Source organism: Arachis hypogaea, chromosome 5 (genome assembly GCF_003086295.3).
Source record: "Arachis hypogaea cultivar Tifrunner chromosome 5, arahy.Tifrunner.gnm2.J5K5, whole genome shotgun sequence".
Classification (NCBI taxonomy): domain Eukaryota; kingdom Viridiplantae; phylum Streptophyta; class Magnoliopsida; order Fabales; family Fabaceae; genus Arachis; species Arachis hypogaea.
In genome coordinates this window covers 93938505-93999452 of record NC_092040.1, presented here as the reverse complement: position 1 = coordinate 93999452, position 60948 = coordinate 93938505, and the positions used below count along the sequence as shown (strand labels likewise).

The window sequence follows — 60948 nt, the reverse complement described above, 5'->3', positions numbered from 1 at the left end:
TTTCTTTCCTCGTCTACATGTCCAATTCTGTTAACCTTGTTTTGTCATTATCGTCCGATGTTGTATGCTCGGCCCTTGTTGAAGTCATAGCGATTTCGACTGGAATTGTTGCATCTGATCCATAGACTAATCAGAAACGTGTTTCCTGTGTGGTGGTTTGTTTTGTAGTATTATAACTCCATAGGACTTCAGGAATGAGGTCGGCCCATTCTCCTTTGACTTCTCCGAGCTTTTTTCGTAGGGCATTAAGGATCACCTTATTTGCTATTTCGGCCAATCCATTCGTTTGTGGGTGCTCTACTGAAGAGAAATGGTGCTTAACCTTGAACCCCTGCAAAAATGTTGCTAAGCTTTAGTCGGTAAACTGCCGACCATTGTCAATAATGATAGCATGTGGAAAATTGAAGCGACAAATAATGTTCTTCCGGATAAATGACTTAATTTTGTCTGCTCCTATTTTGGCTAATGGTATTGCCTCTATCCATATCGAAAAGTAATCAATTGCTACTAGCAAAAATTTTACCTGGCCGGGGGTTTTTGGGAATGGTCCAAGTATATCTAGCCCCCATTTGTAGAAAGGCCAACTTACCTCCATGGTGTGTAATAGCTCGGCTGGGTTGTGTATGGTTGAGGAATGTTTCTGGCAGCTATCACATCTTTTGACTTTGTTGATGTAATCTTGTTTCATTGTTGGCTAGTAATATTCTGCCCTGGCTATTTTTTATGCTAAGCTTATTCCTCCTATGTGGTTACCGCATACCCCCTCATGGACCTTGTCCATGACGACCTTGCATTATTCTCGATTTAGGCAACGTAAGAGTGGTTGAGAGAAGCCTCTTTTATACATGTCATCTCGTATCAGTGTAAAGGATGCCGCCTACCTTCTGAATAAGGTTGGATTTGTTATTCCGGTTGGTTTGTTTTCTGTACTCAGTTAGTGTTTGTATAATGTTCTCCAGTTCTGTTCCTAGGATACAAATAGAACAGATTTGCCGCTAAAACTTGGTTCAGCAAGTGTTAGTTAAGAAATTACAGATTCAATCATAAGTTTCCTAGTTATAGCTAGTTTAGATAATGCATCTGCTCGGGTATTCCGTTCTCGAGCTATATGTAATATGTTATTTGAAATGAATTAAATTGAGAACTGAGGTCTTTTACCATCATGTAAATATTTTTCTAGTAATTGATCTTGGACCTGAAAGTGTTTTGTTACCTGATGTACGACCAATAGTGAGTCGTAGTATACTTGTAGGTGTATGATGTTCAAGGATTGAACCAATCTGAGCCCGGCAAGAAGTGCCTCGTATTCGGCTTGGTTGTTGCTTGTTTGAAAAGCGAAGTAGACAGATTGCTCGGTATGTAAGTTGTGGTTGTTGGTGAGTAGTACTCCAGCGCCTTATCCTTCTGTATTTGAGGCCCCATCTACATATAGTTCCCATGTGTCACATTGTTCTTGTTGTTCTGCTAGTTCAGCTACGAAGTCGGATAAGGATTGTGCTTTGATGGCTGTCGGAGGTTCGTATGTAATGTCAAACTCGAACAGCTTGATCGACCATTTATCATTCTTCCAGAGACCTCGGGTCTTGTTAAGATCTGCCTTAGAAGTTGGCTTGTCTTGACCACAATGGTATTGCTTTGAAAATAGTGCCTTAGTCTTCTGGCCGTGACTATTAAGGCATAAGCTAGTTTCTCCGTTGGTGGGTATCTGAGCTTGGCATTCGGTAATGTCTTACTGATGAAATAGACTAAATCTTGTTTTTCTTTTGCTTCTGTGACTAAAACAGAGCTAATGGCATTAGAAGAAACTGATAAATATAGAAATAAAGGTTTACCTGAGGTTGGTTTTTGTAAGATCGGTGGTGAAGACAACATTGTCTTAAGCTTCTGAAAGGCCATTTCTCATTCTGAGTTCCATGTGAAGTGCTGCTGTTTCTTGAGTATGTTGAAGAAGTGTTGTGAATGATTGGATATTGCTTGTAAGAACCGAGATAATGCGGCTAGTCTTCCATTTAATTGTTGTACCTCTTTTACTATTTGAGGACTTCTCATTTTTATTATTGCTTCACATTTCTCAGGGTTTGCCTCAATGCCTTTTTAATATGAGCATGAAACTGAGAAATTTGCCGCCTTTAACTCTAAAGACACATTTTTCAGGGTTAAGCCTCATGTTATGTTGTCTTATTTGCTTGAAGACTTCTTCTAGGTCGACTCCATGGTTCTGGTCTCATTCTGTTTTGACCACCATGTCATCAACATAGACCTCGAGATTCTTTCCTATTTGTTTGTTAAAAACTTTGTCCATGAGTCATTGATAAGTGGCACCTACATTCTATAAGCCAAAAGGCATAACCTTATAACAATAATTTCCTAGTTTAGTAATAAAAGTTGTTTTGTCCTCATCCTTGGGATGCATTAGGATTTGGTTATAGCATGAATATGCGTCTAGGAAATTGAAAATATTATAACCTGAGGCATTATCTACAAGTTTATCAATGCATGAGAGAGGGTAAGCATCTTTTGGACATGCCTTATTTAAATTAGGAAAGTCTATACACCTTCACCATTTACCTGAGGCTTTTCTTATCATTACAAAGTTGGACAACCACGTTGTAAAACGCAGCTCTTTTATGAATTCTGCATGTAATAGTTTCTGAGTTTCCTGCAGGCATGCGACCATTTCTCGTCGCCCATGTTTCTTTTTCTAAGTCGGATTTTTGGATCAATTTATAATGTATGGCATATGAAGCTCGGGTCGATGCTGGGCATGTTTGCCGGAGTCCATGCGAAGAGGTCAACATTTTTTTGGAGTATGTTGATGATGTTTTCCTTATTTCCTGCAAGGATAGAGTGGCTTATGTAAGTAAAATGATTGTAATTATTGTCTAATGATACCTTTTCAAGATCATCTATTGGTGAGGGCCTGTCTCAAAGATCTTCTCTGGGATCAAGGTCTGCTGTGTTTGAAATGTTTGCCACGTTGAATGTGTTTCTCGGAAGCTCAGTTCTTGGAGCATTTTCTGATCTAATTTTAAGACTTTCATTGTTACAATGCCGAGCCTCCCTCTGATTGGAGTGTATAGTGGCTACCCGGTTGCCCTGTACCTGAAACTTGACACAAAGGTGAATAGTAGATATGATAGCACCAAAAGAATTCAAAGAAGGTCTACCAAGAATGACATTATAAGGACTAGGGCAGTACACCACCAAGAACTGCATGTCTTTTGTTGTTGATAGAGGGTAGTCACCCATTGTTACTTTCATCCATATGCTCCCGAGGATAGGTATTTGTTCCCCGAAGAATCCTACCAATTCTTCCGAGGAAGGTTGCATTATTTTGTCACTTAGCTTCATCTTTTGGACGGTGGAGTAGAATAGGACATCGGTGCTGCTGCCCGGGTCAAGTAGGACTTTCTTAACTAGGAGATCTCCTGCTTAGATGGAAATGACTACTGGATCGTCCAAATTGGTGGATTTTGGTTGGTAGTCAGATTGCTTGAAGGCTATGGTGGACATGTTCGGCGGTTGGACGACTTCTGCTATTCCTTGGATCATTAGCATTGCTGGTAGCTTCTTTTCCTTGCCAAGCTTGTTGTTCGCCGCCTGCAAACCCTCCTAAAATACAATTAATAATCCCCTTGTTGGTGGGGGTTGGTTCTTAGCCTTCTCGGTAGCGTTCGGGTTTTGCTCAGACTGGACATTGGTTGAACTTTATTGACCTTGCTGTATTCGTCCGCTTATATATTTGTCCAGATGGCCTTGCCTGACCAATCTTTCTAAAAGATCTTTTGCGATCACACATTCGTCAGTGGTGTGACCAAACTTTTGGAGGAAAGCACAGTGCTTTGATTTGTCAACGTATCTTTGATCTTGATATGAAGCTGCTCTACTTGGAGGTTTGATGATCTTTGCGTTTAGTATCTCTTTGATGATATATTCCCTTCTAGTATTGAATTGTGTATACGCATCGTACTTTGGTGTCAGCTTGAAAGATGTTTTGTGGTCTTTGTGGTTTAGTGTCTTAGGGTGCCTTTCCTCCTCCCGACGAGGTAGCTGTTTGTCGGCTCCCCGGGATTCTCTGAGCTCCTCAATTTCCATCTGACCTATGGCTTTTTCTTGAAATTCTTCTAATGTTCTTGGTTTAGTTACAGCTATTATTTCTTGGAACTTGCTAGATCTGAGGCCGCTCTTCAGGGCATGCAGGTGGACCTCTGGGTTTAGGTCGAGAATTTTCATGGTCGCATTGACAAATTGCGTCATGTAATCCTTTAAACTCTCATGCTAGCCTTGCTTAATGGTACTTAGATAGTCTGACCCGTGTACATATATCCTTGACGCAGCAAAGTAATCAATGAAAGATCGTGCCAATTCCTCGAAAGAAGATATAGAACCTGCAGGCAACTTAGAAAACCAAAGTAATGCTGAACCGTCTAAGAAAGTAGGAAATGCTCGGCAAAATATAGGTTCAGAGACACCATTAAAAAACATCATAGATTGAAATTTCTAACGTGGACCTGAGGGTTGCCAAACCCTTAGTATGGCTTGAAATCGGTTGGCAGCATGAAATTCTTTGGCATTTGGAATTTGACAATGCTTTTTGAGAATGGATTATCTATGGTCAGCCTTTCATTCATTGGGGTGACTTCGTAGGGTTCTGCTTCCCGTGATTTTGCACTATTTCCACTGGGGTTTAATTTCCTTCGCCATGCTTGTCATTCTGATTTTTAGACGACCATTCAGCTATCCTCTGAACCTTAGCTTGTAGCTCAGTAATCTGAGCAATAAGGTCGGCTTGTATGGGTTGTTGAACCCCGTTATCCGCTATACACAAAGATGGGTAACCCTGTGTAAAAAAGATAAAAATAGTGTACAGGAGATGGTGGGGTTAGATAAATTGGGCCCCACGGTGGGCGCTAAATGTTCTATCAAAGGATATTCTTCTGAGTTATAGCTCGGTGGTGCGCGGCTCCACGAGCTGTTGTGATCAGTGAAAAATTATCCCCAGAACTTGGACTGCGGCGTGGAACCTGCAAAAAAAACTCCGACGCTCAAGTCAGTAATTTCCTTTAGAAGGAGAAAAAATAAGAAAATACATTATTGTGGTGAGATTGTAGCTATTCTTTAGAATAGATAGCATTCGTAGTATCTTTTTTCGATCCGTGTTGTAAGGGTAGCTCGCCTTATATGCATGAGTGGAGTTAGTATCTACAATGGTTTGCAGAGGTAGTGCTCGAATTTTTAGGAAAGTTAAGTATGATTTTGAATACAAACTTTAGTGGTGCGAGATTCTCGGGTTGTTTGGTTTTAACGAGATTTCCTTGTCAGCTCGATATATGTTCGGTGGGTTACTCTAAAGTCGAGGTTGTAGCTTTATTGGTATGGTCCAGTATTATTAATGTAATGCACGGAGCAGATAATGAGTGGGGTTGGATGCAAAATGATAATCGTGAGATTAAAGTCTAACGTTTTGCAAAAGAAAAAATCAAATTGATAAATTCTCATACCTCATACCGAAGAAGAAATCAGAACCGATGATGAGCCATTTTCTTGCATGATGATCTATTGATATTGAATCTACAGCTAAAAGATATGTTGCGATGATGTATGTTGAATATTGATATAATATAGAAAAGAGTATAATTTGTGACTTTATTAATTTATTTACTATATCAAAATACTTATGACGACGACTTTTATAGCTTATATCGATAGAGTGATGCTGATTTCACACAACTGTTAGGACAAAACATTTTTTTTATTTTATTCCAATTTAGTATCATTCGACCACATTTTCTGTCCTCCATGTATCGATTTTAATATTGAATCTACAGCAAAAAGTTAGACTTTAATCTCGCGATTATCATTTTGCATCCAACCCCACTCATTATCTGCTTTATCCGTGGAATAATTGACCATTTGTACCCATGAGAGTTCAAAACGCTGTTATTTGTACCCATTGTAGATGGAAACTGACTTTGTAACCATGAGAGATGGACTCCGTGTGACAAAAGTAGCCTGGCTTGGGTTGGCACTTGCTTTGGGTTTGTAGGACCCTACGCGGCTCTTCGAACCTCCCAAGCCAAATTTTGCGAAGAAAATTTTGCGGGAGATTGAAGAAAGTTTTGCGGAACTATGCTGATGCCCTAGCAGAGATCGTCGTTTTGTTTCCAACTCGGAAAAGACGTCTGGAACACTCCCAAGCCATTACCCTGAAGCTACGGCTTTCAACACTGTCATTCCCAAGTCGGAAAAGCCATTCGGAGCAGTAGCAAGCCATCAGCATGAAAACATGAAAGAGGAACATGCAAGGAATAGCTAGCAGAGATCGAACCCAGGGATTTCGTCATCGATGGTGTAGAGGTCAGTCCCCTTGGTCGGCAGAGAGTTGAGGTATGTCGTTGCCAATGTTGATTAATTTCAAATGTCATTGAGACTAGTTAGACAAATTACATTACCATATCAAATCCTGTTTGAGAATTGCTAAATTAGTTGATTTAGGGTTTGTTTTAGGTGTAGTAACATGTACTGTTTTCTTAGAATGTGTTGGTTTATTTCACTTTCAGGAATGGCCACCATCCATATAACACTGTGTATTAATTATAGAGGACGGTTTGAGAGAGGGTCGTGTGGGAAGGTTAGTTACGTTGGTGGTGAAGTCACAGAGATAGAGAGGGTTAATGTTGATACCTTGAATGGTTTTTTTGTATCTGATTTGCTGAAGGACATAGGATATACATCTGTTACTAATTTTTTCTGGCTGGAACCTGGGAAGGAGCTTGATGATGGGTTGAGGGACCTAAGGGTTGACATGTATATAGTTAGAATGTATGAGGCAGCTGTGAAGAATAGTAACAGAATAAATATATATATACAGAGCATCTGGTGGCTGAGTCCGTGTTAGTTGAGGAGAACAACATGACTCCATCAAAGATGAGAGTAAAGCGCTGTGCTAAAAGGGTTCCAACTCCAAAAAAAGAGTCCAAAAAGAAGATTGATAGTAGTGGAAGATGAGGATGATGCTGAAATTATACATAACGTGCAAGTTGGGATGGAGGAACAAAAAAGGAGTGAGGCCCAGAGTAGGAAAGAGGCCTATGAAGCACATGAACAGGCTGGTTTTGAGGCCCAAAAAAAGGACAATATCAGTATGGCCCAGGAGACAGCAGACCCACTACTTTCAGGATATGATGAGGCAGGACAGGTTTCTCAGCCTCCCCCAACACCTGTCATACCAGATAAACCACCATCAACTCAGTCCCAACCTTCCCAGCCACCTATTCAAGAAGATCAGCAACTAACACACACTGTTTGTTCAGACTCGGTACCTTCTTCTGAACCCAATGTCTCTGCAACCAGAACAACTAACCCAATACACCCCACATCCGTATAGGAATCCACTTTCACAATCAATCCCTCAGACAGTCCCACCCTCTGAGACCAATAGGACTCCCCAGAATGATCAGAGCAATCCTTCAGATGAGGTTGAGGGAAGGCCAAAGGTGAACAATAGGAGATCAACAAAGAGGGCCCCCTACAGGCCAGTCTTTCATCCCAAACCCCGATCCGGACAAGCCTCCAACCTTCTACGTTCCCGTTGATGTGGATGATTTCTCTGATGAAAATCCTGGACATCATTGCTATGAATAAGAGGAATTGCATAGCATAGCAAGTGACGAGAATACTGACCAGACGGCAGTTTTTCCTCAGAGTTAATTATGTTTTGGAATCTGGTTTAGCTATAGTTAATTATGTTTTGGAATGAGACTGATACTGGAAATTTGGAATCTAGTTTAGCTAAATAGTCAATTCTATTTTGTAATGGGACTGATATTGGAATGTTGGAATCTGGTTTAGCTAAATATTCAATTCTGTTTCTGGATTGTTGGATTTCTGATAGCTGTTTACTTACATGCATGCCTATAGGGGCTAATACCAGCCGTACAAGAAATTTACCCAAATGCCAACCACAGATTCTGTGCAATGCATATATGACAAAACTTTCGCAAGAAATGGAGTGACTTGCAGCTGAAAATGTGCATGTGGTCTTGTGCCAAGGCAACCACAACACAAGACTTCAATGCTGCCATGGAGAGTCTAAAAAGGATCAATGCTGGGGCTTGGGAGTACCTGGATAAGATAAGCCCTAAACAATGGAGCAGAACTCATTTTAGTGAATACCCTAAGTTGGACAATTACACCAACAACAACTGTGAGGTTAATGTCCATTTTCAACAGCAATGTTTACTTTTAAACGTTATCAGAATCATTTCAGATTGCAGCAACAAGTTCAAACCCTGTGTATCTACATCAATGTATCACATGTAAAGCAAACTAGTATAGATTAGAAACAATCCATATCATGCCAATATCATTCGAAAATTTAACTATCACAAACAAAGATCTCCAATTTTACAAGTCTTATGATTTCATCACCAAATACAACTCACAAAACAAACAAAACGCTACCCCCAGTGCAACGGTTGTAATCAACACTCTAATTTCCCTAATTTTACCCCAAATTTCAACTCTAAATTTGTCTATCTTCTTAGCCATCATTGAGGATGCTTGCTAATTTTTCCCCTACAGTGAGAGTCAATCCATCATCAGGCATTGCATAACAATGCTCGAACTTTCTCTTGGCTAAACATCTTGTCAGGCCCTTCCATCCTTGTTCGAATTCATCCACCCAAACAAAGTATCTGCAATCTCTTGTATTAGAAAACAAAAAAAAGCCCCACATTGTCAACTAAAACTCAGAAATAATTGTCTCACCTCAACAACAGCAGCATCTGGCCCTTAGCGCCCATAGAGGACATATAATGAACCATCTGTTAGGGTTCGTAATCGTTCCAGACTCCATCAACACAACATCCCTCCCACAGAAATATTTGCCGTCGAGCTTCTTCTCCTTCATCTTCTTCGAACTTAAAGAACTGCTACGAATTCCAAAATTTGCATCAGAGTTAAATCTACGTGGTGACATTGCTGGGGTTATGAAATAACTGTGGGTGCGCTTGAATTTCACCAATATTTCATTTTGGGGGGGGTATGGTTCGAATTGGGAAAGACAAGTTGCTAGGATTTTCATTTCAAGCATTACCTTCATATAGAAACATTCAGATCCACGTAGACAGGGCTTTGGAAGATTCGCAGAACCACCTAGGATCTTTCAACCCCGAAGCAGGTGCCAATCCAAACCAAGCTACTTTTGTCACACGGAGCCATCTCTCATGGTTACAAAGTCAGTTTTCATCTACAATGAATATAAATGTCAACGTTCTGAACTCTCATGGATACAAATAGTCAATTATTCTTTATCCGTGCATTACATTGTGCATTACATTATTAGAGAAAAAAAAAAAGAAACTACGATTAATAAGTTGAGATCGAACTAACTCACGGATTAACTTTAACTTACTTCCAACCATATGTGCAAGAACAACACATAAGGCAGAGAAGAGAAAACTGAATTACTCGCAAAAGAAGAGTTTATACATGCAAAATCTAATATCTCTAAGTGCACTTATGTATATATATGGAAAAGTATGAAACAGAGAATGCGTAGCAATGAATCAACAAATATAACAGATTCTATAATAAACTCTAACTACACTTATTATCCATTGACATTATTACTACCCTTAATAGTATATTATAATAAATAAATCACTTAATTACCCTATTTTTTATTATCTCATTTATACCTTTATTTTATTTTATTTTTTACTATCAAGTACTACCTAAGAATATATAATAATAGTGAATTTTTTAAAATTCTTTTTCTAGTTACTTTTAATATTACTAAATGAACATTACCATTTCAATAAATTCTTCTTACCTTTATAATATCTTAAGAAATTACTTTTAAAATCTTTTGTCAACAAAACCTAACAATAATTTTTTTTCTTATAAAAGATTAACATCTTAATACATGTATAATCTGACCTAATAGAAGTTTAGGGAAAGTATGTATTTGTAGCATAATTTATGTAATATTTTCTTTTTTAATTCTTAAAAATAAGAGCTTGTTTAAAAAGTATTTGAGTGTAAAAAAGAATTTTATTTTTTTTAAGAAAAAAATTAATTTCTATTTAAAATTTAATTCTATGGTTTGAAATGACTTTAATATATTAATAGAATAGAATTCAATTCTTTGATTTAGGATAACTCTTACATGAGTTAACTTTTCTTCTTTTACAATTTTGTCTCTAACAAAAATATTTTATTAAACATCCACTTATTTAAATAGAAATATTTTTGACATTTGATATATTAAATTAAATTGGTGTGAGAATTGATTTCAAAAACAAACCTCTTTTAGTCTGATTTGTAAATGAGAGAAAAGTGAGAATTAAAATTTTTAAAGAAGTTTAAATCATTCTTTTTTTACTTGTTCCAAAATAAGGAAAAGAATTATAATTCTTGAGTGACTTTTAATTCATAGATTTCCAAACAATCTCTAAATGTGAGATAAAGAGACCCAGTTCTGATACTACCTTGCTCCAAGTTTAAAAAATTGAATTATCCAAGTAGAAACCTACTAGGTTACGGTAGAAACACATTCGTTAGGTAAGAAATATAGTTGTAAGAAAGAAATATAGTTGTAAGAATTGAACTGGTAATCGAACCAGTCAGATTGTTGGTTATTGATTTATTGTCTTAATCGATAAATTACTAGTTGAACCGATAGAACTGGTCATACGTAAATAAAAATATAAAATAGTCAAAAGTCTAAAATTAAAATTTAAAATAAATGTCTTCGCTAATATTTTAAAAACAATCAAGTTTTAACAAATTATAATCAACAAGTTATATAATTTAGTTATCATTAAATAAATATATAAAATTCTAGTATTTTTTCATAATAAATATTTTTTAATTTTATTTTTATACTACATTAACTATTTTTTTATTTCAATAACTAACTAACTAGTTTATATTTATTATATTATTTTTATTAAAAAATAATATTTAATAAATATCATATAATCCTAAAAAGAATAATGATATTGTAATTAATAAAATATTTGATTTTTTTATTTATATATGTTTAATAATATTTATATTAATAATTATGAATAATAAAAATATAATTAATTTAAATATAAGTAAAAAATTATCGTATGTTTTCACTATATAATTAATAATTAGTATATAAAGTAACAAGGAATAACATAACTTAGTGATAAGGAAAGCATGTAATAACATGGAGAACCTAGGTTCAAGCCACATCTTTTAATAATTTTAAAATTTTCTTTAGAGCAGTTCGATTGGACCAGTTTTTTATCGGTTTTTAATAATTTTGACCGGTTCTCACCGCTTTTGAGCAGTTCTCACCGATTTTAATCCTTAAACAGTCATATCACTAGATCGAACCAGTTGAGGGTTTGATTTTCAGTCGAACCGGTCAGTCCGATCCGATTCTTACAACATTGGTAAGAAAGGTTGCCAATGAATATGGTAGAGTTAATTCCATTCTAAAGAACTGAACAGGTGATCGAACCGATCAGGCTATTGGTTTACTATTTTATTAGTTCAACTAATAAGTTACTGGTTCAACTGATAGAACCGGTCCTACGTAAATAAAAAAATATAAAATAGTCAAAAGTCTAAATTAAAATTTAAAATAGATATCTTCACTAATATTTTTAAAACAATCAAACTTTAACAAATTATAATTAACAAGTTATAATTCATTATCATTGAATAAATATATAAAATTCCAGTATTTTTTCATAATAAATATTTTTTAATTTTATTTTCATACTAAAGTAACTATTTTTATTTCAATAAATAACTAATTAATTTATATTTATTATATTTTTTTATTCATAAATAATATTTAATAAATATCATATAATCATAAGAAAAATAATGATATTGTAATTAATATAAATATTTGATATTTTTATTTATATATTTAATAATATTTATATTAATAATTATAAATAATAAAAAATATAATTAAGTTAAATATAAGCGAATATAAAATTAAAATAATATATTAACAAAATTATTGTATATTTTTATTATATAGCTAATAATTAGCATATAAAGTAATAAGGAATAACATAGATTAATGGCAAGGGAAGCATGCAATAACATGGAGGACCCATATTTAAGCCACATATTCAACAATTTTGAAATTTTTTTTAGAATGGTTCAATTAGACCGGCTTTTTATCGGTTTCTAATAATTTTGACCGATTCTCATCGGTTTTGAGCAGTTCTCATCGATTCTAACCCTTAAACGATCATATCACTGGACCGGACCAATTGAGAGTTCAGTTTTTCAATCAAACTGGCCGATCCGATCTGATTATTACAACACTGGTAGCTAGAAAGGGTTGCCAATGAATATGGTAGCATTAATTCTATTCTAGTCATAGTTGTAAGAACTGAACTGGTAATCAAACCGGTCAAAATATTAGTTTACTGTTTTATTGGTTTAACTGACAAGTTATTGGTTGAACCGATAAAACCGGTCCTACATAAATAAAAAATATAAAATAGTTAAAAGTCTAAAATTAAAATTTAAAATAAATATCTTCACTAATATTTTAAAAACAATCACACTTCAACAAATTATAATCAACAAGTTATAATCCAGTTATCATTAAATAAGTATATAAAATTCTAGTATTTTTTCATAATAAAAATTTTTTAATTTTATTTTCATATTAAAGTAACTATTTTTTATTTCAATAACTAACTAATTAGTTTATATTTATTATATTATTTTTATTAAAAAATAATATTTAATAAAGATTAGATAATCGTAAAAAGAATAATGATATTGTAATTAATAAAAATATTTGATATTTTTATTTATATATGTTTAATAATATTTATATTAATAATTATGAATAATAAAAAATATAATTAATTTAAATATAAGTGACTATAAAATTAAAATAATATTAATAAAACTATTGTATGTTTTTACTATATAATTAATAATTAGCATATAAAGTAACAGGAAATAACATAGTTTAGTGACAAGGTAAGCATGTAATAATATAAAGTATTTTTAGAATATTACTTTTGATACTTTTTGAGAAAGATATTGATCTAAAATTAAAATATGTATTCGAGTTAATTGATAAAATGAAACCGGTATCATTTTAATAGAGAACTAATAAAATTTTTCTATTTATATAATCATATTAACAAAATAATTAAAAATAATATAAAATTTTAATTGAATTAAGACTAAATATTAGTTATATCATAGTTGTAAGAATCGGATTGGACCGGCTGGTTCGACCGAAAAATCAGTAAGCCAATAGTTTGATCAGTTCGGTTTTAGCTTTGGATCGAAAAAAAATGTGAACAGTTTAAAACCGGATAGTTCGTCACAAACCGGTGGGTTCAATACAATTCGTGAACCGACCGATCCTATGGTGCTCCCAACAAATGCAGGTCTTGGGTGCTCCAGCAGCATTTGAATATCAAAAATGGATGCAATGGGTATCAAACCCATGTCTCCTTACAAGGCAAGCATAAAAATTACCACCAAGCTAGTGTGTTCATTTATTAACTTAGGTGCTAATTATTCTATATATTATATACTACACAACTGAATTATTTTATATTTATTTAATTTAATTTTAGTTTTATACTCAATTTTTTTAATTATTTAGAATTTATAGAATTATTAAAATAAGTATAAAATATTTTAATATTTACATTTACATATTAAAATGTTAGTAAAGATATTTATTTTAAATTTTTTAGAGTATTGAGTTAGTAGGTCTTCGAAGATTTTGACTTAGAACTAATTAGTAGGGACATATAAGCATCACCACTAAATTTCACATGATAAATTAATGAAGGGGCGTAATGTGTTCATCGTTTACTATCTTAAAGGATCAAATTGATATTTTTTTTTCAAGGGCTAATTAATCTGAAGTAAAAAATTTTAAGAATCGATCTAATTGTCACTTTATTCAATTTTTTACTATTTTTTATTTTTTATTTACGTACGACCAGTTCTATTGGTTCAACCAGTGACCCACCGGTTGAATCAGTGACCTAATGACCCAGTAACCTGACTGATTCGATTACCGATTCGATTCTGACAACTATGTACAAATTATACTTTTAATTTAAAATTATTATTTATAACAAATAATCTCAGAAATATTTGTATATTATCTTATAAAATTAAAATAAAAACTACAGTTGAAGATGATCTGAGGTTATCAAAACCCATACTAATAAGTGATAACAATTTGCTATTTCTTAAGGTGAAAGCCTCCCGGTCAATGGTAGAGTCAGCAATAAATGTACCCAAACCCAAAGCCACGTTTTGCTCCAAGACACACACTGAGTGGCCCATCATTCATGGCGGCGATTTATCTTTGCACGCTCCATCTGTCCATCCAATCCCCCACCCCTATATTACATGGTCCCTAAAATAGTAAAAATCTTTTTCATATATCCACATTAAAAATATTATATATAAAAAAAATCAACTGTCAAATAAATTATATATTTTATATAAATAGTTTATCTAATAACTATTTTTTTTCATATATAACCTTATTCGGATTATAACAAATATTGAATAAATATACAAATAAATTGATCCAATAATCTTTAAAATATTTTTGTTATTTTAAAGATATTCGAGACATATTAGTTCATTTATAAGAAAATTAATTTATCTTATAATAATAAATTTTAAAATTTATTATTTTTTAATAAAATTTGTTAGTAATTTATTTATTGATATATGTATAAAAATAATTTTAACGTTTTTAAAATAATAAAAATATATTGAAGATTAAAATACGTAATCCAAAGTTTATTAGGCTAATTTATGTATTTATTCATAAATATTTAAAGGTTTAGCTAAATATTAGTATTATGTGAATTATATGATAAAGATGTAAGTTTACAGATTTCTTTTTATGGAATGAAAGAGAAATTAAAAAATTTAGGATCTATATTTTAAACAATAATAAAATGATAAAAAATAAATATAAAAGAAATTTATACTCTTTCTCTATACAATTTAAATCTGTATATCTGTATAGTAGAGTGTCCCTTAGTATTATTAAGAGTTTTTAATTTTTTATTAAATATATAATAAATACATTAAAAACTATAATTATTGCATAAGAGGTATCAATAGCAAACAACCATTAGAGCCAGGTCAGCTTCTACAACGTCGTGTGGCTTCTTCTTAACCCTGTGGCCTGTACTTACTCTCATTCCTACATACTTTCCTTCACATCCATTTCCATTTTCACTTTCGTATTTGCAATTGCATTTGCATTTGCATTTAATCTCTGTCACTTTCAAACTTCTTTCCGTTCTCGTTTCGTTTAGACCGAAGAGAATGTGGAGGCTCAAGATTTCCGACGGCGGAAGCCCATGGTTTCGGACACTTAACGATCATGTTGGCCGCCAGATTTGGGAGTTCGATCCTAATCTCGTATCTCCAGAAGAGCTCGCTCAGATTGAAGCCGCTCGCAAGAGTTTCCGCGAGAATCGCTTCGAACACAAGCATAGCGCTGATCTCCTCATGCGCATTCAGGTACTCGTTTTTCTTTTATGTTAATTTCCATTTGAGTTTTGATTATTTTTTTTCTTTTGCGATTAGTTTCTTTGTATTTTTGTTTTTGGAGTCAATCATTGCGTGTTTGAGTTTTTGTTTTCCTCATTTTCTAATGTCATTGCCAAAGATAGTAAAGACGAAAGGATTAGTAATTATAATAATGATGATAATTCTTGGTAGAACTTATAATAGTGATTATAATTGTGCTTATAGTCATAATTACAATAGTACCTGCATTTTTGTCACATTTTTTATTTGGCGTTGTTTAGGCGGCATTTTATCGATATTTAATTTAATTTTTAAGTTGAGTTGGTTTTTGTATAAAACTGTGCATCTTTGTTTTACTTCGAGGTTCCATGACAAATATGATTCCGCTGGTCACTGGCCATTTGTTAAATTTTATTTTTATATTAAATGTGATGATTGTCGAGTAATGTATTTTTATGCTTTTTTGATGAATATACTGCTAGTGACTTTGCATTGTTTGTTTCTTTCATGTTTTATGTATCACTCAATTCTTTTGGAATGATCATATTGAAGTAAATTTGTTTTATTTATTTATAATTTATACTTTATAATTTTTTTATTTCTTTTTATTTTTAAATAAAGTATCAAAAGTTGCAAGAGCATTTGATTAGATTAGTGGTCCCTGTTTGATAAAATTTAAGGATTAGACTTATTAATGATTCATACTTTATTTAGAGAAGACAACATATGATAAGTTTGAATAGGTGGGTCTAGGACGGTAAGATCATGAGTTGTTTTCTCTGCTACATTTGGGTGCGGAACTAATCCTTGTGCAGTTCTCAGCCTTGTGTACAAAGTTGGTTGCTATTGGCATAATAATCCCCTCTTATATAAATTCTGTTTTTAGTTGTGGTTTTATTCGCTGTTAAGCAGTCAGACACTAAACTAGTTTATTAATTTCTTAGAAAATTGCAGCAGCTATTACTATACTGGGTACTTGTTTGATATTTATTCCTTCTTCGAATGTGGAAATCAATTCAGAAGTGATTTTTAAATCTTTAAAGTGAGTACATTTTAAATAATCATTTTATCATATTGTTATATTGGGAGGTTGTACATTATATTTTGTGCTTTGTTATGGTATCAAAGCTATAAGTTTCTGATATCAGAAATTCAATCCTTTTAAGTTCAATGATGTTTCTTACAAAACATTGTAGTTTGCAAAAGAGAACCCAATTAGTGAAGTCTTACCTAAAGTCAGAGTGAAAGATATTGAAGATGTTACTGAAGAGACTGTGACAAGAACATTAAAAAGGGCCATTACTTTCCATTCAACCCTCCAGAGTGACGATGGACACTGGCCTGGAGATTATGGAGGTCCCATGTTTCTTATGCCTGGCTTGGTAAGTTTTGTTTTGAACACTTGATCTTTTTTTCTGTGTGAAATTTTTTTCTCTGTTAATTGCTATATTTCATATATTATGACCTTGAAACACATGCTTTTTGACAATACTGAAACTTCAACCTTCAAAATTGTGTTTGAAATTGTCTTCCCTCCCAACTGTAACTGTAGAACTCAAATAATGTTTGGGTTAATTGCTATATTATGCATATTCTGGCCTTGAAACACATTGTTTTTGACAATCCTGCAACTTTTGCCTTTACAATTATGTTTGACATTGTTTTTCTTCTGACTTGATAACTGTGGATATCTAATACTGTTTGGGATATCCAATCAAACAGATAATTACACTTTCTGTCACTGGGGCACTGAATGCAGTCTTAACAGAAGAACATAAAAAGGAAATATGCCGATATCTCTATAATCAACAGGTAAGAGTTTTGTGCCATCCTTCTCCCTAATCTTTGGGTTTGTCCCAGAAATTATTCTCATTAGTTAACTGTAACTACAGAACAAGGATGGTGGATGGGGTTTGCATATTGAAGGTCCAAGCACCATGTTTGGCTCTGTCTTGAATTATGTTGTTCTAAGATTACTTGGTGAGGGACCAAATGATGGAGGAGGGGACATGGAGAAGGCACGTAACTGGATTCAATCACATGGTGGTGCTACTTACATAACATCATGGGGGAAGATGTGGCTTTCAGTTAAAATCTTAGCCTACCTTTGAGTCTTTTTATTTTTTATTTTTAAATTTTAATCATATGAATATTAAGACATTTTTAATAATTTTACTAATGTATATGGTGTACTTTTTTTATTTTGTACTTCCTGATTATAGGTGCTTGGGGCACATGAATGGTCAGGAAATAATCCCATGCCCCCTGAGATATGGCTACTTCCATACTTGCTCCCATTTCATCCAGGTTATTATGCTTTATTCTATTTGTTTATCCATCAATATGCTCAAAGAGAATACATAAACTAATAGGTGGGTAAAAATATTTCCAGTTTAGGAACAACTGGCCACTTAAGTGGTTATCAATGTTAATGAACTGTTACTTAAATGATAAATTGTCTCTAAGAGTTCATTTTTCTTCCACGCTTTGCAGTTGAGTGTTTCTTGTTAGGATGTTTACAAATGGATCAAGTTTCTGATATGATTAGCTTTTGTATATTAGTTGGATTTTTTACCCCAGGAGTAGAGCAAATTGCAAGATGATAGTGAGAACTCCTTTCAACTTAAACATGAAACCTGATCTTGTTGTTGGAGAGATACATATATAATTGGATTGAACAAGATGACTTAATATAAAGTTTTACAAAAGACTTCCGATGTAACGTTTGTGATAGAATTTATTTGTTGTTCAATCTGAAAACTTTTGTGTCATGATTAAGTGCTGTATATCCTGGTTGCTGAATAAAAGGCTGGTATAGTAGTATGTGTAACTTCATGCAGTGTATGCAGTCTTTATTTCTTAAGAATAACTTCTATTGTTGATTACTTATATAGAGAATCATTTTAAAATTAGTTTTCTATGTTTATTGTAATTTTTTTTGGGTGAATTATCTTAAATACTGTTTAATGTTATATGTATTTTTCATTGAGTTATATTTTTTGTGCTATATAGGAAGGATGTGGTGTCATTGCCGGATGGTCTATTTGCCCGTGTCCTACTTATATGGCAAGAGGTTTGTTGGTCCAATCACACCAATAGTGTTATCTTTGAGAAAAGAGCTCTATAACATACCATATCATGATATAGACTGGGATAAAGCTCGTAATTTGTGTGCTAAGGTTAGTGATGCTTGTAAGTTGTGAAAACTTTTTGAGCTTCCACACTTAGAATTTTCTCTTGTAGTTAACAATTGTATGGAAATAGAATCTGCACTTTGTTCCTCGTATTGGCTTCTTTTTCTCATCAAAATCATATGTTGATTATCTTGTTGAATTGATACTAGAACTTATATCCAAGCAAAACTGATTACTATTGTTTATGCCCACATAATACCCATCTACAAATTACAGTGGCAACCATTACGTCACTATTATTACTGGCTACTTTGTTTGCCACCCCCTTATCAACCAAGTAATTACTAGGATATTTCTTATATGCTTATCATTATCCTTAGAATAATGCCATTATAAACCACCATTATAGCATGTTATTTCTATTTTAAAGCACTGATTTTTCCAAAAAAAAGCTTTACCTGATAGGTGATAATGCAATAATGGTTTTTATATATTTAGTGTCCTCTATTGTTTGAAATTTGAAATTCTCCTTTGCTTGAAGCTTGAGTAATGCAGAGGCTCATTTCTTTTGTGATGAAATTAAACTTGTGTGAAAGAATGTAGGTGGAAAGTGTCAGATTGTTGGGAACTCCGTCAATGCGGCATTGCAAATCAGCATTTGATTTCTCTAAAATTGTTACCAATTTAATTGTGCAAAGATAATGTTACAAGAGGATTATCTTTGTTTCATGCAGGAAGACTTGTACTATCCTCATCCATTCATTCAGGATGTTCTTTGGGCCACTCTACACAAGGTCGTTGAGCCCATTATGATGCATTGGCCTGGAAAAAAATTGAGAGAAAGGGCTCTAACGACTGTAATGAAGCATATACACTATGAAGATGAGAATACTCGGTATATTTGCATAGGTCCTGTAAACAAGGTAATTATTGAGAGGGGAGTTAAGGAACAGGAGTCACAAGGTTTCCCTTCAACTATTCATTGTTTCTTAACTTCCCACCCTTTGCATTAGGGTATTAGAAATCTCCTCCGATTCATCTTTGGATAACTTCCTTCTCTGATGACCAAAATAATTGTTAGGCTTTGGTTACATATTGATTTACTTTTACTGTGTTATTTTCATTTAGTGTTGAACTGTTGATTATATTTTTTGTGGATGTCTAAGCACCTCTTCGTTGTTCCTATTATATATATATATATATATATATATATATATATATATATATATATATATATATATATATATATATATATATATATATATATATAACTGGGCACTTAATTAGCAAAAATATTGACAGTTTTTATTCATTTATTTTTGGGGATAAAAATGAAATACTAAATATCTTGTTAATGTTATTCTGTATGGTTCTCAATCAGGTGTTGAATATGCTTTGCTGTTGGATAGAAGATCCAAATTCAGAGGACTTCAAGTTGCATCTTCCAAGGCTTAATGATTATTTGTGGATTGCTGAAGATGGCATGAAAATGCAGGTCCACATATTAGTCAACCTATTCTCTCTTATCAGAGTGATCAGAAGATGTTTTTGATGTAATTGTACATATTCACAGATGATTAGGAATGATATGGACGTAAAGTTGATATTTATATGGTGCAAAATAAATAATATGTGAAACTATTGTTGCAGCATTATTGGGCTTTTCTTAAGGTCATATAATTTACTTGTAACTAATTTTTGTTAAAGCTTACATCATGAAATTTACTTTTAACCAATTTTTGTTGCAGGGATACAATGGAAGTCAATTATGGGATGCTGCATTTGCGGTCCAAGCAATTATTTCATCTAACCTCATTGAAGAATATGGCCAAACTATTAAAAAAGCTCATTCATTTATTAAGAAATCACAGGTAACTTTTACACTTTTATTACTATTGTTGCATTAGTTCACCCTTGTTGATCAACATTTCTCTTTTTCTTGCAAAAGGTTTTAGAAGATTGTCCAGGTGATCTTAATTATTGGTACCGTCACATTTCCAAAGGTGCTTGGCCTTTTTCAACTAGAGATCATGGATGGCCGATATCTGATTGCACATCTGAAGGACTAAAAGTAATTATTGATTGAAAAAAGTAGAAGAAATTGTATTTGTTTAATTTATTCTGCCACATTGATAAATATGCTATTTTTCAGGCTGCTCTATTACTTTCCAAAATTTCACCGAAGATTGCTGGTGAGCCAATCGAAGTAGAGAGGCTATACGATGCTGTTAATGTCGTGCTCTCATTGCAGGTAATAGACTTGTCTTGGCTGAAGCTAGATTATTTGAATAGTTTGAGAAAATAAATCATTCATAGATTGGTGGAAGAAGAAAATCTTCATGTTATCTTTTTCTTTCTTGTAAAGATACCGTATCCTTTCTCTATTTAACCTTTTCTTTCTCATTAATTTGTTCATTTCTTCTATCAATTTTTATTTATTTTAAATATCTTGTGTGTCTGACTGTGATCCATGGTGCATGAGCAAATAGCTTCCTTAAAATTTATTGAATCTGTTTGAAGAATCAATGTTATTATCCAGAGATGTATTTATTAATTTTATTTTCCTAATGCTTCAGAACAAAGATGGTGGCTTTGCAACATATGAACTCACACGATCATATAGATGGCTGGAGGTAACTTTCTTTTATGAATAATTAGAAATTAGCCTACTTGAATTACACCATGTGAATAATAAAGTATGAAAATCTGCTACAATGTAGTCAATTCTCCCTCTGCCATCTTTGCTCAAAATTCATTTCTCAATTCGGCAAGCACATGTATTTGAAGTTATGCCACAAAAGCTACAACTTTGAAATTGTTGTTTGTGAACAAAACTTTTTGGCCTTTCCTCTAGATTTTGGAATTACAGCTGACAAGTTGATCCTAAAAGTTTAGGAAGTTGATTTTGGATTAAGATTAGATACACACTTAGATGAATGCTTTCTCTTGTCAGATAATAAACCCAGCGGAAACTTTTGGTGATATAGTTATTGATTATTGGTAAGCCATCAAATGCTTGTTCAATATAAATTTTTGCATTCCTCTCCCTATCCCTTAACCCATCATTTGAATCTTTTAATATTTCTATTTGCTATATGCTATAGTTATGTGGAATGTACATCAGCCTCTCTGCAAGCATTGGCATCATTTCGAAAATTATATCCCATGCATCGCCCAGAAGAAATAAGCCGCTGTATTAAAAAAGCCACTGCGTATATTGAAAGCGTTCAAGCTTCAGATGGTTCATGGTTTGCTACTCCCATTTTAGAAACCACTATCTTCAAGTTTTTTTTCTATTGATTTGATTGTTGATTTATGCATCATGTGGTTTCGACCTCTTGCTTTAGCATGAATGGAACTGTTAGTTTAGTAGACCTCTAAACTACTCAAATATGCTTAACAGGTATGGTTCATGGGGAGTTTGCTTCACCTATGCCACATGGTTTGGGATAAATGGGTTGATTGCTACTGGAAAGAGTTACAGTGATTGCCCAGCCATCCGCAAAGCTTGTGAATTTCTACTGTCTAAGCAACTTTTAAATGGTGGCTGGGGAGAGAGTTATTTGTCTTGTCAAAATAAGGTTAATTTTGCTTCTAAATGCTAATATCATTTATTTTTCTTCTTAGAAATCCCTAAAACTACTAAGTATTTTCTTGTGAGAGAGTCTTTTTTGAGTAGTGCATGCATAAACATGATAAAGAAGTTGTCGAGATTATAACTTTCTGGGAAGTGTGTAGGAAGGAAAGGAGAGTATAAGACGATGAATTTTATGAAATTGATACAATTTTGATATAACGTATTGCATTTTGTTTATAAGTAACATTCAGTTAGAATACTCTATTACTTTCAAGAATCTAAAGGCTGAGAGTTATAGTTTTTTTCCCAATGTTTGTCTTTTAGGTGTATTCAAATCTTGAAAACAATAGGGCTCATCTCGTAAACACATCGTGGGCCTTGCTAGCTCTCATTGCTGCTGGACAGGTATATACAGCAAAATATTTGCTACTTTTGTGCTGCTGCCATGGTTTTAAACTGATTAGTTTATTATTGCACCAAATCCATTCCTCATTGAAGTAGGATAATTTATCATTTCAATAGTTTTTAAAAAACTTAAATAGCTTATGTATATCCCACCGATAAAACCCATGGCAATGCTTTGCAAATTCATGTTATCTTGCATTTTTCTTATCATATAGTTTTATATTTCACGTGGAATGTAAATGTGTGAACAGGCCAAAAGAGATCCAAAACCATTGCACCGTGCAGCCGCATATTTGATAAATTTTCAGATGGACAATGGTGACTTTCCACAAGAGGTATTGACTTCAAAGCCCCATATCTTGCATTCTATATTTAATTTAAATTGTTAAAATAGCAAAAGAAATCAACTAAATCAATGTTTCTTTTCTCTCTTGTTAGGAAATCATGGGGGTGTTCAACAGAAATTGCATGATCACTTATGCTGCATACAGAAACATATTCCCTATCTGGGCATTGGGCGAATACCGATGCAATGTGTTGCAGTCTCGTTAATCATGCTACATCCGGAAGCTGTCTGAATTGTTTCAGTCTTAGATCTTGTTTCCATGATTCCCTTGAACACTTCATGACTAAATTAGTTTGGTAGTGAGCTAAACAAAGAGCTGACTTGTGGAGTATTGCAATGTTAAATAAATAGAGTTAACTAAATATAGGATTAAAACATTTTGCCAGAGTTCAGATGTTAGAACAATAATAATACAATGGGAAATTTGACTAAAATCTTGGTTGAATGTGGGTTCTTTCACCAGTTAGCGTGAAAGATGTTTTTGTTTGCAAACTACGCTTCAGCTCATTTTTAACATGTTTGGTAGAATAAAATTATGTAGAGCTACATTTTGACATTTTTTTAAGAGTGCTAGGGACAACATTTTTTGTGATTTGTAGCCATCAATTAGTCATCACTAGTATTTTTAATGGTGTGCAATTATATTCAATGGTGTGGGATTATTCACTTTTCTTTTACTGGTTAAGTGCTGGTCAAATTTTAATAAAAATATTTGGTTCCTAAGACTTTTTCTTTTTTTTTTTTTTGGTCTTGGCTATATTTCACATCTATTTTTAATATATAAAAATAAATGGATAAGTTTACTGTTACTTTTAAGACATCTTTCTTCTCCTACTAATACCATGTCAGTAACATTACTTATTTGGCAAGATTTCAGAATTAACCACTCAATTTTTGCCAAATCAGCTATTATTTTCAAATCAACAAACAAATAAATTATACAAAAAAACTAAAAAACTACTTTATGGATGAATCAAGTCATACTTTGATAACATTAAACAAGACACATTCATCTCTTCTGACTACTCTCCTGATAACATGTTAAAAGTTGCTTAATTATAATATGCATGTGTCACACTAGTGCATAATAAAATTTACAAAAGTGTATTGAAAATGTTATGTTTGTTGTGATAAGAATGGGACGTGGATGCCCATTCCTATGTGGAGCTTACTTTTTTAAGGAAGAATAATCTTAAATATATGTTGAAATTAGACTCCCCTATACATGTATAAATAGAGGTCTATTGCCTCTGAGAAAAACACAAGCAAACAATAATAATCTTTATTTTACGGAGCAATATTTCTCTCTCTTTTATACTCTTCTCTCTCTTTACATACAATACTACTTATATTAGTAATATATAAGTTACTTTTATTATATCAAAATAATTATATTAGTGAACATTAATACAAGAGTTTTATATTTATATTTCTCTATCTTATATTTATATCTTCCTTATTTATTTATTTCACAACACGTTATCAGCACGAGACTCCGATCAAATTTTTAGGAAAACTCAGGTAACAAATTTTCATTATGTCGAAGCTCTCTCATCTTGAATTTAATGCTCTTGATATATCTGAAAACAATTATTTATCATGGACACTAGATGCTGAAATTCATCTTGATTCAATGGATCTTGGAGATACCATTAAGGCTAAAAATAATGCATCCCAGAAGGATAAAGCCAAAGCCATGATTTTTCTTCATCGTCATCTTGACGAAGGATTGAAAAATGAATATCTCACATTAAAAGATCCTGCAGATCTTTGGAAAGACTTTGAAGAAAGGTATAATCATTAGAAAACGGTGATACTTCCTCAAGCCCGATATGAATGGACGCACTTGTATTTACAAGATTTTAAATCCATTAGTGAATATAATTCTGCAATGTTTTGAATTACCTCACGAATGAAATTATGTGGGGAAAAGATAACTGATCATGATATGTTGGAGAAAACTTTCTCAACCTTCCATGCCTCGAATGTGCTCCTGCAGCAGCAGTATCGAGAAAAAAGGGTTTAAAAAATATTCTGAGCTAATTTCTTGCCTTCTTGTTGTTGAACGCAACAATGAGTTGCTTTTAAAGAATCATGAAATGCGTCCAGCTGGCGCCGCCCCATTTCCTGAAGTAAATGCGTTCAATCATTACCCCAGAAGAGGTAAATGGCAAGGTTCTGGTAGCAAGAAAAATTATGGAAGGAAAAGGAATTATATTCAAAAGAGAGGATCTCACCAGAAGTGGGATAAAGAAAGAAATATCGGGCAGAATAAATTAATAGAGGACAAGTATTTCCGTTGTGGTGGAAATGACCATTGGTCACGTACCTGCCGTACCCCAAGGCACCTAGTCGATCTTTACCAGGTGGTGCACAAAATTGTGATCATCAACAATGGCGCCAAAAAGTTGGTAGCGCTCTCAAACGTGAATCACACTTTGTCACAACTCCGTACAACTAACCAGCAAGTGCACTGGGTCGTCCAAGTAATAAACCTTACATGAGTAAGGGTCGATCCCACGGAGATTGTTGGTATGAAGCAAGCTATGGTCATCTTGTAGATCTCAGTTAGGCGGATTCAAATGGTTATGGAGTTTTCGAAAATAATAATAAATAAAGCATAAAATAAAGATAGAAATACTTATGTAATTCATTGGTGGGAATATCAGATAAGTGTATAGAGATACTTCGTCCCTGTTGAATCTCTACAACATACTGCTTTCTTACTTTCAATTCTTCATACTCCTTTCTATGGCAAGCTGTATGTAGGGAACCACCGTTGTCAATGGCTACTTCCCATCCTCTCAGTAAAAAAGGTCCAAATGCTCTTGTCACAGCACGACTAATCATTTGTCGGTTCTCGATCATGTCGGAATAGAATCCATTGATTCTTTTGCGTTTGTCATCACGCCCAACAATCGCGAGTTTGAAGCTCGTCACAACCATTCAATCCCTGAATCCTACTCGGAATACCACAGACAAGGTTTAGACTTTCTGGATTCTCAGGAATGGCCGCCAATAATTCTAGCTTATACCATGAAGATTCTGATCAAGGAATCCAAGAGATATGCACTCGTTCTAAGGTAGAACGGAAGTGGTTGTCAATCACGCCTTCATAAGGATGGATGATGATGAGTGTCACGGATCATCACATCCATCAGGTTGAAGTGCAACGAATATCTTAGAACAAGAATAAGCTGAATTGAATAGAAAATAGTAGTAATTGCATTAAAACTCGAGGTACAGTAGAGCTCCACACCCTTAATCTATGGTATGTAGAAACTCCACCGTTGAAAATACATAAGTGATGAAGGTCCAGGCATGGCCGAATGGCCAGCCCCCAAATGTGATCAAAGATGTAAAATCTCATATGTCTAATACAATAGTAAAAAGTCCTATTTATACTAGATTAGCTACTAGGGTTTACAGAAATAAGTAATTGATGCAGAAATCCACTTTCGGGGCCCACTTGGTGTGTGCTTGGGCTGAGCTTGAGCTTTACACGTGCAGATGCTTCTTTTAGAGTTAAACACCAAGTTGTAACATATTTTTGGCATTTAACTCTGGTTTGTGATGTGTTTCTGGCGTTTGACTCTAGAATACAGCATGGAACTGGAGTTGAACGCCAGTTTGCGTCATCTAAACTTGAATAAAGTATGAACTATTATATATTTCTGGAAAGCTCTAGATATCTACTTTCCAACGCCGTTGAGAGAGCGCCATTTGGAGTTCTGTAGCTCCAGAAAATCTATTTCGAGTGCAGGGAGGTCAGATTCCAACAGCATCAGCAGTCCTTTGTCAACCTCCTTATCAGAGTTTTGCTCAGGTCCCTCAATTTCAGCCAGAAAATACCTGAAATCACAGAAAAATACACAAACTCATAGTAAAGTCCAAAAATGTGAATTTAGCATAAAAATTAATGAAAACATCCCCAAAAGTAGCTAGATCCTACTAAAAACTACCTAAAAATAATGCCAAAAAGCGTATAAATTATCCGCTCATCACAACACCAAACTTAAATTGTTGCTTGTCCCCAAGCAACTGAAAATTAAATAGGATAAAAAGAAGAGAATATACTATAAATCTCAAAATATCAATGAAGATTAGTTATAATTAGATGAGCGGGACTTGTAGCTTTTTGCCTCTGAACAGTTTTGGCATCTCACTTTATCCTTTGAAGTTTAGAATGATTGGCATCTATAGGAACTCAGAGTTCAGATAGTGTTTATTGATTCTCCTAGTTAAGTATGTTGATTCTTGAACACATCTATTTTTATGAGTCTTGGCTGTGGCCCTGAGCACTTTGTTTTCCAGTATTACCACCGGATACATAAATGCCACAGACACATGACTGGGTGAACCTTTTCAGATTGTGACTCAGCTTTGCTAAAGTCCCCAATTATAGGTGTCCAGAGCTCTTAAGCACACTCTTTTTGGTGCACAATCTTTTTGCTTTGAATCACAACTTTAACCACTCAGTCACAAGCTTTTCACTTGGACCTGCATGCCACAAGCACATGGTTAAGGACAGCTTGATTTAGCCGCTTAGGCCTGGATTTTATTTCCTTGGGCCCTCCTATCCATTGATGCTCAATGCCTTGGGTCCTTTTTACCCTTTCCTTTTGGTTTTAAGGACTATTGGCTTTTTCTGCTTGCTTTTTCTTTTTCTTTCTATTTTTTTCGCATTTTTTTCACAAGCTTTGTTCTTCACTACTTTTTCTTGCTTCAAGAATCAATTTTATGATTTTTTAGATCATCAATAACATTTCTCTTGTTCATCATTCTTTCAAGATCCAACAATTTTAATATTCATAAATAACAAGATAAAAAATATGCACTGTTCAAGCATTCATTCAGAAAACAAAAAGTATTGTCACCACATTAATATAATTAAACTAATTTCAAGGATAAATTCAAAACTCATGTACTTCTTGTTCTTTTGAATTAGAAACATTTTTCATTTAAGAGAGGTGAAAGATTCATGGAATTATTCATAGCCTTAAGACATAGTTACTAGACACTAATGATCATGTAGTAAAGACACAAATATAGATAAACATGAAGCTTAAAAACCAAAAAATAGAGAAATAAGAACAAGGAATGAGTCCACCTTAGTGATGGTGGCACCTTCTTCTTGAAGGACCAATGATGTCCTTGAGCTCTTCTATGTTTCTTCCTTGCCTTTGTTGCTCCTCCCTCATTGCTCTTTGATCTTCTCTAATCTCATGGAGAATGATGGAGTGCTCTTGGTGTTCTACCCTTAGTTGGTCCATGTTATAACTCAAGTCTTCTAGAGAAATGTTGAGTTGTTCCCAATAGTTATTTGGAGGAAAATGCATCCTTTGAGGCATCTCAAGGAGAGCTTCCTCATGCATCTCTTGAGATCCATGGATGGCCTCTCTTGTTTGCTCCATCCTTTTTTTAGTGATGGGCTTGTCCTCTTCAATGAGGATGTCTCCTTCTATGATAACTCCAGCTGAGTAGCATAGATGGCAAATAAGATGAGGAAAAGTGATGAGCGGATAATTTGTACGCTTTTTGGCATTGTTTTTAGTATGTTTTTAGTATGATCTAGTTAGTTTTTAGTATATTTTTATTAGTTTTTAGTTAAAATTTACTTTTCTGGACTTTACTATGAGTTTGTGTATTTTTCTGTGATTTCAGGTATTTTCTGGCTGAAATTGAGGGACCTGAGCAAAAATCTGATTCAGAGACTGAAAAGGACTGCAGATGCTGTTGGATTCTGACCTTCCTGCACTCGAAGTGGATTTTATGGAGCTACAGAAGCCCAATTGGCGCGCTCTCAACGGCGTTGGAAAGTAGACATCCTGGGCTTTCCAGCAATATATGATAGTCCATACTTTGCCCAAGATTTGATGGCCCAAACTGACGTTCAAAGTCACCCTCAGAAATCCCAGCGTTAAACGCCGGAACTGGCACCAAAATGGGAGTTAAACGCCCAAACTGGCATAAAAGCTGGCGTTTAACTCCAAGGAGAGTCTCTACACGAAAATGCTTCAATGCTCAGCCCAAGCACACACCAAGTGGGCCCGGAAGTGGATTTTTATGTCATTTACTCATCTCTGTACACCCTAGGTTACTAGTTCTCTATAAGTAGGACCTTTTACTATTGTATTGACAGAGATCGGGGTAGCTATCTTTGTTCTTAAGCTATCTTAGATCATTGGGAGGCTGGCCATTCGGCCATGCCTAGACCTTGTTCTTATGTATTTTCAACGGTGGAGTTTCTACACACCATAGATTAAGGTGTGGAGCTCTGCTGTACCTCGAGTATTAATGCAATTACTATTGTTCTTCTATTCAATTCCGCTTGTTCTTGTTCTAAGATATCACTTGTTCTTCAACTTGATGAATGTGATGATCCGTGACACTCATCATCATTCTCACCCATGAACGTGTGACTGACAACCACCTCCGTTCTACCTTCGATTGGGTGAATATCTCTTGGATTCCTGATACACGATGCATGGTTGATCGCCTGACAACCGAGTGCTCGCCTGACAAACGAGCCAGCCATTCCGTGAGATCAGAGTCTTCGTGGTATAGGCTAGAACTGATGGCGGCATTCAAGAGAATCCGGAAGGTCTAACCTTGTCTGTGGTATTCTGAGTAGGATTCAATGATTGAATGACTGTGACGTGCTTCAAACTCCTGAGGGCGGGGCGTTAGTGACAGACGCAAAAGAATCATTGGATTCTATTCCGGCCTGATCGAGAACCGACAGATGGATAGTCGTGCCGTGACAGGGTGCGTTGAACATTTCCACTGAGAGGATGGGAGGTAGCCACTGACAACGGTGAAACCCTTGCTTAAGCTTGCCATGGAAAGGAGTAAGAAGGATTGGATGAAGACAGTAGGAAAGCAGAGAGACGAAAGGGACATCATCTTCATACGCTTATCTAAAATTCCTACCAATGAATTACATAAGTATCTCTATCTCTATCTTTATGTTTTATTCGCATATCACCCATATCCATGTGAGTTTGCCTGACTGAGATTTACAAGGTGACCATAGCTTGCTTCATACCAACAATCTCTGTGGGATCGACCCTTACTCGCGTAAGGTTTATTACTTGGACGACCCAGTACACTTGCTGGTTAGTTGTGCGAAGTTGTGTTTATGCCATGGTATTGAACACCAAGTTTTTGGTTTCATCACCGGGGATTATTTGAGTTGTGAAAAGTATTGATCACAATTTCACGCTATCAAGTTTTTGGCGCCGTTGCCGGGGATTGTTGAGTTTGGACAACTGACGGTTCATCTTGTTGCTTAGATTAGGTATTTTTTTTCGGAATTCTTGAAGATGAATTCTAGAGTTTCATGATGATTTGTTGAAGTCTGGCTGGCTGAGAGGCCATGTCTAATTTCATTGGACCGAGATTTCAACTTATCATCACAAAAGCTTGTTGATTTCTATCAATCTTGCTTTTAGAGCAGTGATCTGCTAAGGCTTGGCTTGCCATTGGCCATGTCTAGTGTTTTGGACCGAAGCTTTCTTTGAAAGCTTGGCTGGCTGTGAAGCCATGTCTAATTCCTGGACCGGAGTCTTAGACTAAACATTGCATGATTCCTGGAATTCTCATTAAGAATTTTGATACCTTTTTCCACTTAATTTTCGAAAATCCAAAAAAATTTACAAAATTATAAAAACCAAAAAATATTGCATGTTTGAGTCTAGAGTCTCATTTTAAGTTTGGTGTCAATTGCATGTTTTTGTTCTTCTTGCACTCATGCATGTGTCTTCATTAATCTTCAAGTTGTTCTTGATGATTTCTTACTCTGATCTTTGAATTCTTTTGACTTGAGTGTTTATGTGTCTCATATGCATTCTCATTAGTGTCAGTAGTATACAAACTGCTAAGTTTGGTGTCTTGCATGCATTGTTATTTGATTTTAGTTGCATTTTGATTATTCTTCATTATTAAAAATCCAAAAATATTTTTAATTTGTGTCTTCTCAAGTCAATAATACAAGAGAATTGAAGATTCAGAACAAACTGCAGAGGAATTGCACAGAAAAAGCTGGGCGTTCAAAATGCCCAGTGAAGAAGACAGACTGGCGTTTAAACGCCAGCCAGGGTACCTGGTTGGGCGTTTAACGCCCAAAAAGGTAGCATTTTGGGCGTTAAACGCCAGAATGTGCACCATTCTGGGCGTTTAACGCCAGGATGGCACAAGAGGGAAGATTTTGTTTTCAAATCAATTTTTTTTCAAGTTTTCAAAATCTTTTCAAAATCAAATCTTTTTTTTTCAATCAAATCTTTTCCAAAATCAATTTCTTTCTTTTTTTCAAAGATACTTGCTACCAGTTAATGATTTGATTCAACATTTCAAGTATGTTGCCTTTTCTGTTGAGAAAGGTTTAATGTTTGAATCATATCATTTCTTGATAGCCAAGTCATTAATTTTCAAAATCAAATCTTTTAAAATGTTTTTCAAATCATATCTTCTCAATCACATTTTTTTTAAAATAGTTTTCAATCAAATCTTTTTTATTTCTAATTTCAAAATCTTTTTCAAAATCACTTTACTTCTTTCCCACTTTTATTTTCGAAAATCAAGTAGTGTTTTTTTTCAAAATGTTTTCAAAATCTTTTACTTAATTTTCGAAAATTACTTCCCTTCTTCTCACATCCTTCTATTTATGGACTAACACTATTCCTTAATGCAAAAATTTGAACTCCATCTTCTTTGATAAGTTCGAATTATCTACCTCTGCCTTCTACTTTTCTTTTCCTCTGACACCTCAAGGAATCTCTATACTGTGACATAGAGGATTTCACATTTTCTTGTTCTCTTCTCTTTCATATGAGCAGGAGCAAAGACAAAAGCATTCTTGTTGAGGCTGATCCTGAACCTGAAAGGACCTTGAAGCGAAAAGCTAAGAAAAGCTAAGGCACAATTCTCTGTAGAGGACCTAACAGAAATCTTCAAAGAAGAAGAACAAATGGCAGCCGAAAACAACAACAATGCCAACAATGCAAGGAAGGTGCTGGGTGACTTTACTGCACCTACTCCCGACTTCTATGGGAGAAGCATCTCTATCCCTGCCATTGGAGCAAACAACTTTGAGCTTAAGCCTCAATTAGTTTCTCTAATGCAACAGAATTGCAAGTTCCATGGACTTCCATTGGAAGACCCTCATCAGTTTTTGGCTGAGTTCTTGCAAATCTGTGACACTGTCAAGACTAATGGGGTTGACCCTGAGGTCTACAGACTTATGCTATTCCCTTTTGCTGTAAGAGACAGAGCTAGAACATGGTTGGACTCTCAACCTAAAGAAAGCCTAGACTCTTGGGAAAAGCTAGTCAATGCCTTCTTGGCAAAGTTCTTTCCACCTCAAAAATTGAGTAAGCTTAGAGTGGAAGTCCAAACCTTCAGACAGAAGGAAGGAGAATCCCTCTATGAAGCTTGGGAAAGATACAAACAATTAATCAGAAAGTGTCCATCTGATATGCTTTCTGAATGGAACATCATAGGTATTTTCTATGATAGTCTGTCTGAACTATCCAAAATGTCTTTGGATAGCTCTGCTGGAGGATCTCTTCATCTGAAGAAGACGCCTACAGAAGCTCAAGAGCTGATTGAAATGGTTGCAAATAACCAATTCATGTACACTTCTGAAAGGAATCCTGTGAACAATGGGACTAGTCAGAAGAAATGAGTTCTTGAGATTGACACTCTGAATGCCATATTGGCTCAGAACAAAATATTGACTCAACAAGTCAATATGATTTCTCAAAGTCTGTCTGGAATGCAAAATGCACCAAGCAGTACTAAGAAAGCTTCATCTAAGGAAGAAGCTTATGATCCTGAGAACCCTTCAATGGAAGAGGTGAACTACATGGGAGAACCCTATGGAAACACCTATAATCCTTCATGGAGAAATCATCCAAATTTTTCATGGAAGGATCAACAGAGACCTCAACAAGGTTTCAACAATAATAATGGTGGAAGAAACATGTTTAGCAATAGCAAACCTTTTCCATCATCTTCTCAGCAACAGATAGAGAGTTCTAAGCAGAATAACTCTGACTTAGCAACCATGGTCTCTGATCTAATCAAAACCACTCAAAGTTTCATGACTGAAACAAGGTCCTCCATTAGAAACTTGGAGGCACAAGTGGGTCAGCTGAGCAAGAAAATTACTGAACTCCCTCCTAGTACTCTCCCAAGCAATACAGAAGAAAATCCAAAAGGAGAGTGCAAAGCCATCAACATGGCCGAATTTGGAGAGGAAAGAGAGGCAATGAACGCCACTGAGGAAGGCCTCAATGGACGTCCACTGGCCTCCAATGAGTTCCCCAATGAGGAACCATGGGAATCTGCGGCTCAAAATGAGACCATAGAGATTCCATTGGACTTACTTCTGCCATTCATGAGCTCTGATGAGTATTCTTCCTCTGAAGAGGATGAGTATGTCACTGAAGAGCAAGTTGCTAAATACCTTGGAGCAATCATGAAGCTAAATGACAAGTTATTTGGAAATGAGACTTGGGAGGATGAACCTCCTTTGCTCACCAAAGAACTGAATGACTTGTCTAGGCAGAAACTGCCTCAAAAGAGACAGGATCCTGGGAAGTTTTCAATACCTTGTACCATAGGCACCATGACCTTCAAGAAGGCCTTGTGTGACTTAGGGTCAAGTGTAAACCTCATGCCTCTCTCTGTAATGGAGAAGCTAGGGATCTTTGAGGTGCAAGCTGCAAAAATCTCACTAGAGATGGCAGACAACTCAAGAAAACAAGCCTATGGACTTGTAGAGGATGTTCTGGTAAAAGTTGAAGACCATTACATCCCTGTTGATTTCATAGTCCTAGAGACTGGGAAGTGCATGGATGAATCCATCATCCTTGGCAGACCCTTCCTAGCCACAGCAAAGGCTGTGATTGATGTTGATAGAGGAGAGTTGATCATTCAAGTGAATGAAGAATCCTTGGTGTTTAAGGCTCAAGGATATCCCTCTGTCACCATGGAGAAGAAGCATGAAGAGCTTCTCTCAAAACAGAGCCACACAGAGCCCCCACAGTCAAACTCTAAGTTTGGTGTTGGGAGGCCACAACCAACTTCTAAGTTTGGTGTTGAACCCCCACATTCAAACTCTAAGTTTGGTGTTGGGAGGTTCCAACATTGCTCTGAGTATCTGTGAGGCTCCATGAGAGTCCTCTGTCAAGCTACTGACACTAAAGAAGCGCTTGTTGGGAGGCAACCCAATGTTTTATAATTAACTATTTTCTTTTGTTATTTTATGTTTTTTTTGTAGGTTGATGATCATGAGAAGTCACAAAATCAATGGAAAAAGCAAAAACTGAATGAAAAGCAGAAAGAAAAACAGCACATCCTGGAGGAGAGCATGCTGGCGTTTAAACGCCAGTAAGGCTAGCTGTTGGGCGTTTAACGCCCAGTCTGACACCATTCTGGGCGTTTAACGCCAGAAAGGGGCACCAGACTGGCGTTAAACGCCAGAAAAGGGCAAGAAGCTGGCGTTAAACGTCAGAAATGGGCACCAGCCCGGCGTTTAATGCCAGAATTGGCTCAAAATGTAATTTTGCTTGCCATTTGGTGCAGGGATGACTTTTCCTTGACACCTCAGGATCTGTGGACCCCACAGGATCCCCACCTACCCTACCACTCTCTCTCTTCTTCACCCATTCACCAATCACCTCAACACCTCTTCCCCAAAAACCCTTCACCTATCAAATCCCATCTTTCTCTTCACCACTCACATCCATCCTTCATAAAACCCCACCTACCTCACCATTCAAATTCAAACCACTTTCCCTCCCAAACCCTCCCATACATGACCGAACCAAGCCCTCCCCCACTCCTATATAAACCCTTCTTCACTCCTTCATTTTCACACAACCTAACCACCACTTCTCCCCCTTTCTGGCCGAACACATAGCCATTCCCTTCTTCCTCATTTCTTCTTCTTCTACTCTCTTCTTTCTTCTTTTGCTCGAGGACGAGCAAACCTTTTAAGTTTGGTATGGTAAAAGCATTGTTTTTTGTTTTTCCATAACCATTTATGGCATCCAAGGCCGGAGAAACCTCTAGAAAGAGGAAAGGGAAGGCAAAAGCTTCTACCTCCGAGTCATGGGAGATGGAGAGATTCATCTCAAGGGTGCATCAAGACCACTTCTATGAAGTTGTGGCCTTGAAGAAGGTGATCCCCGAGGTCCCTTTTTCACTCAAAAAGAGTGAATATCCGGAGATCCGACATGAGATCCAAAGAAGAGGTTGGGAAGTTCTTACCAACCCCATTCAACAAGTCGGAATCTTAATGGTTCAAGAGTTCTATGCCAATGCATGGATCACCAAGAACCATGATCAAAGTGTGAACCCGGATCCAAAGAATTATCTTACTATGGTTCGGGGGAAATACTTAGATTTTAGTCCGGAAAATGTAAGGTTGGCATTCAACTTGCCTATGATGCAAGGAGATGAACATCCTTACACTAGAAGGGTCAACTTTGATCAAAGGTTGGACCAAGTCCTCACAGTCATATGTGAAGAGGGCGCCCAATGGAAGAGAGATTCAAGAGGGAAGCCGGTTCAATTGAGAAGGCATGACCTCAAACCCGTGGCTAGAGGATGGTTGGAGTTCATCCAACGCTCAATCATTCCCACTAGCAACCGGTCCGAAGTTACTATAGACCGGGCTATCATGATCCATAGCATCGTGATTGGAGAAGAAATAGAAGTTCATAAGGTTATAGCTCAAGAACTCTATAAGGTGGCGGACAAGTCCTCTACCTTGGCAAGGTTAGCCTTCCCTCATCTCATTTGTCACCTCTGTTATTCAGTTGGAGTTGACATAGAGGGAGACATCCCCATTGATGAGGACAAGCCCATCACTAAGAAGAGGATGGAGCACACAAGAGACCCCACTCATCATGAGATCCCTGAGATTCCTCAAGGGATGCACTTTCCTCCACAAAACTATTGGGAGCAACTAAACACCTCCCTAGGAGAATTGAGTTCCAACATGGGACAACTAAGGGTGGAGCATCAAGAACACTCCATCATCCTCCATGAAATTAGAGAAGATCAAAAAATCATGAGAGAAGAGCAACAAAGACAGGGAAGAGACATTGAGGAGCTCAAGCACTCCATAGGATCTTCAAGAGGAAGAAAGAGCCGCCATCACTAAGGTGGACCCGTTCTTTAATTTCCTTGTTCTTTATTTTTCTGTTTTTCGAAAATTATGCTTATGTTTATCTATGTTTGTGTCTTGTGATCATTAGTGTCTTAGTGTCTATGCCTTAAAGTTATGAATGTCCTATGAATCCATCACCTTTCTTGAATAAAAAAATGTTCTTAATTGAAAAAGATAAGAATTGCATGAATTTTGAATTTTATAACAGTTTAATTATTTTGATGTGGTGGCAATGCTTTTGTTTTCTGAATGTATGCTTAAACAGTGCATATGTCTTTTGAATTTGTGGTTCATGAATGTTGGCTCTTGAAAGAATGATGAAAAAGGAGACATATTACTGAGGATCTGAAAAATCATAAAAATGATTCTTGAAGCAAGAAAAAGCAATGAAAAAAAAAAGAAGAAGAAAATTTCGAAAAAAAAGAGAAAAACGAAAAAAAAAAGAAAAGAGAAAAAGAAAAATAGAGTTGTGATCCAAGGCAGAAAGAGTGTGCTTAAGAACCCTGGACACCTCTAATTGGGGACTCTAGCAAAGCTGGGTCACAATCTGAAAAGGTTCACCCAATTATGTGTCTGTGGCATGTATGTATCCGGTGGTAATACTGGAAGACAGAGTGCTTTGGGCCACGGCCAAGACTCAATAAGTAGCTGTGTTCAAGAATCATCATACTTAACTAGGAGAATCAATAACACTATCTGGATTCTGAGTTCCTAAAGAAGCCAATCATTCTGAATTTCAAAGGATAGAGTGAGATGCCAAAACTGTTCAGAGGCAAAAAGCTAAAAGCCCCGCTCATCTAATTAATACTGATCTTCATAGATGTTTTTGGAATTCATTGCATATTCTCTTCTTTTTATCTTATTTAATTTTCAGTTGCTTGAGGACAAGCAACAATTTAAGTTTGGTGTTGTGATGAGCGGATAATTTGTACGCTTTTTGGCATTGTTTTTAGTATGTTTTTAGTATGATCTATTTAGTTTTTAGTATATTTTTATTAGTTTTTAGTTAAAATTCACTTTTCTGGACTTTACTATGAGTTTGTGTGTTTTTCTGTGATTTCAGGTATTTTCTGGCTGAAATTGAGGGACCTGAGCAAAAATCTGATTCAGAGACTGAAAAGGACTGTAGATGCTGTTGGATTCTGACCTCCCTGCACTCGAAGTGGATTTTCTGGAGCTACAGAAGCCCAATTGGCGCGCTCTCAACAGCGTTGGAAAGTATACATCCTGGGCTTTCCAGCAATATATGATAGTCCATACTTTGCCCAAGATTTGATGGCCCAAACCGGCGTTCAAAGTCACCCTCAGAAATCCCAGCGTTAAACGCCGGAACTGGCACCAAAATGGGAGTTAAACGCCCAAACTGGCATAAAAGCTGGCGTTTAACTCCAAGGAGAGTCTCTACACGAAAATGCTTCAATGCTCAGCCCAAGCACACACCAAGTGGGCCCGGAAGTGGATTTTTATGTCATTTACTCATCTCTGTACACCCTAGGTTACTAGTTCTCTATAAGTAGGACATTTTACTATTGTATTGACAGAGATCGGGGTAGCTATCTTTGTTCTTAAGCTATCTTAGATCATTGGGAGGCTGGCCATTCGACCATGCCTAGACCTTGTTCTTATGTATCTTCAACGGTGGAGTTTCTACACACCATAGATTAAGGTGTGGAGCTCTGCTGTACCTCGAGTATTAATGCAATTACTATTGTTCTTCTATTCAATTCCACTTGTTCTTGTTCTAAGATATCACTTGTTCTTCAACTTGATGAATGTGATGATCCGTGACACTCATCATCATTCTCACCCATGAACGTGTGACTGACAACCACCTCCGTTCTACCTTCGATTGGGTGAATATCTCTTGGATTCCTGATACACGATGCATGGTTGATCGCCTGACAACCGAGTGCTCGCCTGACAAACGAGCCAGCCATTCCGTGAGATCAGAGTCTTCGTGGTATAGGCTAGAACTGATGGCGGCATTCAAGAGAATCCGGAAGGTCTAACCTTGTCTGTGGTATTCTGAGTAGGATTCAATGATTGAATGACTGTGACGTGCTTCAAACTCCTGAGGGCGGGGCGTTAGTGACAGACGCAAAAGAATCATTGGATTCTATTCCGGCCTGATCGAGAACCGACAGATGGATAGCCGTGCCGTGACAGGGTGCGTTGAACATTTCCACTGAGAGGATGGGAGGTAGCCACTGACAACGGTGAAACCCTTGCTTAAGCTTGCCATGGAAAGGAGTAAGAAGGATTGGATGAAGACAGTAGGAAAGCAGAGAGACGAAAGGGACAGCATCTTCATACGCTTATCTGAAATTCCTACCAATGAATTACATAAGTATCTCTATCTCTATCTTTATGTTTTATTCGCATATCACCCATATCCATGTGAGTTTGCCTGACTGAGATTTACAAGGTGACCATAGCTTGCTTCATACCAACAATCTCTGTGGGATCGACCCTTACTCGCGTAAGGTTTATTACTTGGACGACCCAGTACACTTGCTGGTTAGTTGTGCGAAGTTGTGTTTATGCCATGGTATTGAACACCAAGTTTTTGGTTTCATCACCGGGGATTATTTGAGTTGTGAAAAGTATTGATCACAATTTCGCGCTATCAAAAAGCTAGCCTTGCCATGGTGGATGACTTTTCGGATATTTTGTAGAATTCAAGAGAGATGACTTTATAAACTTCTACTTCCTCTCCAATCATGATGCTATGGATCATGATGACCTAATCCACAGTAACTTCAGATCAGTTGCTAGTGAGGATAATGGAGCGTTGGATAAACTCCAACCATCCTCTAGCCACATGCTTAAGGTCCAGTCTTCTTAATTGAACCGGCTTGCCTCTTGAGTCTCTTTTTCATTGAGCTCCTTCCACACATATGTCAATAAGGACTTGGTCCAACCTTTGATCAAAGTTGACCCTTCTAGTGTAGGGACGTGCGTTTTCTTGCATCATAGACAAATTGAACGCCAACCTCACATTTTCCGGACTGAAATCTAAGTATTTCCCCCGAACCATTGTAAGATAACTTTTGGATTCAAGTTCATACTTTGATCATGGTTCCTAGTGATCCATGCATTGGCATAGAACGCTTGAACCATTAGGATTCTGACTTGTTGAATGGGGTTGGTCAGAACTTTCCAACCTCTTCTTTGGATCTCATGTTGGATCTCTGGATACTCATTTTCTTGAGCTTGAAAGGGACCTCAGGGATCACCTTCTTCTTGGTCACAACTTCATAGAAGTGGTCTTGATGGACTTTTGAGATGAATCTCTCCATCTCCCATGACTCGGAGGTGGAAGTTTTTGTCTTCCCTTTCCCTTTTCTAGAGGTTTCTCCGGCCTTAGGTGCCACAAGTGGTTATGGAAAAATAAAAAAGCTATGCTTTTGCCACACCAAATTTAGAATATTGCTCGCTCTCGAGCAAAAGAAGAAAGAAAAGAAGAAGAAGAGGAGGATATGGAAGAAAGGGAGAGGTGTGTGGTTTCGGCTAAGGTGAAAAAGAGAGGGTTGTGGTGTGTAAAAATGAAGAAGGATAGAGGGGTTTATATAGTGAAGGGAGAGGGAGTAGGTTCGGCCATTTAGGGTGGGTTTGGGTGGGAAAGAGATTTTGAATTTTGAAGGTAGGTGGGATTTATGGGGAAGAGTGGATGGATGTGAGTGGTGAAAGGGTAATTGGGAAGAGAGATTGAGTTGATTGGTGAAGGGTGTTTGGGGAAGAGTGTTATTGGATTGTGTGAAGAAGAAAGAAGGCAAGTTGAGGTAGGTGGGGATCCTGTGGGGTCCATAGATCCTAAGGTGTCAAGGATTTATCATCCCTGCACCAATTAGGCATGTAAAATGCCCTCTGCATGCAATCCTGGTGTTTAACGCCAGATTGATGCTTGTTTCTGGCGTTAAACGCCAGCTCTATGCTTGTTTTGGGCATTCAACGCCAGTCTGCAGCATGTTTCTGGCGTTGAACGCCAGTTCCATGCTTGCTTTTGGCGTTTAACGCGAGCTTTCCTCAGGGTGCAATCCTGGCGTTTAAACGCCAGAATGCTGCTTGTTTTTGGCATTCAACGCCAGAAAGATGCTTTGTTCTGGCGTTGAACACCAGAAAGATGCTCCTTACTGGCGTTTAAACGCCAGTAAGCCTTTCCTCCAGGGTGTGCTGTTTCTTCTGCTATTTTTGATTCTGTTTTTAATTTTAGTATTTTTTTTGTGACTCCACATGATCTTGAACCTAATAAAACATAAAAGAATAATAAATATAAAAATAGAATTAGATAAATAAAAATTGGGTTGCCTCCCAATAAGCGCTTCTTTAATGTCACTAGCTTGACAATGGGTTCTCATGGAGCCTCACAGGTGATCAGGCCAATGTTGTGGACTCCCAACACCAAACTTAGAGTTTGAATGTGGGAGTTCAATACCAAACTTAGAGTTTGGTTGTGGCCTCCCAACACCAAACTTAGAGTTTGATTGTGGGGACTTTGGCTGACTCTGTATTGAGAGAAGCTTTTCATGCTTCCTCTCCATGGTTGCAGAGGAATGTCTTTGAGCTTTAAACACAAGGTAGTCCCCATTCAATTGAAGGACTAATTCTCCTCTGTTAACATCAATCACAGCTCCTGCTGTGGCTAGGAAGGGTCTTCCAAGTATGATGCTTTCATCCTCATTCTTCCTAGTCTCTAAGATTATGAAATCAGCAGGGATGTAAAGGCATTTAACCTTCACTAACACGTCCTCTACTAATCCATAAGCTTGTCTTTGTGATCCGTCTACCATCTCTAATGAGAATGTGGCAGGCTGTACCTCAATGATCCCTAGATTCTCTATTACGGAGAGAGGTATTAGATTGATGCCTGACCCTAAGTCACACAGAGCCTTCTCAAAGGTCATGGTGCCTATGGTACAAGGTATTAGGAATTTACTAGGATCTTGTTTCTTTTGAAGTAACGTTTGTTGAACTCATGTATCTAGTTCACTAATGAGCAAGGGAGGTTCACCTTCCTAAGTCTCATTACCAAACACCTTGGCATTCAGCTTCATGATGGCTCATGGATATTGAGCAACTTGCTCTCCAGTTACATCTTCATCCTCTTCAGAGGAGTAATAGTTTTCAGAGCTCATGAATGGCAGAAGGAGGTTTAATGGAATCTCTATGGTCTCCATATAAGCCTCAGATTCCTTCAGGTCCTCAATAGGAAATTCCTTCTTGTCTGGGAGACGTCCCATGAGGTCTTCCTCATTAGGATTCACGTCCTCCCCTTCCTCTCTAGGTTCGGCCATGTTGATTATATCAATGGCCTTGCACTCTCTTTTTGGATTCTCTTCTGTATTGCTTGGGAGAGTACTAGGAGGAGTTTCAGTGATTTTCTTACTCAGCTGGCCCACTTGTGCCTCCAAATTTCTGATGGAGGACCTTGTTTCACTCATGAAACTTAAAGTGGCATTAGACAGATCATATACTATTTGCTAAGTTAGAGGTGCTCTGCTCATGATTATCTGTCTGTTGCTGAGAAGATGATGGAAAAGGCTTGCTATTGCTGAGCCTGTTTCTTCCACCATTATTAAAGCCTTGTTGGGGCTTTTTGTTGATCCTTCCATGAGAAATTTGGGTGATTTCTCCATGAGGAGTTATAGGTGTTTCCATAGGGTTCACCTATATAATTCACCTCTGCCATTGCAGGGTTCTCATGATCATAGGCTTCTTCTTCAGAAGATGCCTCTTTAGTACTGTTGGATGCATTTTGCCATCTATTCAGACTTTGAGAAATCATGTTGACTTGCTGAGTCAACATTTTGTTCTGAGCCAATATGGCATTCAGAGCATCAATTTCAAGAACTCCCTTCCTCTGAGGCGTCCCATTTATCACAGAATTCCTCTCGGAAGTGTACATGAATTGGTTATTTGCAACCATGTCAATAAGTTTTTGAGCTTCTGCAGGCGTTTTCTTTAAGTGAATGGATCCACCTGCAGAATGGTCCAGTGACATCTTAGAGAACTCAGATAGACCATAATAGAATATATCCAAAATGGTCTACTCTGAAAGCATGTCAAAAGGACACCTTTTGGTCATCTGCTTGTATCTTTCCCAAGCTTCATAGAGGGATTCACCGTCTTTTTGTTTGAAGGTCTGAACATCCACTCTAAGCTTGCTCAACTTTTGAGGAAGAAAGAACTTAGCCAAGAAGGCCGTGACTAGCTTATCCCAAGAGTCCAAGCTATCTTTAGGTTGTGAATCCAACCATATTTTAGCTCTGTCTCTTACAGCAAAGGGGAAAAGCATGAGCTTGTAGACTTCAGGATCTACTCCATTAGTCTTAACAGTCTCACAGATCTACAAGAACTCAGTTAAAAACTGGTAGGGATCTTTTGATGGAAGTCCATGGAACTTGCAGTTCTGTTGCAGTAGAGCAACTAGTTGAGGTTTCAGCTCAAAATTGTTTGCTCCAACGGCAGGGATTGAGATGCTTCTTCCATCAAATTTGGAAGTAGGTGTAGTATAATCACCAAGCATCCTCCTTGCATTATTATTTTCGGCTGCCATCTCCTCTCCCTTTTCAAAAATTTCTATAAGGTTGTCTCTGGATTGTTGTAATTTAGCTTCTCTTAGTTTTCTCTTCAGAGTCCTTTTAGGTTCAGGATCTGCTTCAACAAGAATATTCTTGTCCTTGCTCATGCTCATATGAAAAAGAAGGGAACAGAAAATAATAATAGGGATCCTCTTTACCATAGTAAAAAAATTCCTTTATGTTAGTAGAAGAAGAAAAGAATAGAAGAAGTGAAAAGGTAAGAATCCAAACACAAGGGGGAAGAGAGTGGGTTCGAATTCATGAGTGGAAGAGAAGTGTTAGTAAATGAATAAATAAATAGAAAGAGATGAGAGAGGGAGAAATTCGAAAATAAATTTTGAAAAAAGGGTTAGTGATTTTCGAAAATTAAGAGAAGAAATAAAATTAAAATTAAAATTTGAAACAATTAGTTAATTAAAAGAATTTTGAAAAAGAGGGGGGTAATTTTCGAGCAATGCTAGGGGGCCAGCAGTTTTATTGAATTTTGGCCAGCATGTAACTAGCAGAGGAAGGTGAACCATTGGATGAAATCTCACACCAATCTCACACCATCAAATCATCATTGATGGCTAGTTGATGGCTAACAATCACAAAAATTGCTGGCCCCCTAGACTTTTCCTTTTCGAAAATTAGAGAGAGAAGAGTAGTTAGGTAGTTTTGAAAAAGATAAGAAATAGTAAAACAAACAAAAAAATCAATTAGTTAGTTGAAAAAGATTTGAAATTCAATTTTTGAAAAGATAGGAAGTTAGAAAGGATTTTTGAAATCAATTTTGAAAAAGATATTTTGAAAAGATATGATTGAAAAAGATATTTTGGAAAAGATTTGATTTTTAAAATTAAAATTGATTACTTGACTAACAAGAAACTAAAAGATATGACTCTATAATTTAAAGATTGAACCTTTCTTAACAAGAAAGTAACAAACTTCAAATTTTTGAATCAATCACATTAATTGTTAGTAAAGTTTTCGAAATTTTGAAATAAAGATAAGAAAAAGATTTTGAAAATAATTTTAAAATTTTTGAAAATAATAAAAAAAAAAGATTTGAATTTTGAAAAAGATTTTGAAAAGATAGGATTTTTAAAATTGAAAATTTTACTTGGCTTATAAGAAATAGCTAAGTTTTAAAATTTTTTGACTAAGTCAACTCAAATTTTCGAAATTTATGAGAAAAAAAAGAAAAAGATATTTTTTATTTTTGAATTTTTAATGATGAGAGAGAGAAAAAGAAGAAAAGATGTCATATTTGTGTTTTTCTCTCTTTTTTTTTTTTTGAATAAACAGCAAGATTGACACAAGACATGAAAAATTAAGATCAAAACACATAATGCATGCAAGAACACTATGAATGTCAAGATGAACACTAAGAACACTTTGAAGATCAAGATGAACATCAAGACTTATTTTTGAAAAATTTTCAAGAAAAGAAAAACATGCAAGACACCAAACTTAGACATTTTTCATGCTTAGACATTATGAATGCAAAAATGCATATGAAAAACAACAAAAGACACAAAACAAGAAAATATCAAGATCAAACAAGAAGACTTACTAAGAATAACTTGAAGATCATGAAGAACACCATGCATGAGTTTTTGAAAAATGCACAAATTTTAAAAACATGCAATTGACACCAAACTTAAAAAAATTGACTCTAAACTCAAATAAGAAACATAAAATATTTTTGGTTTTTATGATTTATTAAAATTTTTTTGTATTATTTTTTTTTTCGAAATTTTATAGGAAAAAGAAAATAAGAAATTCAAAATTCTTAATAAGAATTCCAGGAATCTTTCAATGTTAGCCTAAAGCTCCGATCCATGAGTTAGACATGGCTTAATAGCCAGCCAGCTTTAGGATATAAATTAGGTATACAACAGTTGATACTTCATCCAACTCCATATACATGCCTTTTATGCTGACAAGTGGAAGTCTCAATCCAAAAGAATTTGGACATGGCTTTACAGTCAGCCAAGCTTCAACATGCTTCATGAAACACTAGAATTCATTATTAAAAATTTAGAATATTTTTTGAAAACAGAAGTAAAAAATTTTTTGAAAATAAAACAAAAAGAAAATTACCTAATCTGAGCAACAAGATGAACCATTAGTTGTCCAAACTCGAACAATCCCCGGCAACGACGCCAAAAACTTGGTGCATGAAATTGTGATCATCAACAATGGCGCCAAAAAGTTGGTAGCGCTCTCAAACGTGAATCACACTTTGTCACAACTCCGCACAACTAACCAGCAAGTGCACTGGGTCGTCCAAGTAATAAACCTTTCGTGAGTAAGGGTCGATCCCACGGAGATTGTTGGTATGAAGCAAGCTATGGTCATCTTGTAGATCTCAGTTAGGCGGATTCAAATGGTTATGGAGTTTTCAAAAATAATAATAAATAAAGCATAAAATAAAGATAGAAACACTTATGTAATTCATTGGTGGGAATTTCAAATAAGTGTATGGAGATACTTCGTCCCTGTTGAATCTCTGCAACATACTGCTTTCTTACTTTCAATCCTTCATACTCCTTTTCATGGCAAGCTGTATGTAAGGCATCACCGTTGTCAATTGCTACTTCCCATCCTCTCAGTAAAAAAGGTCCAAATGCTCTTGTCACAGCACGGCTAATCATCTGTCGGTTCTCGATCATGTCGGAATAGAATCCATTGATTCTTTTGCGTTTGTCATCACGCCCAACAATCGCGAGTTTGAAGCTCGTTACAGCCATTCAATCCCTGAATCCTACTCGGAATACCACCGACAAGGTTTAGACTTTCCGGATTCTCAAGAATGGCCGCCAATAATTCTAGCTTATACCACGAAAATTCTGATCAAGGAATCCAAGAGATATGCACTCATTCTAAGGTAGAACGGAAGTGGTTGTCAATCACGCGTTCATAAGGATGGATGATGATGAGTGTCACGGATCATCACATCCATCAGGTTGAAGTGCAACGGATATCTTAGAACAAGAATAAGCTGAATTGAATAGAAAATAGTAGTAATTGCATTAAAACTCGAAGTACAGCAGAGCTCCACACCCTTAATCTATGGTGTGTAGAAACTCCACCGTTGAAAATACATAAGTGATGAAGGTTCAGGCATAGCCGAATGGCCATCCCCCAAATGTCATCAAAGATGTAAAATCTCAGATGTCTAATACAATAGTAAAAAGTCATATTTATACTAAATTAGCTACTAGGGTTTACAGAAATAAGTAATTGATACAGAAATCCACTTCCGGGGCCCACTTGGTGTGTGCTTGGACTGAGCTTGAGCTTTACACGTGCAGAGGCTTCTTTTGGAGTTAAACGCGAAGTTGTAATGTGTTTTTGGCGTTTAACTCTAGTTTGTGATGTGTTTCTGGCGTTTGACTCCAGAATGCAGCATGGAACTAGCATTGAACGCCAGTTTGCGTCGTCTAAACTTGAACAAAGTATAAACTATTATATATTGCTGGAAAGCTCTGGATGTCTACTTTCCAAAGCCGTTAAGAGCGCGCCATTTGGAGTTTTGTAGCTCCAGAAAATCCATTTCAAGTGCAGGGAGGTCAGAATCCAATAGCATCAGCAGTCCTTTGTCAGCCTCCTTATCAGAGTTTTGCTCAGGTCCCTCAATTTCAGCCATAAAATATCTGAAATCACAGAAAAATACACAAACTCATAGTGAAGTCTAGAAATGTGAATTTAGCATAAAAACTAATGAAACATCCCCAAAAGTAGCTAGATCCTACTAAAAACTACCTAAAAACAATGCCAAAAAGCGTATAAATTATCCGCTCATCACCAGGCATCTTTGAAAAAGGACGACAAGGGAAAAGAGTCGAATTTTGTTTCAAATGATGCTGAAATTTCCACCACTCATTATGATGTATCTGATTTCTTTGAGGATCCTGAAGGAAATATTGGTCATTTGATCAATGATAGAATAGTTCAATATGTGAGATAGTTAAGTATCGATGTAAATAAATAATGTAAAGAACTTATTGTTAAGTTTTATTTTCTATGTATTTAAGTTTCAAATATGATGTATATAAATAATAAAATATTAATATTTATGAATTTTGAAATCATTAAATATGTCGTGTTTTAAAATAAAATTTTAGTATATGACATTATTTTTATGTACAGTATTTCTTAGAAAAATAATTCCGATCAAGTATTCAATTTAACTGTGCATACTACTTATTTTATTATTATTTGTCTTTGAAGAAAATGGAAAGGATATATAATGAAGATGTATGCCTTGCGGATAGTGCAAGTTCGCACACTATTCTCAAAAGTGATATATATTTTACCCATCTGGTGCCAAAAGAAGAATGTGTTAATACTATTATTGGCTCAGGCAATGTGATTGAAGGCTCCGGAAGAGCTATAATTTTATTTTCCGGAGGAACAAAATTCATAATAAATAATGCACTATTGTCTACCAAGTCTAGAAAAAACCTGTTGAGCTTTAAAGATATTCGCCGAAATGGATATCATGTTGAGACACTGAATGAGGGAGATAATGAGTATTTATGTATCATAACTCAGGATTCACATAAGAAAGTTATATTAGAAAAATTACCCTCACTTTCATCTGGATTATATTATACCAAAATTAGTGCAATTGAATCACATGCCACTGTAAACCAGAAGTTTACTAGCCCAAATAAATTCATAACTTGGCATGATAGATTGGGTCATCCAGGAACAACCATGATGAGGAGAATTATTGAAAACTCTCATGGACATTCACTAAAGAACCAGAAGATTCTTAAATCTAGTGAATTTTATTGTGCTGCATGTTCTCAAGGGCAGTTAATTTTAAGGCCATCACCAGTAAACATTGGATTTGAGTCCCCTGAATTCCTAGAAAGGATTCAAGGTGATATATGTGGACCTCTTCATCCAGCATGTGGATTTTTTAGATATTTTATGGTCTTGATAGACGCATCTTCGAGATGGTCACATGTGTGTTTATTGTCTTCTTGCAACCTGTCATTTGCGAGATTACTGGCTCAAATTATTCGATTAAAAGCACAATTTCCAGAAAATCCAATCAAAGCAATTCGTCTTGATAATGCTGGTGAATTTACTTCCCAAGCTTTTGATGCTTATTGTATGGCTAATGGAATAAGTGTTGAACATCCAGTAGCTTATGTTCACACACAAAATGGGTTAGCAAAATCACTTATTAAACGCCTCCAATTAATTGCTAGACCCTTGTTTATGAGAACAAATCTTCCAACTTCGGTTTGGGGGCATGCTATTTTACATACCGCAGCACTTATTCGTTTGAGGCCAACGAGTTACCATCAGTTCTCTCCTATGCAATTAGCATTTGGCCAGCAGCCAAATATTTTCCATTTAAAAATATTTGGGTGTGCGATATATGTTCCCATTGCACCACCTAATCGCACTAAAATGGGACCCCAAAGAAAATTGGGGATATATGTTGGATATGATTCTCCCTCTATAGTGAGGTATCTTGAAATACAAACTGGAGTTGTATTTAAAGCCCGGTTTGCGGATTGTCATTTTGATGAATCAAAATTTCCAACATTAGGAGGAGAGAATAAGCTTCTTGAAAAGGAACTTAATTGGAATGCATCGTCGTTGATGCATTTAGATCCTCGATCAGGGCAATGTGAACTAAAAGTTCAAAAGATTATACATTTACAAAGAATAGCAAATGAATTGCCTGATGCATTTTCCGATACAAAGAGGATAACCAAATCTTATATACTAGCGGAAAATGCCTCAATTTGAATTGATATCCCAGTAGGACAAGTAGCCACTGAAGCAAATTCACGCCAGAAGCGTGGCAGGCCTGTCGGTTCCAAAGACAAAATCTTCGAAAGAGAAAAGAGGTAAATATTATTCCTGTTGAAAAAGACATAGTAAAGACACCTGCAGTTGTCCAAAATTCTGATATAGTTTTAACGCCAAAAGACGTTCAGAAACCTGAAAATTGTGAAAATGATGAGATCTCGATAAATTATGTCTTTACAGGAGAGAAATGGGACCGAAATAAGACAATTGTCAATGAAATATTTGCATATAATGTGGCATTAAATATCATGCATGAAAGTAATGATCTTGAGCCAAGATCAGTCGAAGAATGTCGACAAAGAAATGATTGGCCAAAATGGAAAGAAGCCATGAAGGCTGAATTAGACTCACTTGCAAAACGTGAAGTCTTCGGACTTGTAGTCCGTACACCAGAAGATGTAAAACCTGTTGAATACAGGTGGGTATTTGTGAGAAAACAAAATAAAAAAATGAAGTTGTGTGTTATAAAGCCCGACTTGTGGCACAAGGTTTTTCACAAAGACCCGGTATAGATTATGAAGAAACGTATTCCCCTGTAGTGGATGCGATAACATTACGTTATTTGGTCAGTTTATCTGCATATCATAAACTGCATATGCATTTAATGGATGTGGTAACAACCTATTTATATGGCTCATTAGATCAGGATATCTATATGAAAGTCTCTGAAAGACTAAAGATATCTAAACCATCCAATGAATATTCGCAACGATTATACTCAGTCAAATTGCAAAGAAGTTTATACGGTCTAAAGCAATCTGGACGAATGTGGTATAATCGTCTTCCTGAGTATCTGGCCAAAAATGGATTCAAGAATGATGATATCTGTCCATGTGTTTTCATAAAGAAATCTACATCTGGGTTCATTATAATTGCTGTGTACATTGATGATTTAAATATCATTGGAATTTCTGAAGAGATTCCAACAATTATAAAAACTCTGAAAGAAGAGTTTGAGATGAAAGATCTTAGAAGGACTAAATTTTGTCTCGGCCTACAGATCGAGCATACGAAAAATGGGATCTTTCTTCATCAAGCGACATACACAGAGAAGATCTTGAAGAGATTTTATATGGATAAGTCACATCCATTAAGTACTCCAATGATCGTAAGATCTTTGGATGTGAAAAAGGATCAATTCCGTCCTAAAGAAGAAAATGAAGATATCCTTGGTCCTGAAGTACCATATCTTAGTGCCATTGGAGCGCTAATGTATCTTGCTAATAATACGCGACCTGACATATCATTCGCGGTGAATTTACTAGCAAGGTATAGTTCCTCTCCAACCAGAAGACATTGGAGTGGAATCAAGCAAATCTTTCGATATCTTCATGGAACGATTGATATGGGATTGTTTTATCCCTATGGATCCAAGTCACAATTAGTTGGCTATGCAAATGCTAGATACTTGTCTGATCCACGCAAAGGGAGATCTCAAACAGGATACCTGTTCACATATGGTGGTACAGCTATATCATGGAGGTCCACGAAACAGACGATTGTAGCAACATCTTCTAATCATGCTGAAATACTAGCGATACATGAAGCTAGTCGCGAGTGTTTTTGGCTCAGGAGTCTGATCTAATATATTCTGTCATCATGTGGACTGATTGATCATAAGATAGCTCCAACTGTCCTGTTTGAAGATAATACAGCATGCATTCCTCAACTTAAGAGTGGATACATCAAAGGTGATATGACAAAACATATTTCTCCTAAATTCTTCTTCACTCATGATCTTCAAAATCAAGGGACAATTGATGTCCAACAGATCCGCTCAAGTGACAATCTGGCAGATTTATTTACAAAATCACTCCCAAAATCCTCCTTTGAAAGATTGGTACATGAGATTGGGATACGCCGATTTCGAAACATTAAATGATGTCGACAAGAGGGGAAGACTGTACTCTTTTTCCTTTGGTAAGATTTTTTTCCATTGGGTTTTTTTTGACAAGGTTTTTAATGAGGCAGTTCCCATCACAAAGGATTTTGTACTCTTTTTCTTTCACTAAGATTTTTTCCTACTGAATTTTTCTTTAGTAAGGTTTTAATGAGGCATAATCCTAAATGGGCAGTGTTGTGATAAGAATGGGACGTGGATGCCCATTCTTATGGGGAGCTTACTTTTTCAAAAAAGAATAATCTTAAATGTATGTTGAAATTAGACTTCCCCGTACATGTATAAATAGAGGTCTACTAGCTCCGAAAAAAACACAAACAAACAATAATAATCTTTCTTTTACGGAGCAATATTTCTCTCTCTCTTTTATACTCTTTTCTCTCTTTACATACAATACTACTTATATTAGTAATATACAAGTTACTTTTATTATATCAAAATAATTATATTAGTAAACATTAATACAAAAATTTTATATTTATATTTCTCTATCTTATATTTATATCTTCCTTATTTATTTATTTCACAACAATGTTACCAATAAAACATGATTAATATTTACAACTGTTTTCCTTTAACAAATGTTTTCAATATTATAATGATTCGGTATTGAAATTTAACTTTTTCATTCACTTTTTCAGTAAAAAGTAAAATTTTTTGTTTGGGGATCGGACATTAAAAAATTGTGCCCCATATATTTTGAATTTTCATTCTTGGGTCAATAGACTCAATAGTCAATCAATAATAATACCTATGTTTTTAATAATACCTATGTTCATGACCAAAAAAAAAAAATGATCGCTTGTTTTCGTCCTAGAAACTAGAAAGAGATAACATATTTTCTCTTTGAGAAAATATAGGGAGCCAATGACCTACGTGTACAATGTGTACAATGAAAGTTTAGAAAGTATTAGAAATATGATTATTAGTGTTACATTGTCCTATCAGATTACGCTTTTGGGATGAGTGGTTTCAGGACATGGTATTAGAGTTCCAGATGGTAAACCCAAAATTAGCTTTTTATAACATGAGATGTTTATTATTTCTGGTATCCAGACGGTACGTTTAGGCCATTGGCTCCCTAGCACTACTCTTTCTCTTTTCGTCTAAGAGAACAGATTGATCTTCATAACCTTATTTCACTCCCAAGCCCAACAAAGCCCAAATACAAACTGGGCCCGAGACACGCTCCCCAAATTCAAATTCTATAGTTTACGGCGCGAAAATTTAAAGCAAACGGAGTCAGACATAGTTTCCCAGATAGCAAACAAAAAACAAACCCATGAACCTGTCTCACACTTTCTCTCATTCCTCAATTTGCGTGCAGTACCCTGTTGGTTCAGTCACATTTTGCCCTCCCCAATGTAACATATGTAATAGCTTCGAGATTCTCATTCTTGTTTCCTTTCATTCAAATTTCAGTTTCAAGTATACTGTAAACTATTCCTCTGTTATCTTTTGAAAACTTGGTCTATTCTTGTAATTATATTAATGTATTCGGATTTGGATATAAGTTAAATTTTCACATATGAGTTATCATTCGTTGCTTTCAACGAAGATGAAGAAGCCACACTCGCAGCAACATAACAACCACCAATCGCAAGCGAAAACGCTCTTCGAGCTGAAGCAAAAGGTAGTTACAGCTCTCAACAAGCTTTCCGACCGCGACACGCACCAGATCGGCGTCGAGGAGCTCGAGAGGACTGCGCGCTCGCTAACCGCCGATTCCGTCTCGCCGTTCCTCTCCTGCCTCCTCGACACCGATTCCGACCAGAAGGCCTCCATACGGAAAGAATGCGTCCGCCTTATGGCCACCGTCGCCGCCGTCCACGGCGACCTCGTTCTCCCGTACCTTCCGAAGATGGTGTCCAGCATCGTGAGGCGGTTGAGGGATGCGGATTCGGTGGTTAGGGACACGTGCGTGGACGCGGTTGGGGTTTTGGCGTCCAAGATTGTTAATGGCTGCGGCGGAGACAGGGCGTTTGTGGCGGTGGTGAGGCCGATATTCGAGGCGTTAGGGGAGCAAAACAAGCACGTGCAGAGCGGGTCGGCGATGTGCCTGGCGAGGATTGTGGATAATACTAGTGATCCTCCAGTGGCGGTTTTGCAGAAGATGCTTGTAAGAACTCTCAAGTTGCTTAAGAATCCGCACTTCATGGCGAAACCGGCACTTGTTGAGTTGAACAAGAGCATTATCCAGGTTCAGTTTTGTAATTTGATTTGATTCAGCTCTACTCGTTTGGTTTATGTTCCAAATTGATAGTAATAGAAAGTTTCATGAGATACCATGCTATTAACCTATTACTCGTGCATCTGCGCTTGAATTAGATGACAATGTATATACATTAAACTCAATTCCTTAGACCAAAATGATTTATATCTGAGATGGTTTAAGTCTTGCAATTCGAATTCAGTTGCAGTGGAGGTGGATTTTGAGCTGTAGTTATGAAATTATGTGATCAATTGAACAAAACATTTGAGTGCAAGTTTCAAGAGCTTTCATCTGGCTAATATTAGTTGCAGTGTGTGACTAACTGTGTGTTGTTTTTTATTTTATTTTATTTTTTATTTCAGGGTGGGGGCGCTCCGTCCGAGAATGTGCTGTCCACTGCTATTGCTAGCATCCAAGAGGCCCTAAAGGACAGTGATTGGGCGACACGCAAAGCGGCTGCCGTGGCACTAGGAGAGATTGGTTTGAGTGGTGCTTCTTTCTTGGCATGTTTAAGGACTTCCTGTATTCGTTCTCTTGAGTCATGTAGATTTGACAAGGTCTTTGTCAATCTGATATATTATTATTCACATAAATTAATGAAATGAACCACATGTTTGTTTCTTGTGAACTGATTAAGTACTCGTTGTAATTGGTTGTAGGTGAAACCAGTGAGGGATGCTGTTTTGCAAGCACTTAAGTATTGGAGAATTCTTCCAGGCCCTAATACTCCTGAGCCTTCTGAAACAGGATCCTCCATAAAAGGTCTTCTTTCACTTTTACTAGAAATTTTATCTCAGGTAGTAATATTCACTCCAGGCCATAAAGATTCAACAAAGTTTTAATGGTGGCTATCCGCTGTTGATGGCCTAATACAAGTATACAACCATCTTTTATCTGACATTGGGATCAGTTATAAAAAACTTTGAAAATTACTTAAACATAGGCAGAGTTTATTCGGAAGAATCTTTTTCTTTTTTATTCCCCCCCAAAAAAAAAAAAAACTGAACTAATCTTGAGCACATCATCTTCTGGTAATGTGAAAATGTGCTTCACGCTTATGATTGTCAGCCTTTTTTATTTTTTCATGCTTTTGATTTCGATTTCTTGCTTTTGTGTCTTGCTGCCACTTATAGCATCCACAGAAAACACATGCAGAGGTGACTCGGCTGATCTTAGTAGTACAACCGAATCTGGACAGAGAGATCTCAAGGCCCAAAAGGTTTACACAAAATCAACTATGGGAAGAGTTCCTCTGTCTGCTAGAAAGGGAGGTCAAAGTTATGCCGGAAATCCTCAGCATCTCAAAGACGATTGGCAGGTTGAAATTGCAGTTCCTAGAACTCATTCTATAGTGGAATTCCATAGCCTGAATGAAGATTCTGAGAGTAGTTCTGTCACCAAGCCATTAGAAACAATTAGTGTAGAAGTTACAAGCATGCGCGACATTGGTTATGAATATGTTCCTATGGATGACAAGCAGGAGTGCTCCTCTGTCTCTAATCTTACCAATGATAACTTTGAGACTAAGTTTTTAGCTGCTTCTCATGAATGCTTTATAAAGAACGGATTTCAGAAGCCACTTGCAAGTGAACAGTTTGGTGAAGAAGGAAGTTGTAATGAACAAATGTACTCCATGAAGTCTCAGAATCCTAGAAGTTCCGGTTCTACAATAACAGAGCAAAATCCCCATGCTCCACATGAATGTTGCTGTGTTCAACTTGCAAATGATATGATCTGTATTCAGAATCAGCTTTCGGATATGGAAATCAAACAGGCAAATATGATGCATCAGTTACAGGTATTCATACACCAGTGCTTATATGCACAATTTCTTGAATATAAGTTTTGTCCTTAAGTATTATCAATAAGAGTTGTTGCCTTTTCATGACTCTCTCACTTGGCCAACGACAACATAATGTAGAAAATATCCATGTGTTTATCATGAGGGAGTATAGAAAAATGTTAGTTCTGTAACTTATGGTACACTTTTAATTTCAATGCTGGACTTGGGTGTTTCTCATTGTGCATCACATGCCATATGATATACCTTTTACTTAATATGCTTCTAAATCTTTTTCAGATGTTTACAACTGGCATAATGGATGCCCTTTCTACAATCCAATCAAAAATGGTAGGCTTAGAAAACGTAATTGATAGATTAACTCAAGAATCCGTACAAGGAGGAAGACATTCTTATTCAGAAAACTCCAAATTTTTTAGGCCGAGTCAAAATACAGCTTCTCCTAGGTTCTCCACATGCACTCCAAGGCCATCTGTAGATATTAATGGTAAGCCGTCTGGCTTGTCATCAAATAAAAAATCCGAAAGTTGGGAGAAGAAAACATTTTCAAGGAGCCAACCAAGGAACTTTGCTGGAGATACCGCAGATTCATGGAAAAGCTACAAGCCAAAGAATGCAAGGAATTTTACAGAGAAGGATATGTTGAACAGTTCTGCGAATGATACACGCAGCATGATTTCTACTCAAGTGAGAAAGAATGATGATATCTTTTCCTGTGCTACCAGAGCCAAACCCAGAATTGGTTGTCGTGTGAGTAATACCAACTACTGGAAATGTGTGAAACGGCTTGTGAGTGAAGGGGATCTAAACTCTGCATACATGGAATCTCTATGCTCTGGTGATGAACTTATACTTGTTGAGCTTCTGAATAAAACCGGTCCGGTCATAGAGAGTTTATCAGTGAAGACAGTCAACGTTCTTATTAGTACTTTAGCATCATATATTCTTGAAGGAAGATTCTTTAATACGATAATCCCCTGGTTGCAGCAGGTGAGTATGCTTACTATTGTTATTCAGAGTAAAATTTTACGCTTGAATTGGTAGTTTTTAACAGTATGGAGTGTCATGTATTAACTTCAAACTATTTATGGTATTTTCTTATTTTAGATTGTTGAAATGAGCACCATCCATGGACCAAATTGCATTGCGCTCTCCATTGAAGTCAAGGAACAGCTTCTATCTGCAGTTCAGGAAGCTGGGGACTTGAATATTATCAGTCACGCAGAAAGAAGGTGTGCCACTGAGTTAGCAATGAAGTTGCATCATATATGGGGTAAGATTAATGAAACTTCATAATCTTTGTACATTTGAGGGGAAAAATGTTCATGCCATTTTCTTTATCTAGTGTTGGGTTTAGTCAATGCTTCGTTGCTAGTCATTCTGAAATTAAGTAACTTCGGAAGTTTGTTCATGATGTTTGATAGCAATGTATATTGCAAAGATTGTGTTTTCTTTGTTTCAGCAATATGCATCTTTGGCTACCTATGTCAAGATATTGATTGTGAATTATGTTTCATTTCACTTTTTAAATCAACATAACTATCTTAACCTTGCTCATTTTCCATTTATTTATATTAAGTGTTAAAAAAAAACAATAAATGATTATCATCACTGTAATGTAGGATAAGTAAAGCATGACTAAGAACTAATATTACATCGGACATTGGAAATAATCAAATACAAGGTTTACATTATAACTGATACATTACCATTTGTAAATTGACTATGGAATCAATAATAGAAAGTTGAAAATATTCTTATGAATTATGCTTACACTATTATGCATGCAACACTCTGCGCCGATACTCTCCAAGAGCCCATATAGGAAATATGTTACGATGTGATGCATAGTTTATGACACAGTTTCTGAAAACCACTCCTGTTGCGTCCTGGAAAATTGGATTAGAAATTATTAAAAGTTATATATATGTTGATTATAGAACCACTTTTGCTAAATGCTAAGATATGATTAAATATGGACGAGTTACCGGCTGTGGAAAATCTCCATCTTCTATTTGTGAATTGATTATTAACTTTATTCCTTTGTGTATGGGTGTAGCATCTATCTCGGCCTTTTTAGTTTTTACAGCAAAATTCCAATGATTAGCACAATCTACATTCTTTGCATCTAAAAACTTCATTCAAAAAAAAAAAAAATACAGAAAAAATAAGATCTTCATTCTCTCACAATCACATACATCCACACTTATCATTTATAAATATATGTCACCGTATACCATATATTATATATTGTTTTCTTCAATTATTTTTTTTTTCCTGGAGAAAAAATTAATTATCTGAAAATTGTAAGATGTTAGGTAATAGTAGTAATTTCTAATTTGACAAGGGTCTTTTATAAATTTCCCAATAATTTGTAGGAATTTATTAAGTTATTAGTTGTATGTATCTTTGAAGGGCTAATATGTTAGTAGTAATCTTTCTTTTAATTATATATCACTATATAAAAAATTATGAAATTTGAGAATTCTAACCTGTCCTGCTCCAATAAGTGACAATAAAGCCCATGAAGTTTGAATTAAGTTTGCACGGTTACCTTCTAGATTTGTATATACCTGAATGAGGAAGTTAAACATGCATGTATGTCATGTTATTCTATAATAATTTCTTAGCATGGTGCACAATTCAGAGCAAAATGAAATTTATTATAGAGCTGACTTTGTTTTGGCTTGACAAGTAACTTTCACCCCAACCACCATTAGGAAGTTGTTTTGACAACAAAAATTGACATGCTTTGCGCAACGAAGGACTATTATGGTAATTCCTTCCGCAAGCTTTTAGTCCTTCCACAGCAAACCATGTGCCATAGGTATAACAAATACTCCAACAACCATACCTGTGTAAATGTGCTCATCAATAATAATAATAATAATAATAATAATAATAATAATAATAATAGTTAAGTACTATGAACCTTTGTATTATATTGGATCTAGCAAACAATTTAAATCCGATCCTTACAAATAATATAGCATAAGGAATAATTTTTAGATACTTTTGGCGTGCCATGTTTATTTTGATCAGAATGATAATTATGCATCCCAAGTCATTATTGGAAGGGAAAAAAAAAGAAAGAAAAAATACAATACCATGAGCCATCTGAATTTTGTGAGTTTTCAATGAAATGGATTGCCTTGGAAATAGAGTGATCTATTTCTTGTCTTCTATGCATTGGGTATTGCTCTCTAAATATAAGCAAGCCCTGCAGTGCCGATGATGTGCACTCTACGTAACTATTTCACAACATGCAACTCAAATTATTAGCTGCATTAATGAACTAATTCCATAATATATATAAAACATCTTATATAATGTCATCAAATTATTTCGTTAATTAGTTGTGAAATAAAAATATATAAATAATTATATATCTATTCTCTTGTACAAAAGTTTTTTTATGTTTGAAATATGAATTATAGATAAATTTACTTTTGGGACAACAAAAATATAATTATAGACTTTTTCTAATAATAGAAATACTGTTGTCATATTATAAAATTACTTGTACCAAAATTTTAAAATTTTAAGTAGACATATATAAATGATTATGTATCTAACAAATTCAATGTGTATTATACATAAATATATTTAATTTTTAATGTAGAACTTACTCCATCTCAACGATAACGCTTTCAAAGAATTCTGTTGGATTGAATTTCTGCATTAATTAAAATGGTGTTACTAAATTAAAACAAAGTGCATAATTAATCTTGCTTCCAAATTAATGCCTTCTAATAGAATGTTGTTACCTCTAACCATTGATAGCCTCTTTGAGGCTCCCAAGCAGGGAAACCGCCATTACTACTCTGTAGTTGAAATCTATGAACATGTGAGAATCATATTTTTTTTCATCTGCAACGGTCTCTTTATAAACATGATACATGATAGAATTTAATGGCGTCATTTGATTTACGTAGCCGACTTCACCTAATGGGACAAGACTTTGTTGTTGTTGTTTAACTAGAACTTCGCTAAGAAATACTCCTAAGAAACTTAGAGAGACAATAATACAAATTACTTTATTTAATTAACTTAATATTTATAATTTTATGTATATAACATCTATAATTACATATTTATTATATCTAATATTATTTAAATAATCTAATAATGTTTAAAAAATATAAAATAAAAAATTTTAAACTGCTTAATCTAATTTTTTACTGTCTTTCAAATATTTTTGCTTATCAAAATAAATTTTACCAAGACTCTTAAAATATTACAGGATGTCTTAATCAAGGTATAGTTACAATGAAAAAACGGCATGAAGGATATATAGAATACTATACTTGTATGGAGAGAATAACATTCACAGCATCGTATAGTCTTTGTGTTTCAACTTTGTCCCCAACAATTTCAATTGGCATTCTTGACAACAGGATCGACAGCTATGGAAAAATTTAGTAGCAACCATTATAGTTAGTGTTGAAAAAATAGAGAATAATTGAGTAGCTAGGTATAAAGAGTACAAGAAAAGATTACACCAAATTAAAGATTAAATTACAAAGATAATAATATACCATCGGTTAACTTTCTCAAAATTAGGATGTATATCTTTAATCATCTTCTTTTAATAAAAAATATGTTTAATTATTTTATTAGTTCTTATAATTTCATCAAATTTTTAATCAAATTTTTGTATTTTAATAGTCTGTAATTGAACTGTTCTTATATTAGATAAAAATTTTCGATCTTTTTTACATAATTTTAGTTAAAAAATATAATTTTTTAAAATATTTACTTTGGTATTTGATATATGATGAATTATGATTAATTCTATAAGCAAAATATTTTTGGATTAGTGTGTTTTTTTATAAAAAGTAATAACTATTAAGGATTTAATTATAAATTTTTGTCTAATATAAAGATTTAATTACAAATTTTTAAAGCATAATACTTAATTAAAAAATTAATAAAATTATAAAAATTAACGGAGTAATCAAACTTAAATAATTTTATGTTCATATAAAAAATATACTATCAAATTAGCTACTATATATATTTTTATAATTATATATATTACTTCATATATTTTTCTAACTAAATAATTGGCTATAAGAATAATCAAATCTATCATGGTAGAATAATTAAACCTAATTTAATATGCAATAGTTGATCGACATATGGTTTTTAATATACACGTACTACGATTGATTTTTTAACATTAATGAATTCTTAATTCATATGTATGATTATAATTGGATGATTGTTTTGATATTTGAAAAAGGATAAAAAAAAAAATTAAACAGTATCACCATATTCAGTTAGTAAAATTTGGGTGAATTGAACCTTTAACCCTTCTCCAGTGCTATCAGAAACTTGTAAAGCCTGATCATGTATTGAGAATGGCCACGCCCCTTTTGAAATATGTCTATGCATTGCCATGAAGTCACCATATGGATTTTCAAGAACCTTTAATATGATATCACCATATAATTAATTAAGTCTCTTACTTTCATTAGTAACTATAGCATCTATATAAGGCATATATTAAGTGTTAAGTAATAATTTACTTTGTTGTTACCTGTGAAGCCTTCAAGAAGTCATGGGCTCTTTTAAGTGTAGGTCCAAATTCTTCATTAAGATCACAAGCAAGTATTGCTTCTATACCAAAAGCTACATCCCACATTTGACTACCGATACCCTACATTAAAATCAATTGCTACAATCAATACCATTAAGAAACATTTTTCTATATTGACTATAAGAAAAGTGAGTAATTTTTACGGTCATTATCTGTAAAAAAATATTATATATATAATTTTGATCTATTTATAGCGTAAAATATTTTATAAAGTCATGCAATGACATTCATTTTTTTAGATGACCATTCACTCAGTCAATATAAAAAGTAACTATTTTTACTAATATGACATTACATCATTAAATACATATGTAAAACTATGCACTGACAGTATATTAAATTATATATATATTTTGTATGTGTATGTATGTGATAGCGTTCTGATGATGGTCAATACTTGGATAAAATGAAATATATTTTTTATTATTGATACTCGATGGTTATTAATGGAAAAAAAAATAAGGGACAATACAGAATACTCCAAAAATTTGTTTTTGATGATTAATTAATATTATCCATCAATAATATTCTTTTACTCTTTTAACTTCTATACCCTAAACCCTAATTAATAATTATCTATCAATAATATTCTTTTCCTAGTCTTTTTGACGATTAATTAATAATTATTGACATAATTATTAACATCTAAAAATGTTTCGAAACACTCCTTTTGCCAATTTGCGACAGAAGAAGTTATTATTTAATTTTCCAAACAAAAAAAAGCTTTAATAAAAAGTTTTAGTAGTTGCAGAAAATATTCAATTTTTTTATGTTTTTATTTTAATGTGTTCAACTGTACTTATGTCTTGAAACAAACTATTATTTATTAAAAAGAAGA

The 60948-nt window shown here is 35.3% G+C and overlaps 3 protein-coding genes and 1 non-coding gene across 4 annotated transcripts in view; 2 read left to right on the top strand and 2 right to left on the bottom strand.

The window, feature by feature from the left end:
* Nucleotides 1-15274: 15274 nt before the first annotated feature.
* LOC112801995 (cycloartenol synthase-like) lies at nt 15275-23942 on the top strand. Its single transcript, XM_025844965.3, has 18 exons — nt 15275-15540; nt 16746-16931; nt 17272-17361; nt 17442-17636; nt 17772-17856; nt 18562-18728; nt 19418-19606; nt 20065-20178; nt 20432-20554; nt 20632-20754; nt 20836-20934; nt 21260-21316; nt 21637-21683; nt 21788-21931; nt 22087-22264; nt 22585-22665; nt 22917-23000; nt 23104-23942. The coding sequence occupies exons 1-18, from the start codon at nt 15343-15345 to the stop codon at nt 23215-23217; spliced, it is 2274 nt and encodes a 757-aa protein (XP_025700750.1). The 5' UTR covers nt 15275-15342; the 3' UTR covers nt 23218-23942.
* An 8442-nt stretch (nt 23943-32384) lies between these two features.
* Nucleotides 32385-32492, bottom strand: LOC112804238 (small nucleolar RNA R71). Its single transcript, XR_003202854.1, has one exon. It is a non-coding gene; the product is annotated as a small nucleolar RNA R71 (small nucleolar RNA).
* Nucleotides 32493-51881: 19389 nt separating this feature from the next.
* LOC112801994 (TORTIFOLIA1-like protein 2) lies at nt 51882-56038 on the top strand. The gene is made up of 6 exons (XM_025844963.3): nt 51882-52695; nt 53070-53264; nt 53367-53469; nt 53841-54505; nt 54788-55498; nt 55616-56038. The coding sequence occupies exons 1-6, from the start codon at nt 52024-52026 to the stop codon at nt 55802-55804; spliced, it is 2535 nt and encodes an 844-aa protein (XP_025700748.1). The 5' UTR covers nt 51882-52023; the 3' UTR covers nt 55805-56038.
* A 248-nt stretch (nt 56039-56286) lies between these two features.
* The window catches only part of LOC112799770 (lupeol synthase-like), a 12833-nt gene continuing 8171 nt past the window's right edge, over nt 56287-60948 (bottom strand). The window contains exons 9-18 of the mRNA XM_025841800.2: nt 60051-60170; nt 59816-59938; nt 58816-58914; nt 58276-58332; nt 58138-58184; nt 57616-57759; nt 57185-57362; nt 57001-57081; nt 56497-56580; nt 56287-56397 (exon numbers count right to left, since the gene is read on the bottom strand). Coding sequence (XP_025697585.1) covers nt 56287-56397; nt 56497-56580; nt 57001-57081; nt 57185-57362; nt 57616-57759; nt 58138-58184; nt 58276-58332; nt 58816-58914; nt 59816-59938; nt 60051-60170 — 1044 coding nt within the window. The remainder of the gene's footprint in view (nt 56398-56496; nt 56581-57000; nt 57082-57184; nt 57363-57615; nt 57760-58137; nt 58185-58275; nt 58333-58815; nt 58915-59815; nt 59939-60050; nt 60171-60948) is intronic.

Excerpts from the sequence above, each read along its gene's own strand:
- LOC112801994 (XM_025844963.3), top strand. The coding sequence starts at position 52,024 with ATGAGTTATCATTCGTTGCTTTCAACGAAGATGAAGAAGCCACACTCG. Across the intron at positions 53,265-53,366 it reads AGTCATGTAGATTTGACAAG|GTGAAACCAGTGAGGGATGC; the intron begins GTCTTTGTCAAT and ends AATTGGTTGTAG. Across the intron at positions 55,499-55,615 it reads TAATCCCCTGGTTGCAGCAG|ATTGTTGAAATGAGCACCAT; the intron begins GTGAGTATGCTT and ends TTCTTATTTTAG.
- LOC112801995 (XM_025844965.3), top strand. The coding sequence starts at position 15,343 with ATGTGGAGGCTCAAGATTTCCGACGGCGGAAGCCCATGGTTTCGGACA. Across the intron at positions 20,555-20,631 it reads CATTTATTAAGAAATCACAG|GTTTTAGAAGATTGTCCAGG; the intron begins GTAACTTTTACA and ends TTCTTGCAAAAG. Across the intron at positions 21,317-21,636 it reads GATCATATAGATGGCTGGAG|ATAATAAACCCAGCGGAAAC; the intron begins GTAACTTTCTTT and ends TTCTCTTGTCAG.